We start from the raw sequence: 72,089 nt of genomic DNA, 5'->3' as shown, positions 1-72,089 counted from the left end.
ACGCAAAAAGCACGGGTAATTGACTCAGGCCTCACCCCTGGTCCAGCCAAACTACCCGTGTGCCCCCCCCAAAAAATAATTGGGGCCTGCCTCTCGTTCTTCCCGGGTAGGCTCCGATATCTATCGATCACCTGGCCCCAAGTCCAGTCTCTCCTCCCAATCAACTCCTGATGAGACCAGGTGTCCATCTCCTCCCGAGCATGCTGCTTGATCCAGTTGTGGTGGGTAGTTCTGTAACGATCGTCTGACAGAGGGGACCAAGATGCAGCGTGGTAAGTGCTCATATTAAATTTAATGACACTTTAACCTGTTGGGGCTAGGGGGCAGTATTGAGAATTTTGAAAAAAATATGTGCCCATTTTTAACTGACTCCTACACCAACTCAGAAGCTAGAATATGCATATTATTGTTCAGGTTCGGATAGAAAACTCAGAATTTTCGAAAACTGTTTGAATGGTGTCTAAGTATAACAGAACTCATATGGCAGTCAAAACCCTGAGACAAATTCTGACAGGAAGTGGATACCTGATGTGTTGAATTACCTTTAACCTGTTGGGGCTCGGGGGCAGTATTGAGACATTTTGAAAAAAATATGTGCCCATTTTTAACTGCCTCCTACACCAACTCAGAAGCTAGGATATGCATATTATTAACACATTCGGATAGAAAACACTGAATTTTCTAAAACAGTTTGAATGGTGTCTGTAAGTATAACAAAACTCATATTGCAGGCAAAAACCTGTGAAAAATAGATTAAAAAAAGTGCATTTTGTGACTGTACTATTTAGTGTCATTGTTTTATAGATACCATAGTGAGAAAGGATTCATTTCGCAACACCTACGGCTTCCACTAGATGTCAACGATCTTTATAAAGTTGTTTGAAGCGTCTATGATAAACAGAGAGCAAATTAGAATCCAAGGAATTTGACATGTCATCACTTCATTTTTTTGCGCCTGCGCATAAATCTGAGAAACGTGAGTTTGTCATCATTTTTTATCTAGACATAGGATAGGTTGTGTGAAAATATTACTGATGTTTAAGTGTTTTTAAAATCCCATATGGGAAATATTAACGGTGGAAAAATGATTGGAATCATTTCCTTGTTTGACCGCTAGGTTTTGTGGGTATTACGACTTTGTGGTACTCTATACACTCTTATTAACCTGTTATGGCTAGGGGGCAGTATTTTCACAGCTGGATAAAAAACGTACTCGATTTAATCTGATTATTACTCCTGCCCAGAAACTAGAATATGCATATAATTATTAGCTTTGGATAGAAAACACTCCAAAGTTTCTAAAACTGTTTGAATGGTGTCTGAGTATAACAGAACTCATTTGGCAGGCCAAAACCTGAGAAGATTCCATGCAGGAAGTGCCCTGTCTGACAATTTCTTGCCCTTCTTGATTATCTCTATCCATTACAGAGGATCACTGCTGTTACGTGACACTTCCTACGGCTCCCATGGGCTCTCAGAAGGCGGCAAAAAGCTGAATCGTGGCTTTGCAGGCTCTGGCTGAAAAAAAGTAGCGCATTTGGATAGTGGCTGGTTACAGTACTGTGAGACTCAGGCGCGTGCCCGCGTTGACCCCATGCTTTGTTTTCTTTCGTCTGTTTACCTAAATGCAGATTCCCGGTCGGAATATTATCGCTTTTTTACGAGAAAAATGGCATAAAAATTGATTTTAAACAGCGGTTGACATGCTTCGAAGTACGGTAATGGAATATTTAGAAATCTTTTGTCACGAAATGCGCCATGCTCGTGACCCTTATTTACACTTCGGATAGTGTCTTGAACGCACAAACAAAACGCCGCTGTTTGGATACAACTATGGATTATTTTGAACCAAACCAACATTTGTTATTGAAGTAACAGTCCTGGGAGTGCATTCTGACGAAGAACACCAAAGGTAATCAAACTATTCTAATAGTAAATCGGAGTTTGGTCAGGGCTAAACTTGGTGGGTGTCTAAATAGCTAGCCGTGATGGCTGAGCTATCTACTGAGAATATTGCAAAATGTGCTTTCACCTAAAAGCTATTTTAAAATCGGACACCGATTGCACAAAGGAGTTCTGTATCTATAATTCTTAAAATAATTGTTATGTTTTTTGTGAACGTTTATCGTGAGTAATTTAGTAAATTCACCGGAGGTTTGCGGGGGGTATGCTAGTTCTGAACGTCACATGCTAATGTAAAAAGCTGATTTTTGATATAAATATGAACTTGATTGAACAAAACATGCATGTATTGTATAACATAATGTCCTAGATGTGTCATCTGATGAAGATCATCAAAGGTTAGTGCTGCATTTAGCTGTGGTTTTGTTTTTTGTGACATTATATGCTAGCTTGAAAAATGGGTGTCTGATTATTTCTGGCTGGGTACTCTGCTGACAATCTAATGTTTTGCTTTCGCTGTAAAGCCTTTTTGAAATTGGACAGTGTGGTTAGATAAAGGAGAGTCTTGTCTTTAAAATGCTGTGAAATAGTCATATGTTTGAAAAATGGAAGTTTTTGTATTTTAGAGGAATTTGTAATTCGAGTCACGCCTATCATCGGATATTGGAGCAGGTGTTCCGATAGTGGAACGTCTAGATGTAAGAGGTTAATTCGTTTTGTTGTAGTACTACTTTCCACCAGCAGATGGAGGCATTGATTTGAACAGAGGGAATATGTGACATTATTTATTAGGTTGTAATCATGGCTGACCAATGGCCTGTTGATGAGAAGCATTATGAATGTTTTATTGCTGCGTGCAATTCAACATGTATTTAAGCATGGCTTCCTTGAAAATAGGTTTCCATGTCAATCACCAATAATCGAAAATATGCCTATGGTACAAATTTCAGACTGATTAACAGAATAAGGAAAATGCAACATGTGTTTGACAGCTTGACGTCTCAACGTGTTACTCAACGGTGTTGGTTTTGAAGAAGTCATCAAGAACAACCACAGAGTTTCCTGTGCATGTGTTGCAATGTTTGCCACCTGTACCTTCACAAAAACGGTCAAAACTGTTGTCACGCTTGCAGCACAGAGGCCAAAAGTATCAATATTAAGACATACCAACACCAAACTGCATATAGAGTTGCCTACTTTCATTTCAATACGTGTCATTGTTTTGCTGTGGGTAGTTTTAAAGTGTATATCATAAGGTGCTATTTTGATCAAGGGATTAAAACAATAGGATGCTACATTTATATTCCACACTCTACTCAATGTACTGTTTCTGATTCAGAAAAAGGAAAGCCCTCTTGCCAGAACAATCAGATGGTTGTAATTCAGTCAATGCAGGTAAAAGACCACACTGCAGGCTAACTCAGAATGTTTGCCATGTATTTTAAGGACAGGTGACATTGGTGTTGGTTTATGAGCTGTCATCACAGCTCAATTCCAATGTATTCTGGTCTGATAAACATAAACTTGACTGACAAATGTACAAAACAGACCCCTTTCAATATTGCATGCAAACACAAGCAGCTGCAACAGATTTCAACACATACTGCTCAAGAGAATATCCTCCACGTACACACCCCTTTATAACTTCCTATGCAGGTTCTGCAGATCACTGATTTGCTCATAGCTAAATGTTTAGGTGATCAGCCGTGACTGAAGCATTTAGTTATCTCCCTGTCAGGCCTAGAAGAGAGAGCTATTGCCATTAACTATGAAAATGTATCAATTTTGATCAACTCCTTATCAAAAGCCCTACATTGGTCTTGTTTCCTTGTTAAAACTCAGGATAAAACTGGGCCTTCCTTCAGACTCCATCAATGTGGTCTATGAATAGCCGTGTGTGTGTGTGTGTGTGTGTGTGTGTGTGTGTGTGTGGTGTGTGTGTGTGTGTGTGTGTGTGTGTGAGAGATTGCTGGGTGTCTGTGTGTGGGTTGTGACAAGTGAGTCAGACACATAAGGCCAGGGCAAAGGGAAGTTACCCGCTTCCTCTGCACCAAAACAGGACTTGTTTTCAAAGACACAACGCAGTTTTTTTAAGATATCAAGTAGTAGAACTGCAAAAGTGTTGCTCTCCACTTTCAGGAGGACCGAGTTTTGAAATCAGTGGAATGCCCGGTGGAATTAGAGAATGATAACTAAGGAGTTAGAAAAAACACTGCAGTTTGATTGCAAATATTTAGAGGGAGTCGAAAAGAGAACACACAAAAGGCTGTTCTATACAGTGCCTTGCAAAAGTATTCACCCTTGGTGTTTTTCCTATTTTGTTGCATTACAACCTGTAATCTAGCTAACAAAACAGATACCAAAATTAGAAACTTAGATCTGAAAATGTAGCTAACTACACTATCTTACACGTATACATGGATGGATGCTTCTCCCGCTCTGTCATTGATGCTATGATTGCCCTTAGTTTGAAGATGTAATCTGGAGACAGGTGTTTTACAGTGCTTTGAGAAAGTATTTCACCCTCCTTGGCATTTTTCCTATTTTGTTTCCTTACAACCTGGAATTAAAATAGATTTTGGGGGGGGGGTTGTAAAATTTGATTTACACAACATGCCTACCACTTTGAAGATTGAAAATATATTTTATTGTGAAACAAACAAGAAATAAGACAAAAAAACTAAAACTTGATTGTGCATAACTATTCACCCCCCCAAAGTCAATAGTTTTTAGAGCCACCTTTTGCAGCAATTACAGCTGAAAGTCTCTTGGGGTACATCTCTATAAACTTGGCACAGCTAGCCACTGGGATTTTTGACCATTCTTCAAGGCAAAACTGCTCCAGCTCCTACAAGTTAGATGGGTTCCTGCTGGTGTACAGCAATCTTTAAGTCATACCACAGATTATGTGACTTCTGAAGGTAATTCGTTGCACCAGATCTTATTTAGGGGCTTCATAGCAAAGGGGCTGAATACATATGCGCGCACCTCTTTTCCGTTTTGTATTTTTTGAAACAAGTAATTTTTTCATTTCACTTCAACAATTGACTATTTTGTGTATGTCCATTACATGAAATCCAAATAAAAAATCAATTTAACTTCTATAGGCTACGTGGGACGCTAGCGTCCCACTTGCGGGACACAGCCAGTGAAATATCAGGGTGGCAAATTCAAAAACAACAAAATGTCATAATTCAACTTTCTCAAACATACAACTATTTTATACCATTTTAAAGATACATTTCTCCTTGATGTAATTATATTGTCTGATTTCAAAAAGGCTTTACAGCGAAAGCAAAACATTAGATTATGTTAGGAGAGTACATAGACAAAAATAATCACACAGCCATTTTCCAAGCAAGGATATGTGTCAATAAAACCCAAAACACAGCTAAATGAAGCACTAACCTTTGACGATCTTCATCAGATGACACTCCTAGGACATTATGTTACACAATACATGTATGTTTTGTTCGATAAAGTTCATATTTATATCCAAAAACAGCATTTTACATTGGCGCGTGATGTTCAGAAAATGTATTCCCACCTTAACGTCCGGTGAATGTGCACATCAATTTACAAAAATACTCATCATAAACATTGACAAAATATATATTTACATTTACATTTAAGTCATTTAGCAGACGCTCTTATCCAGAGCGACTTACAAAATGGTGCATTCACCTTATGATATCCAGTGGAACAACCACTTTAAAATAGTGCATCTAAATCTTTTAAGGGGGGGGGGGGGGGGGGTTAGAAGGATTACTTTATCCTATCCTAGGTATTCCTTAAAGAGGTGGGGTTTCAGGTGTCTCCGGAAGGTGGTGATTGACTCCGCTGTCCTGGCGTCGTGAGGGAGCTTGTTCCACCATTGGGGTGCCAGAGCAGCGAACAGTTTTGACTGGGCTGAGCGGGAACTGTGCTTCCTCAGAGGTAGGGGGGCCAGCAGGCCAGTGGTGGATGAACGCAGTGCCCTTGTTTGGGTGTAGGGCCTGATCAGAGCCTGAAGGTATGGAGGTGCCGTTCCCTTCACAGCTCCGTAGGCAATCACCATGGTCTTGTAGCGGATGCGAGCTTCAACTGGAAGCCAGTGGAGAGAGCGGAGGAGCGGGGTGACGTGAGAGAACTTGGGAAGGTTGAACACCAGACGGGCTGCGGCGTTCTGGATGAGTTGTAGGGGTTTAATGGCACAGGCAGGGAGCCCAGCCAACAGCGAGTTGCAGTAATCCAGACGGGAGATGACAAGTGCCTGGATTAGGACCTGCGCCGCTTCCTGTGTGAGGCAGGGTCATACTCTGCGAATGTTGTAGAGCATGAACCTACAGGATCGGGTACAGTTACTTCACTTGTTGAGTACGGTTCACAAGGAAACTATAAATCCACTCAGTCAGGATAGAGTTGACACCCAAATTCACCAGTTTATCCACTAGTAGGTGGGGTTGGATGGTTTTAAACGCTCTATTGAAGTCAATGAATACAATTTTCACTAGAATTTGCCTTTTCTAAATGTTCATGGATATTGTTCAGCATGACCAGTAATGTATCACCAACACCCCTGAAGGCACGGTATGCAAATGTGTTTAACCTCTTGGGGCTAGGTGGGACGCTAGCGTGCCACCCGTGGTGCACTCCATCAACAGCAGGTGCATTTCAAGAGCGGCAAATTTGAATCCAAATAAATGTCAAAATTCAAATTTTTCAAATATACAACTATTTTACACCATTTGAAAGATAAACATCTCCTTAATCTAACCACGTTTTACGATTTCAAAAAGGTTTTACGGCGAAAGCATAAATTTAGAGTATGTTAGGACAGTACATTTACAAGAGTTGTGTGTAATGTTTTGTCAAGTCAAAGACAGGGTCACCAAAACCATAAAACCAGCTAAAATGATGCACTAACCTTTTACAATCTCCATCAGATGACACTCCTAGGACATTATGTTAGACAATGCATGCATTTTTAGTTCTATCAAGTTCATATTTATATCCAAAAACAGCGTTTTACTATGGCATTGATGTTGAGGAAATCGTTTCCCTCCAATAACCGGCAGTCAAGTCAGCGTAACAAATTAAATAATTAAAATTAGAAAACATTGGTAAAATATTATATTGTCATTTAAAGAATTATAGATTTACATCTCTTGAACGCAATCAACTTGCCAGATTTAAAAATAACCTTACTGGGAAATCACACTTTGCAATAATCTGAGCACTGCGCCCAGAAAAATACGCGTTGCGATACAGACTAGACGTCATGTTGGGGAGATCTAAAATCGAAAATACTATGTAAATAATCCATTACCTTTGATTCTCTTCATCAGATGTCACTTCCAGGTATCACAGGTCCATAACGAATGTAGTTTTGTTCAAAAAAGCTCATCATTTATGTCCAAAAATCTCCGTCTCGTTAGCACATGATGTAAGCCAGCCGGACTTCTCGTCATGAACGAGGGGAAAAAATATATTTCCGTTCGTTCAAACATGTCAAACGTTGTATAGCATAAATCATTAGGGCCTTTTTTAACCAGAACATGAATAATATTCAAGGTGGACGAATGCATAGTCTTTTATAACGTATTGGAACGAGGGTACCCAACATGAAGTAGCGCGCCAGGTGTCTAATGGGACATCACCGTTCCATGGCTCTTGTTCGGTCAGATCTCCCTCCAGAAGACTCAAAACACTTTGTAAAGGCTGGTGACATCTAGTGGAAGCAATAGGAAGTGCCAAAATATTCCTAAACCCCTGTGTTTTTCAATGGGATAGGTTTAAAGTCAATACAACACATCAGGTATCCACTTCCTGTCAGAAAATGTCTCAGGGTTTTGCCTGCCAAATGAGTTCTGTTATACACAGACACCATTCAAACAGTTTTGGAAACTTTAGAGTGTTTTCTATCCATATATAATAAGTATATGCATATTCTAGTTACTGGGTAGGATTAGTAACCAGATTAAATCGGGTACATTTTTTTTATCCAGACGTGCAAATGCTGCCCCCTAGACCCAACAGGTTAAAGTTGCCTCTGAATATTTTTCCTTTCCTCTTTACTGCCACCTGATTTAAACACTTTTTTAAATTCTCGAGTTACCCACGGTTAATTATTGGGGAAGATGTTAACTTTCTTTTTGGGAATCCTCACAGAAACCGATGTACTCAGAGAGGGTATCTGCTGCCTCTTCCAGGTAATTGGCTCTGTCCATCAGAGCCGCCCAGTTCATGGACTCAAAACAGTCCTGGACGGCTTCAGTCGCTTCAGGAGTCCAGCTTTTAATCTCCACCTTTTCAGCCTTCTCTCGCTGCAGACGTGCTTTGTAGACTGGGATGAGCTGAACCATGTTATGATCCCAACCCCCAAGATTGGGCAATTCCTTGGAAAAATACACACCTGGGATGCTACCATAACAGAGGTCCAGACAGGGTTCATTTCGGGTAGGACATGGTAATTGATATGATGCTAAGTTCAGATAGATTGTGCATGTTAAAGTCTCCCAGGATCAGCTTTACTGCTTCAGGTAATTGTCTCAGCCTGGGATACAAGGTCATGAATTAAGTCGGCAGCTATTTGGGTGTCAGCAGAGGGGGCTATGTAAACAATAAATAACCTGGCAGTAGGTTAAGAGCAATGTCTTTATTACAGACCTTGTGCTTAGTTGTAATATGGGCAGGATTACAATATTTCTCGATGATGAATGTACAAACTCCACCACCATTTGTCTTACCAGAGTTGATGTTTTGGTCCAATCTAACAATTGTGTAGCCATGCAGCTCCACAATGGATTCCAGATCCTGTTCCGTATGCCAGGTCTCAGAAAGACAGATCAAGTAGGATTGCCGGTACTCAGAGGTATTGAGTACAAGCTCATGCCTGTAGCTCATCGAATTTTAATATTGAAACAATTTTGCAAATGTCAGAGAGACAGACAGCAAGGTTTATACAAATCTCCGCTGTTGAAAACTAAATATTAGTCTAAATGAAATGTGAGATAATGTCTAGATTCTTTTTATAGTGGAGATGAAGTTTAAAAAAAAAAAATTGCCTGGCTGGGCAGATGGAACAGAGTAGATAGGCATTTTAACGTCATAGATTTAGCCAGCGTTAACTTGTGGAATAGACACCAGCTGGAATGCGGTTTTAACCAATCAGCATTCAGGATTATAACCCCCCGCTGTATAAATCACTTAAGATCATACATATCTAGTCATTCAGTCGGTCACAATTTACCCACAATGCGTCACGGATTTGATGCTCTCGAACAAAGCCAATGACTTCTATGAACTCTGAGCAGAATTTAAAAAAAGAACATCTGTTAGCATAAACAAGGCCATACAGGTGCCCATTTAGATGGTTGTTCTGTTTTGAAGCCCTACTTAGACCAGACACACACACTAGCTGTGGCTGAGAGGACCAGAGGGCCAGACAGGGTGCAGGTAGGATTTCCAACTCAATCGTCTGTATAAAAGGGCATCGTGGGTCATAGACCCCTTTCCTGCAGTCAAATGACCAAATTGCCCTCTAGTGGCCTCATGGGTGGAATGTCATTAATATTTTTCATAAAAAATAAACATTAGTTTTTTTTAAAACAGCAAAAAAATCCAGTGTTTCTATGTCAAACGTTGTTTTATATTTCAGTCTTTTGTGATGTATAAAATGTAATATTGGGACACAAACTCAAAATGTAATAAATGGCAGCTCTATATCTGACATGCTAGAGGAGTCTTCTTTTTGTTGATCCCATAAGCATGTGTGTGATATATAGATATATAACAATTATTTAAAGAATTATAGATAGACTACCCCTGGATGCAACCGCTGTGTCAGATTTTAAAATAGCTTTACGGAGAAAGCACATTTTTCAATATTCTGAGTACATAGCTCAGCCATCACTGCGAGCTATTCAGACACTCGCTAAGTTCGACGCAACCTAACCTCAGAATTAGTATTAGAAATATTCTCTTACCTTTGCTGATCTTCGTCAGAATGCACTCCCAGGACTGCTACTTCCACAAGAAATGTTGTTTTTGTTCGAAATAATCCATATTCATGTACAAATACCTCCGTTTTGTTTGTGCGTACAGATCACTTATCCAAAGGCATAACGCGCGAGCGCAGAACGAGAGATGAAGTCAAAATGTTCCATTACCGTTCTTAGAAGCATGTCAAACGCTGTTTAAAATCAATCTTTATGGTATTTTTTACGTAAAATTGCGATAATATTCCAACCGGACAATAGCATATTCATTCAAGAAGAAAAAGAAGGAAGGCCGTGCTCGCATGACCGTGCATATAAAATACATTTGTTGCCAAGCAGACCACTCAGAAACTGAACTCCTATTATCTGCCCAGTGACAGGAAAATGCTCACACCACTTTCTGAAGGCTTTAGACAGCGAATGGAAGCCTTAGGAAGTGCAACGTCACCCCACAGACACTGTAGCTTCGATAGAGAATCAAAAGAACTACAATTCAGACTTTCCACTTCCTGCTTGAATTTCTCAGCTTTTTGCTTGTCATATGAGTTCTGTTATACTCACAGTCACCATTCAAATAGTTTTAGAAACTTCAGAGTGTTTTCTATCCAATCTACTAATAATATGCATATTGTAGTTTCTGGGCCAGAGTAGTAACCTGTTTATATTGGGTACATTTTTCATCCGGCCGTGAAAATACTGCCCTCTAGCCCAGACAGGTTAACTTCTTATGGCTTGAATCCCATTAGCGGGATCGATGACGACAGACAGTGAAAGTGCACGACGGCAAATTCAAAACAACAAAAATCTCATAATTAAAATTTCTCAAACATACAAGTATTATACACCATTTTAAAGATAAGATTCTCCTTAATCTAACCAAAGTGTCCAATTTCAAAAAGGCTTTACGGCAAAAGCAAAACATTAGATTATGTTAGGACAGCACCTAAACAAGAAAAACCACACAGCCATTTTCCAAATAAGGAGAGGCATCACAAAAACCAGAAATAAAGCTAAAATTAATTACTAATGTAATGGCTGTTGAATGGAGTAGACCAAGGCGCAGCGTGGTTAGTGCTCATCATAATATTTTAATGGAACACTTTACACAAAACAAGAAACGAACGACAGCCTAAACAGTTCTGTCAGGTAACAACACTATACAGAAATTAACCACCCACAAAACCCAAAGGAAAACAGGCTACCTAAGTATGGCTCCCAATCAGCGACAACGATGTACATCTGTCCCTGATTGAGAGCCATACCAGGCCAAAACAAAGAAATACAAAAACATAGAATGCCCACCCTAGTCACACCCTGGCCTAACCAAAATAGAGAACAAAAACCTCTCTATGGCCAGGGCGTGACAACTAACCTTTGATGATCATCAGATGGCACTCCCAGGACTCAATGTTACAAAATACATGTATGTTTTGTTTGATAACCTCTCTAGGGTCGGCGGGATGAAATCGTCCAACCTACTCAACAGCCAGTTGAATCCCGTGGCGCGTTATTCAAATACCTTAGAAATGCTATTACTTCAATTTCTCAAACATATGACTATTTTACACCATTTTAAAGACAAGACTCTCGTTAATCTAACCACACTGTCCGATTTCAAAAAGGCTTTAAAACGAAAGCAAAACATTAGATTATGTCAGCAGAGTATCCAGCCAGAAATAATCAGACACCCATTTTTCAAGCTAGCATATAATGTCACATAAACCCAAACCACAGCTAAATGCAGCACTAACCTTTGATGAGCTTCATCAGATGACAACCCTAGGACATTATAAGCATGTTTTCACTGGATTCCACTGGCTGTTACGTTGGTGGGACGATTGTCCCACTGGCCCTCGAGAAGATAAGAAAAATGTTATTACCTTTGCTGTTCTTCGTCAGAATGCACTCCCAGGACTTCTACTTCAATAACAAATGTTGGTTTGGTTCAAAATAATCCATAGTTATGTTCAAATATCCTCTGTTTTGTTCGTGCGTTCAAGACACTATCCGAATGGTAAAGAAGGGAAATGCATGACGCATTTCGTGACAAAAAAATTACTAAATATTCCATTACCGTACTTCGAAGCATGTCAACCGCTGTTTAAAATCAATTTATGCCATTTCTCGTAAAAAAAAGCGATAATATTCCGACCGGGAATCTGTGTTTAGGTTCAAAGAGGAAAGAAAATAAAAACATGGGGTCGACTCGTGCACGCGCCTCAGCCCATTGTCCTCTGATAGAGCACTTGCCAAACGCGCTAATGTTTTTCAGCCAGAGGCTGGAATTACATCATTCAGCTTTTTCCCGGGTTCTGAGAGCCTATGGGAGCCGTAGGAAGTGTCACGTTACAGCAAAGATCCTCAGTCTTCAATAAACGGAGCCAAGAAGAACAAGAACTTGTCAGACAGGCCACTTCCTGTAAGGAATCTTCTCAGGTTTTTGCCTGCCATATGAGTTCTGTTATACTCACAGACACCATTCAAACAGTTTTAGAAACTTTAGGGTGTTTTCTATCCAAAGCCAGTAATTATATGCATATTCTAGTTACTGGGCAGGAGTAGTAACCAGATTAAATCGGGTACGTTTTTTATCCGGCCGTGCAAATACTGCCCCCTATCCCCAACAGGTTAAAGTTCATATTTATGTCCATAAACCCCATTTTACATTGCCGCGTGATGTTCAGAAAATGTATTCCCACCAAAACATCCGGTGAATGAGCACATCAATTTACAAAAATACTCAAACGTTGATAAAATTTACAACAGTTATTGAAAGAATTATAGATATACTACTCCTTAACCTCTATGGGCTAGGTGGGACGCTAGCGTGCCACCCGTGGTGCACTCCATCAACAGCAGGTGCATTTCAAGAGCGGCAAATTTGAATCCAAATAAATGTCAAAATTCAAATTTTTCAAAAATACAACTATTTTACACCATTTGAAAGATAAACATCTCCTTAATCTAACCACGTTTTACGATTTCAAAAAGGTTTTACGGCGAAAGCATAAATTTAGAGTATGTTAGGACAGTACATTTACAAGAGTTGTGTGTAATGTTTTGTCAAGTCAAAGACAGGGTCACCAAAACCATAAAACCAGCTAAAATGATGCACTAACCTTTTACAATCTCCATCAGATGACACTCCTAGGACATTATGTTAGACAATGCATGCATTTTTAGTTCTATCAAGTTCATATTTATATCCAAAAACAGCGTTTTACTATGGCGTGGATGTTGAGGAAATCGTTTCCCTCCAATAACCGGCAGTCAAGTCAGCGTCACAAATTAAATAATTAAAATTAGAAAACATTGGTAAAATATTATATTGTCATTTAAAGAATTATAGATTTACATCTCTTGAACGCAATCAACTTGCCAGATTTAAAAATAACCTTACTGGGAAATCACACTTTGCAATAATCTGAGCACTGCGCCCAGAAAAATACGCGTTGCGATACAGACTAGACGTCATGTTGGGGAGATCTAAAATCGAAAATACTATGTAAATAATCCATTACCTTTGATTCTCTTCATCAGATGTCACTTCCAGGTATCACAGGTCCATAACGAATGTAGTTTTGTTCAAAAAAGCTAATCATTTATGTCCAAAAATCTCCGTCTTGTTAGCACATGATCTAAGCCAGCCGGACTTCTCGTCATGAACGAGGGGAAAAAATATATTTCCGTTCGTTCAAACATGTCAAACGTTGTATAGCATAAATCATTAGGGCCTTTTTTAACCAGAACATGAATAATATTCAAGGTGGACGAATGCATAGCTCTTTTATAACGTATTGGAACGAGGGTACCCAACATGAACTCGCGCGCCAGGTGTCTAATGGGACATCATCGTTCCATGGCTCTTGTTCGGTCAGATCTCCCTCCAGAAGACTCAAAACACTTTGTAAAGGCTGGTGACATCTAGTGGAAGCAATAGGAAGTGCCAAAATATTCCTCAGCCCCTGTGTTTTTCAATGGGATAGGTTTAAAGTCAATACAACACATCAGGTATCCACTTCCTGTCAGAAAATGTCTCAGGGTTTTGCCTGCCAAATGAGTTCTGTTATACTCACAGACACCATTCAAACAGTTTTGGAAACTTTAGAGTGTTTTCTATCCATATATAATAAGTATATGCATATTCTAGTTACTGGGTAGGATTAGTAACCAGATTAAATCGGGTACATTTTTTTTATCCAGACGTGCAAATGCTGCCCCCTAGCCCTAACAGGTTAATGCAACCGCTGTGTCAGATTTTAAAATAGCTTTTCGGCGAAAGCACATTTTTCAATATTCTGAGTACAGAGCTCAGCCATCAAAGCAAGCTATACAGTTACCCGCTAAGTTCTGGAGTTAACTAAACTCAGAATTAGTATTATAAATCGTCCCTTACCTTTGCTGATCTTCGTCAGAATGCACTCCCAGGACTCCTACTTCCACAAGAAATGTTCTTTTTTTTCGAAATACTCCATATTTATGTCCAAATATCTCCGTTTTGTTCGTGCATTCAGATCACTACCCAAAGGCATAACGTGTGAGCGTAAAACAAGAGACAAAAAGTCAAATAGTTCCATTACCGTTCGTAGAAACATGTCAAACGATGTTTACAATCAATCCTTAGGGTCTTTTTAACAAAACGTCGATAATATTCCAACCGGACAATAGCGTATTCATTACAGAAGAAAAAGAAGGAAGGGCGCGCCAAACGTGCTTGCGCAGTAAACAACTCACTGGTCCCATGCAGTCCACTGATTGACTGAGCTCCTATTCTCTGCCCAGTAACAGTAGCCAGATGAAACAAGTTTCTAAAGGCTGTTGACAGCCAATGGAAGCCTTAGGAAGTGCAAAATGACCCCACAGACACTGTAGTTTGAACAGAGATTAGATAGAACAACTACAAATCACTTCCTGGTTGGATTTCTACTCAGGTTTTTGCCTGGCATATGAGTTCTGTTATACTCACAGACATCATTCAAACAGTTTTAGAAACTTCAGAGTGTTTTCTATCCAAATCTACTAATACTATGCATATCTTAGTTTCTGGGAGTGAGTAGCAGGAAGTTTACTCTGGGCATGTCAGTCATCCAAGCGACTCAATACTGCCACCATCCATAAGAAGCTAGCAAACATGCTGGCTTGCTAGCTAACATTACGTGTATGATCTAGAGCAATTTGCATGGCTAGTTATTGCCTAATGTTAGCTAGCTATCTAACATTGAACCTGATTGGTTAGCTACCTGCAGATTCATGCAGAGTAGTAACGTTATGAGTTGGGATTATGGTTCATTGTTTAGCTAGCTAGCTAAATTCATTTTTAAATGGGTGGGATAATTGGAGTTAAAATACACTAGTTATGCTATTTTGGACCCCCAAGCTGCCGGTCGGTCACATACAGTATGTGACATACACTACGTGGCCAAATAATTTTGCTCGTCGAACATCTTATTCCAAAATCACAGGCATTAATATGGAGTTAGTCCCCCGTTAGCTGCTATAACAGCCTTCACTCTTCTGGGGACTTGCTTCCATTCAGCCACAAGAGCATTAGTGTGGTCGGGCACTGATGTTGAGCAATTAGGCCTGGCTCGCAGTCGGCGTTCCAATTAATCCCAAAGGTGTTCAATGGGGTTGACGTCAGGACACTGTGCAGGCCAGTCAAGTTCTTCCACACCGATCTCGAACAAATAATTTCTGTATGTACCTTTATTCCTCCTCCAGTAAACTTTAGTCGGCACTATACACTCGGGCAGGTAGCGTTCTCCTGCATCTGCCAAACCCAGTTTCGTCCGCTGGACTGCCAGATAATGTAGCGGGATTCATCACTCCAGGGAACCCGTTTCCAAGGCTCCAAGAGTCCAATGGCGGCTTTACACCACTGCAGATGACACTTGGCATTGTGCATGGTGATCTTAGGCTTGTGTGCAGCTGCTCGGCCATGGAAACCCATTTCATGAAGCTCTCGATGAAAAGTTCTTGTATTGCTAATGTTTGTCTATGGAGAATGCATGGCTGTGTACTCGATTTTACACAGCAACGGGTGTGACTGAAATAGCCGAATCCACTAATTTGATGGAGTGCCCACATACTTTTCCATGTAGAGTATGTAACAGTCTTTGTTATTATCATGCATGTTGAGCATGTTCAGACCTGGGTTCTAACCGTATTTGTTTTCTTCCATACAAATACTTTGAATATTTGATTGAGGCTGCCTGGGGGTGCAGACTGCAGATAAAGTACTTGAAAGAAGAAGCAAATGCAGGTACAGGGGTCTATTTTTGACTGACGTTAAAGGGGAATTTCACCCTGGCTCTGCCACAGCATATAGTCATTACTATATTAATAGAATTATAAAATTGTTTTAACCTCAAGCTAGAACTCGCACATTTTAATTTCACTGGTAGAATCTTAGTTTCGACTCCCTGTGTATTCGTCTGCTCACAGTGAACAACAACGTCTGGCATTTATAGTGAACACTGATACCGCCCGCTAAGTAGAGGGGTGGTGCCCACAAATGTGAATAATGTTGTTTACTTTCAAATGACCAAGGCACATTTTTTTGGCTGAAACGCTTGTTTTTCACTAATGGTTGTCATCATGCCTGTGTGGTGTTCTGTGCCTGACTGTGCTAATTACAAACAAGTGCGAAAATGTGTTACTGCATGCACACTGTCAATCAGTTTAGCTTATGCCATGGTACTGGTAGTCACTGCTAGACTGGTAGATACCTACAGCAGAGTAAACATGTTTGTTTGTTCTCTTTAACTGACGTTAGCTAACATAAAGTAACTAATGTTACTCTTAATTGGTATCTCAATTTGGTAGCCATCTATTCCACCCTTGTCTAGATATACAGTGCACACCTGTTTAGATAAGATCCCACAGTTGACAGTGCATGTCAAAGCAAAAACCAAGCCATGAGGTTGAAGTAATTGTCCGTAAAGTTCAGAGACAGGATTGTGTCGAGGCACAGATCTGGGGAAGGGTACCAAAAAAAATGTCTGCAGCATTGAAGGTCCCCAAGAACACAGTGGCCTCCATCATTCTTAAATGGAAGACGTTTGGAACTACCAAGACTCTTCCTAGAGCTGTCCGCCCGGCCAAACTGAGCAATCTGGGGAGAAGGGCCTTGGTCAGGGAGGTGACCAAGAACCCGATGGTCACTCTGACAGAGCTCCAGAGTTCCTCTGGAGGATATGGGAGAACCTTCCATCTCTGCAGCACTCCAAATCAGGCCTTTATTGTAGAGTGGCCAGAAGGAAAAGACTCCTCAGTAAGAGACACGACAGCCCGCTTGGAGTTTGCCAAAAGGCTCCTAAAGGACTCTCAGACCATGAGAAACAAGATTCTCTGATCTGATGAAACCAAGATTGAACTCTTTGGCCTGAATGCCAAGCATCATGTCTGGAGGAAACCTTGCACCATCCCTACGGTGAAGCATGGTGGTGACAGCATCATGCTGTGGGGATGTTTTTCAGTGGCAGGGACTGGGAGAAAAGGCAGGATTGAGGGTAAGATGAACAGAGTAAAGTACAGAGAGATTTGATTAGATTTTTTGGTGAGATACTTGATGAAAACCTGTTCCAGAGCGCTCAAGACCTCAGACTGAGACGAAGGTTTATCTTTCATCAGGACAACAACCCTAAGCACACAGCCAAGACAATGTAGGGGTGGCTTCGGGACAAGTCTCTGAATGTCCTTGAGTGGCCCAGCCAGAGCGCGGACTTGAAGCCGATCGAACATCTGAAGAGACCTGAAAATACCTGTGCAGCGATGCTCCCCTGAGAGGATCTGCAGAGAAGAATGGGAGAAACTCCCCAAAGACAAGTGTGCCAATCTTGTAGTGTCATACCCAACAAGACTCGAAGCTGTAATCACTGCCAAAGGTGCTTCAACAAATTACTGAATAAAAGGTCTGAATATTTATGTAAATGTGATATTTCCGTTTTTAAATGTTTTATACATTTGCAAAAATGTCTATAAACCTGTTTTTGCTTCGTCATTATGGGGTATTGTGTGTAGATTGAGGGGAAAAAATATTTAATCCATTTTAGAATAAGGCTGTAACCCAACAAAATGCGGAAAAAGTCAAGGGGTCTGAATACTTTCCGAATGCGCTGTAGCTAACTCACACTGTGTGTAGGTAGCAATTATCAATGTGTATAAATCATCTGTGGTTGGTTAGTTGGTTCTCAGCCAGTCTCAGCTCGCTAGCAATCTTGCAGCCAATATAGCAAGCTGACAAAATTGAACTGTCCATGTTAGTTATGCTTAGACAGACAGTCTAAAGCCTCTTAAATGTAAAGTCCCCATATTTGCGGACCCTACCAGATTGTTTAAATTCAGTTCATTCTGGTAGCCCCTATCTGCAAAAGCAGGTTGTCTGCGGAAAGCGTCGCTATTGATTGGTGCCTTCAAATCTTTAGTGTGACTTCCTGCCATATGGACATACAAATGTACAGTTGATGTCGGAAGTTTAAATACATCTTAGCCAAATACATTTAAACTCAGTTTCACAATTCCTGACATTTAATCCTAGTAAATATTCCCTGTTTTAGGGTAGTTGGGAGCACCACTTTATTTTAAGAATGTGAAATGTCAGAATAATAGCAGAGAGAATGATTTATTTCAGCTTTTATTTCTTTCATCACATTCCCAGTGGGTCAGAAGTTTACATACACTCAATATATATTTGGTAGCATTGCCTTTAAATTGTTTAACTTGGGTCAAACGTTTTGTGTGGCCTTCCACAAGCTTCCCACAATAAGTTGGGTGAATTTTGGCCCATTCCTCCTGACAGAGCTGGTGTAACTGAGTCAGGTTTGTACGCCTCCTTGCTCACACACTTTTTCAGTTCTGCCCACAAATGTTCTATGTGACTGAGGTCAGGGCTTTGTGATGGCCACTCCAATACCTTGACTTTGTTGTCCTTAAGCCATTTTGCCACAACTTTAGAAGTATGCTTGGGGTCATTGTCCATTTGGAAGACCCATTTGCGACCAAGCTTTAACTTCCTGACTGATGTCTTGAGATGTTTCTTCAATATATACACACAATTTTCCTGCCTCGTGATGCCATCTATTTTGTGAATGCACCAGTCCCTCCTGCAGCAAACCTCCCCCGTGCTTCACGGTTGAGATGGTGTTCTTCGGCTTGCAAGCCTCCCCCTTTTTCCTCTAAACATAACGATGGTTATTATGGCCAAACAGTTCCATTTTTGTTTCATCTGACCAGAGGACATTTCTCCAATAAGTACAATATTTGTCCCCATGTGCAGTTGCAAACCATAGTCCGGCTTTTTTAAATGCCGATTTTGGAGCAGTGGCATCTTCCTTACTGAGCGGCCTTTCAGGTTATGTTGATATAGGACTTGTTTTATTGTGGATACACAGTGGGGGGAAAAAGTATTTGATCCCTGCTGATTTTGTACGTTTGCCCACTTACAAAGAAATGATCAGTCTATAATTTTAATAGGTTTATTTTAACAGTGAGAGACAGAACAACAACAAAACAATCCAGAAAAACGCATCTCAAATGTTATAAAAGGATTTGCATTTTAATGGAGGGAAATAAGTATTTTTTGTAAAACTCAGGTTATCTGGAGTCATTCCACAGTGCCCTGCTGGAAAATATCTCAAAGGGAGGACATTTTGGGTACACAAGCATGAGAGTGGACATACCTTGCGGTTATGGAGCACAACAAGATTGTGGGATAGAAACCCGCAAGGGACACTGAAATGTATAAAATCAAGACTAAAACAGTAATGACAACCACATTCTTCTCACTGCAGATTCTAAAAACACAATACAAAGACATGTCTACAAAATTCCCCTGCAAAGGGCTACTATTGACAAGAATGATCTGTCAAAGTAAATGGGCTGGGGGAGGTTTACAGACCGTACTTTGAGATGAGGGAGGGGGTTTGGTTGTGCAGGGTGGTGCTTAGACAGTAGATGTATTGGGGTGTATGACAGCGTGACATTTATTCTCAATCTCCCATACACAACAAGTCATACTGTGTAAGAACCATACACAATTCATACTGTGTAAGAACTGCCTTCCTCAGACTTTTCACCTCTTCTTTAGGCGCCTGAGCCCATTGACTTTGGTGGCTGATATTCCCTCGCAAAAGCAGCTCCCAATGTCCCCTCATTGTCCCTAAACAATATGCTAGCCGGTCCCATTCGGTTGATACCTTTGCCAACAATGGCGTTGCCCTATGTCCCTTCCACAAAAAGAGTAAAATGCTAGAACCACAAGTCACCATGTCTTTCCAGGACACTTGCAGTAACAGCAAATCTTTTGCAACGACCAAACAGTTGGTGGTTAAGAAGCGCTACACCAATTTCAGCAGAGTCTTATCCAGCTGGCCGTTCACCGCAGACAGCACAAGCCCGTCGCAAGTCTCAGCTTCCCCAGACCACCATGCCGAACACAATTGACAGAGTACCGAAGCCGGATAAAGGACCATGGCTCTGCTTACATAAGCAGCCAAAATCGGATATTTTTTCATTTATTAGTCTTTTGACCGATCAGATCAGTTCTGAAAAAGATCTAATGTGATTAAGACCAATTAGTGGGAAATAAATTCTGGAAACCATGTGTTTGATACCATTCCACCAATTTCGCTCCAGCCATTACCACAAGTCAGTCCTCCCCAGTTAAGGTGCCTCTAACCTCCTGTGGTAGTACAGGGGTCACCAACTGTCACGTCCTGACCATAGAGAGCTCTTATTTTCTATGGTAGAGTAGGTCAGGACGTGACTGGGGTTCTCTAGTTATTATTTTCTATGTGGGGTTCTAGTTTAGCTTTTCTATGTTTGGTATGATTCCCAATTAGAGGCAGCTGGCTATCGCCGTCTCTAATTGGGGATCATACTTAAGTAGTATTTTTTCCACCTGTGGGTTATGGGATATTGTTTATGTTTAGTTGCATGTTAGCACTGCATTGTCGTCACGGTTCGTTTATTCTTTATTTGTTTTGTCTTTGCCTAAGTTTCACTTTATTAATAAAAATTATGTGGAACTCTACTCACGCTGCGCCTTGGTTCATTTCTACAAACGAACGTGACAGAATATCCCAACAAAGGACCAAGCAGCGTGTTCACCAGGTGAACCAGCAACAACGACACCGGGGTTTGCGACCACGAGGGAAGCCCGAGAGGTAAGCCCGAGAGGTAGCCCCCCCCCCCCCCAAATTGGCACACGGGGTGGTTGGCGGAGCCAGGGTTTGAACTAGAGCCAACTCCCCGTACTCACCATGGGAAGCGTGTGACCGGTCAGGCACCTTGTTTTACGGTGATACGCACGGTGTCTCCAGTGTGCATCCACAGCCCGGTGCATCCTGTGCTAACTCCCCGCACTTGCTGTGTGAAAATGGGCATCTGTCCAGGACGGGTGGTGCCGGCTTTGTGCGCCTGGTCTCCAGTGCGCCTCCTCGGTCCATGATATCCTGCGCCGGTTCTACGCACTGTGTCCCTAGTCCGCCTTCACAGGACGCACTGGGCTGTGCCAACTCCCCGCACTTGCCGTGTGAAGGTGGTCATCTGTCCAGGACATGTTGTGCCAGCTCTACCCTCGAAGCCTCCAGTGATGATCCATGGCCCGAAGCCTCCAGTGATGAGCCACGGTCCGGAGTCTCCAGCGATGGTCTGCAGTCCAGAGCTTGCGGCAAGAGTTCCCAGTCCAGAGCTTCCGGCGACGTTTCACAGTCCTGAACCTCCAACGACAGTCCACAGTCCGGATGTGTGATAATGTGATTGACCCAAAGATCTTTGCTGACTTTTTGTCTATTTCTCTCATTGATCAGGATCAATGAGTGAGAAGACTTGAATTAGACACAATGGCAGAGCACATATTGTTGGATAACTTCATGGAGAAAAAAAAAGAATTTATTGTAATAATGGAGCATTTTCTTTATTCAAACTGACCCCCTGTAACTGGACACTGACATTTTATGAGACTCCTATTTCCCCGAATCGAGGACAAAGACGCCATCACTACGGTTGGTCGAAATAAAAAATTGCCATTCCAAAGAAACATACAGAAAGTTCAGGGAATACTTGTAAAGCTGTGGGAGGAGTATTGTCATGATCCAACTGCCATTCAGCTCCTTGTGAGTCATCTGCTTGAAATCCAGCCTAATGTCTAATACAGTTCAGGGGATACAGTTCTGCTACAAAGTCATGTGCAGGCAAAGGAATTATGTTTCTGTATAAAGAATCCACTCAAGGAAGAAGCCCAGGCAAAATACTGTATTGTACAGTTGAACGATAGAGTATGCCAGCATAACATCACCATTCGGGTAGACTAGTTGAACATTCATACATGTGCACAGGCACAGAGATTACATTTACAACAACCCCTCAACATTCGCACAGTGACCAGACCGTACAAATGAGCCTAGGTATGTAGGCAGATGGTATCTGGCTACAGCCATGTCTATCAGGCATGCTTAGGCAAATATTTTTATAGTAAAATATGCTTCACTTTTAGAGATTTACAACTGTAAATTGTTGTGTTACTGTTTCTCTTCAGTGTTTGTTAGTAAACTTAGCTAGTTAGCTTGCTGGATATGCAATACTTGGGGTTCTAGTTTAGCTTTTCTATGTTGGGGTGTTTGGTATGATTCCCAATTAGAGGCAGCTGGCTATCGTTGTCTCTAATTGGGGATCATACTTAAGTAGTATTTTTTCCACCTGTGGGTTATGGGATATTGTTTATGTTTAGTTGCCTGTTAGCACTGCATTGTCGTCACGGTTTGCTTATTCTTTATTTGTTTTGTCTTTGCCTAAGTTTCACTTATTCATTAAAATTATGTGGAACTCTACTCACGCAGCGCCAACTGCCATTCAGCTCCTTGTGAGTCATCCGCTTGAAATCCAGCCTAATGTCTAATACAGTTCAGGGGATACAGTTCTGCTACAAAGGCATGTGCAGGCAAAGGAATTATGTTTCTGTATCTAGAATCCACTCAAGGATGAAGCCCAGGCAAAATATTGTCTGTTTGGAATCCTATCTTGCATCATGCCTATAATTTTGAGAGATTGGTTATGATTATGACCATGGATGCATTTCAATGTTAACCCTCGTCAATTACATTACATAAGTTAGCAGGTACAAGGCATACTAGCTAGCCAACACCAGTCACATGCTAAGGTTTGCTGGTAAACCTAGCTTTAGGTGGCTGGTAGTAACATTGTAGCTTGCTGTTTAGTAACTAAAACAAGTAAACAAAGATGAGAAGAGCTCTGATTTTAAAACCCCTTTAGTCATAGATATGGCTACCGGTCGCTAGCTAAGTTACCAAGTTACCAGTAATGGATAACAATTCTGTGATACTCCAGATATTGTGATTTAACCAATCTGTAGCTAAGAGAACTGGTGATCAGCAGATGGGCGAGGTGGTCATGATGAAATTGCCATTCCAACAAAACATACAGAAAGTTCAGGGAATACTTGTAAAGCTGTGGGAGGAGTGTTGTCATGATCCAACTGCCATTCAGCTACTCATGAGACATCTGCTTGAAATCCAGCATAATGTCTAATCCCTCGAGAAGGATACAGTTCACGGGATACAGTTCTGCTACAATGACACATGCAGGCAAAGGAAGTGTGTTTCTGTATCTAGAATACACTGCAGGAAGAAGCTTGGGCACCACATGGTTTTATCTGTAATACAAAAACAATTAATGTACAGTTTGAACAGTTGATCCGTGCCAGCATAACATCAACATTAGGTTAGACTAGTTGAACATGCATACATGTGCACAGATTACATTTACAACAATATCTAGCGTAATTAAAAAAAGGGGGTCAGAGCATGAAGCGCCGCCCAACATAATGAGTAGTCTTTCAGAGACTGGAAAAAATGTGTCCGCTTGAATATTTAGAAATAAAATCTCTGATAGGAACATCGTTGAAAGACGTCCAATGGCTTTATCGAACAAGGACAACCATTTAGAACCTGTAACAATTGCTTGTTTTCCATTGAATATGTTCAAAAACCAAGGCCTACCTTAACACTACTAGAACGAAAGCTGGTTCAACAGCAATGCGTGTCTTTTTATCCTTGTGATTTTATGATGTAATTTCCTTTTACGTGAATGTATTGTTAAAACAGATTGGTTGAAATAAAATTAAACGAAATACAAGCAATCTTATTAGAATGTATCACCTTCCTGGTTTTACGGTTACAACGTCCGTGGTGCGCATGCAATGCAACATCTGGAGATGTGTGAATGTGCTCTATAAAATGGCTCTGATAATTTTTTATAAAACATAGGCCTATTTGGGAGCAGTATAACGGTGAGTTGACATTCTCCCTTTCTCTTGGATTGGATCTTGGTCCAGCTACTGAGTAAAGTTTGGAATGTGCGTAAAACCCTCCATTGTCTTCGTTTTAACATTATATGCCCACGGGGAGAAATGATGATACCTGAAAGTGTGATATAGCCTTAAAACAAGTTTCCTTTTTTAAACAATTTTATTACAATTATTCTTTCTTTTTTTAGGCCTTATCGATAATTAATGTCCTCTTGCTTATTGACAATGTTTGGCATGTCAATGTTCAGCCATAATGACATTTACAGTAGGCCTACCCCTTATATCAGTGTGAATGCTATTGAAGCCATGCAATTACTTAGAACAATGTGGACTGCAAATGGGTTCAAGTTAACGTTTTTTGCAAAGACAAGTCTACATGTTGTTATTTCGTTTCTGTAAGATATTTAACAAACTATAACAGACTAACATTGGAATGGGAGTTGATTCCAAGCGATACATAAAATACCATACATACACAACTTGAAGCAGCCACATATTTAGCAATGGAGCACGTTCTGATTGGCCAGCGAGGGGCTTTGACACACCCATAACTTGCTTATTCATCAAGACCAGGCCTTTTAGCGCCAACACCAGCAAGTGCAAGTATAATTGTGTTAATGAAAATAGCGAAAATATCTGACACACCCCTGAACCTATAGCGCTGCCGCCAGCGGTTAGATTTACCGTTACATTAGGGCTCTATTTTAACAGAACTAAGTTTGAGAGAAAACTAATACTACTTGAACTGAAATCTGAGGTAGATATCGTTTTCCGATAAGGTTGTTGAAACTACGTTGTTACATAATGATGACTGCTGATGTAACAGGAAAATAAGTCCGTTGGTCTTTCACATGCCCAATGGTTCTCACTAAGGGGACCCGAGTTATGCGTGCATAAACGGAACATAATTCCCTTTTTGTGAATTTTTCTATACCCATATTCTGACCATGAGGTAACGCATGTTTCAGCCAACTATTCGTTCTGGGTGGAGATCAGATATGTAGATGTGCAGAGATGTCTACGGATGCGTCATAGCCTGATTATTCAACCAACTTTACGCGCAATGAATAAGGTCGAGCAACCTGTGTTCCAAGTGGAACAACATCTACTTATTTCCGAAACAAATAAGACCATTCTCCATTAACTGTAGTTAATTAATTGGAGCTATAGATAAGAGCTATTTAAATGAGTAAGCAGTTTGGATAAGAGGATTGTAAATATACATTAATTGTTTTAGATCTATTTTACCTTATGATCGCTGTTTTGCCCAACCAGTCATGTCACCAAACTGAAGCATATCAACATTACCTACCTTTTCCACAGTAATGTTTATGAAATGTGCCATTGTGCAGAATTTGTATTGTACCCATGGCCGTTTAACTTGAAAGGATGAAGCAAGCCAAATAGGTACATGTGAGAATGTGATGACAAGCAAAGTTTTGCAAAATGACAGCCGCGCCAAATTGAACCTTTGGGTACTCCAATATTTTCATTTTATACCCCCGACTTGCTATGTTTCCCTTCTCTATCATGTTAAATATTAGCCACTATCAGTATCGACAGTAGGCCTAATAACCACACATTTAACTGCCCATGTACTGTTAGCTCCCTTGGTATAGACTACATTTCTTATTGAATTTCATTATATTGTTTCGTTACCGCAGTACTTGACTGTGTGATCAGAGTTCCATAGTCAGTGAGGGGTATTGTACACTATTCTCCCTATTACACACTGAATAAAATCAAAACGTAACATGCAACAACTTCAAAGATTTTACTGAGTTAAAGTTCATAAGGAAATCAGTCAATTGAAATAAATTCACTAATCTATGGATTTCACATGACTGGGCAGGCGGGTTTATGCCAGACAGAAATACTCCTCATTTGTCTGTGAAAACATTTAAGAAATAACCTTTTTGTGCATATGGAACATTTCTGGGATTTTGTATTTCAGCTCATGAAACATGGGACCAACACTTTACATGTTGCATTTATATTTTGTTCAGTTTAATTCTATTAATCATTTTTTTCTTGCATAAAGCCCATTTTCCACGAGTGCCTAGAAATCATGAAATTCCCTAAACCTACATATTGTGAGAAATTGGTGTTTTTAAATCTAGGCATGGGTTCTGAAACTGAGCTAAATATGAATATATTTTGCTGACTATATTTCATTGATCTCTATTCTGAACACGTTCTCCATAAGCTACATACAAGTTGTACCTTATGATCGCGGGAGACAAATATAAAACCAGTTATATGGCAGAAAACTGAAGCATATCAACATATCAACTTCCCACAGTGAAGTTTACGCAGCCTAGTGGTTAGAGCGTTGGTCCAGTAACCGGAAGGTTGTTGAATCGAATCCCCCAGCTGACAAAGTAAAATTCAGTCGTTCTGCCCCTCAAGGTAATTAATCCACTGTTCCCCGGTTGGCCCTCATTGTCAATAAGAATGTTTTAACTGATTTGCCTAGTAAAATTAAAAACTTCTGACCTAACTTGCAGGGATGAAATTGAGACCCAAGCTTTAGGCTTCAGTATGCGAAAATGACAAAGAATAGCGCCTGATTTACAGAGAATATTTCTAGAATGTTTATTATATTCCCTGACTTTTCACTGTATTTTTTACACTTTGTATCATGTTAAATATTAGCCACTACTGGTAGCCACAGTCAGTTATACCCACATATACTGAGTTACAGCCTTCCCTGTAGCTCAGTTGGTAGAGCATGGTGTTTGCAACACCAGGGTTGTGGGTTCGATTCCCACGGGGGGCCAGCACAGGAAAAAAATAAAAAAAAATGTATGAAATGTATGCATTCACTACTGTAAGTCGCTCTGGATAAGAGCGTCTGCTAAATGACTAAAATGAAAGTATACCAAACATTAGGAACACCTTCACTTCCCTGCGAACAGCCTCAATTCGTCGGGGCATACTGTATACTCTACAAGGTGTCGAAAGCGTTCCGCAGGGATGCTGGTCTATTTTGACTCCAATACTTCCCACAGTTGTCTAAAGTTGGCTGGATGTCCTTTGGGAGGTGGACCATTCTTGATACACATTGGAAATTGTTAAGCCTGAAAAACCCAGCAGTGTTGCAGTTCTTGACACAAACCGGTGCACCTGGCATCTATTACCATACCCCGTTCAAGAGCACTTAAATCGTTTGTCTTGCCCATTCACCCTCTGAATGGCACATACACAATCCATGTCTCGGTTGCCTCAAGGTTTAAAATAATTATTTAACCTGTCTCCTCCCCTTCATCTACACTGATTTGAAGTGGATTTAACAAGTGACATCAATAAGGGATCATATCTTTCACCGGGAATCACCTGGTCATTCTTTGTCATGTAAAGAGCAGGTGTTCTTAATGTTTTGTATACTCAGTGTATAACGGTCACTTTAGTGTTAGTTTAATGACATTTCGCTTCATTCTATTACATCATTAGTTTACCATTCCTCTGTGGTTGTTCCTGACGATCGCTAGCAATAGTGGATCATATTAGGCTAAGGTATTACAAGTCAAGAATCAGAACCGGGAACGAAAGTAATATACTGTTCCTGAACAGAAACTATATTTTAAAAGCATGGGAACCGGTTAATAACATTTTATGTTCCATGCCAATTTTCCCAGTCCCACAAAAAAAAAAAAAAAAGTGCCTGTGTGTAACAGTATAGCTTCCGTCCCTCTCCTCGCCCCAACCTGGGCTCGAACCAGCGACCCTGTGCGCACATTAACAGCTGACACCCCACGAAGCATCGTTACCCATCGCGCCACAAAAGCCACGGCCCTTGCAGTGCAAGGGGAACAACTACTTAAGGTCGCAGAGTGACGTCACCGATTGAAACGCTATTAGCGCACACCACCGCTAACTAACTAGCCATTTCACATCGGTTACATGTGCAAAGCCCTCACTCCAGTGTCTGCCTGCCAGCTGGAAATCTTTCAAGTGTGTGTGCATGTCTGCCCCTCACCTCCAAAGCATAGGTTACTGTAGCCTACTGTTGACGTTACAAGGATGATTAAAAACAAAAAAAAATTGGAGAAGAAAGGATTCACTTTTTCAAAGCTAGTTAAGGATCAAATCCAAATAAAATAAAATGTTATTAGTCACATGTAAGGAATACCTGTTGTATTCGGCACCTTACAGTGAAATGCTTACGAGCCCCTAACTAACAACGCAGTTTCAAAAAAAAATATGGATAACAATAAGAGATGAAAGTAACAAGTAATTAAAGAGCAGCAGTAAAATAACAATAGCGAGATTATATACAGGGGGGTACCAAATCAGAGTCTATGTGCAGGGGCACCGGTTAGTTGAGGTAGTATATACATGTAGGTAGAGTTATTAAAGCGACTGTGTATAGATGAAAACAGAGAGTAGAAGTGGTGTAAAGAGGGGAGGGGGGGTGGCAATGCAAATAGTCTGGGTAGCTATTTGATTAGATAATCAGGAGTGTTATGGCTTGGGGGTGGAAGCTGTTTAGAAGCCTCTTGAACCTAGACTTGGCTCTCTGGTACCGCTTACTGTGCGGTAGTAGAGAGAACAGTCCATGACTAGGGTGGCTGGAGTCTGACCATTTTTAGGGTCTTCCTCCGACACCGCCTGGCATAGAGGTCCTGGATGGCAGGAAGCTTGGCCCCAGTGATGTACTGGGCCGTTCGTACTACCTCTGTAGTGCCTTGCGGTCGGAGGCCGAGCAGTTGCCATACCAGGCCGTATGCTCTCAATGGTGCAGCTGTAGCACCTTTTGAGGATCTGATGATCCATGCCAAAACTTTTCAGTCTCCTGAGGGGGAATAGGTTTTGTCGTGTCCTCTTCACAACTGCCTTGGTGTGCTTGGACCATGTTAGTTTGTTGGTGATGTGGACACCAAGGAACTTGAAGCTCTCAAGCTGCTCAACTGCAGCCCCGTCGATGAGAATGGGGGCATGCTCGGTCCTCTTTTTCATTTTGTCGACAATCATCTTTGTCTTGATCACGTTGAGTCCAGTTCTGACCTCCTCCCTATAGGCTGTCTCGTCGTTGACGGTGATCAGGCATACCATTGTTGTGTCATCAGCAAATTTAATGATGGTGTTGGAGTCGTGCCTGACTGTGCAGTCATGAGTGAATGGGGAGTACAGGTGGGACTGAGCACGCACCCCTGAGGGGTCCCTGTGTTGAGGATCAGAGTGTTGGATGCGTTGTTACCTACCCTTACCACCTGGGGGCAGCCTGTCAGGAAGTCTAGGATCCAGTTGCAGAGAGAGGTGTTTAGTCCCAGTGTCCTTAGCTTATTGATGAGATATGAGGGCACTATGGTGTTGAACACTGAGCTGTAGTCAATGAATAGCATTCTCACATCAGTGTTCCTTTTGTCCAGGTGGGAAAGAGCAGTGTGGAGTGCAATATGGATTGCATCATCTGTGGATCTGTTGGGGTGGTATGCAAATTGGAGTGGGTCTAGGGTTTCTGGGATGATGGTGTTGATGTGAGCCATGACCAGCCTTTCAAAGCACTTCATTGCTACAGAGGTGAGTGCTACGGGTCGGTAGTCATTTAGGCAGGTTACCTTAGTGTTCCTGGGCACAGGCACTATGGTGGTCTGCTTAAAACATGTTGGTATTACAGCCTCGGACAGGGAGAGGTTGAAAATGTCAGTGAAGACAAATGCCAGTTGGTCAGCGCATGCTCGCAGTACACATCCTGGTAATCCGTCTGGCCCTTGTGAATGTTGACCTGTTTAAAGGTCTTACATTGACTGCGGAGAGCGTGATCACAGTCTTACGGAACAGCTGGGGCTGTCATGCATGTTTCAGTGTTATTTGCCTCAAAGCGAGCATAGAAGTAGTTTAGCTTCTCTGCTAGGCTCATGTTGCTAGGAAACTCTCAGCTGTGCTTCCCTTTGTACTGTAGTCTGTAATGGTTTACAAGCCCTGCCACATCCGACGAGCGTCAGAGCCGGCGTAGTACGATTCGATCTTAGTCCTGTATTGATGCTTTGCCTGTTTGATGGTTCGTCGGAGGGCATAGCGGGATTTCTTATAAGCTTCCGGGTTAGACTCCCGCTCCTTGAAAGTGGCAGCTCTAGCCTTTAGCTCAGTGCGAATGTTGCCTGTAATCCATGGCTTCTCGTTGGCGCATGTACGTACGGTCACTGTGGGGACGACGTCATGGATGCACTTATTGATGAAGCCAATGACTGATGTGGTGTACTCGTCAATGCCATCGGAAGAATCCCGGAACATGTTCCAATCTGTGATAGCAAAACAGTCCTGTAGTTTAGCATCTGCCTCATCTGACCACTTTTATAGACCGAGTCACTGGTGCTTCCTGCTTTAATTTTTGCTTGTAAGCAGGAATCAGGAGGATAGAGTTGTGGTCGGATTTACCAAATGGAGGGCGAGGGAGAGCTTTGTACGCGTCTCTGTGTGGAGTACAGGTGAACTAGAATTTTTTTCCCTCTGGTTGCACATTTAACATGTTGATAGAGATTTGGTAGAACTGATTTAAGTTTCCCTGCATTAAAGTCTGGGTGGTTGTGTCTTTGTTAACTTGTTATGGATAGGGGGCAGTATTTTCACAGCCGGATAAAAAAACGTACCCGATTTAACCTGTTAGGGCTAGGGGGCAGTATTGACACGGCTGGATAAAAAAAAGTACCCGATTTAATCTGGTTACTACTCCTGCCCAGTAACTACAATATGCATATAATTATTGGCTTTGGATAGAAAACACTCCAAAATTTCTAAAACTGTTTGAATGGTGTCTGTGAGTATAACAGAACTCAAATGGCAGGTCAAAACCTGAGAAGATTCTGTACAGGAAGTACCCTGTCTGACCATTTCTTGGCCTTCTTTGTAATCTCTATCCAAAACAAAGGATCTCTGCTGTTACGTGACACTTCCTACGGCTCCAATGGGCTCTCAGAAGGCGGCAGAAAGATGAATCGTGGCTTTGCAGGCTCTGGTTGAAAAAAAGTAGCGCGTTTGGGTAGTGGCTGGTTACAGTACTGTGAGACACAGCGATTGCATAAAGGAGTTCTGCATCTATAATTCTTAACAATTATTTTATGTTTTTTGTGAACGTTTATCGTGAGTAATTTAGTAAATTCACCGGATGTGTTCGGTGGGTATGCTAGTTCTGAACGTCACATGCTAATCTAAAAAGCTGGTTTTTGATATAAATATGAACTTGATTGAACAAAACATGCATGTATTGTATAACATAATGTCCTAGGAGTGTCATCTGATGAAGAGCAAAGGTTAATGCTGCATTTAGCTGTGGTTTTGGTTTTTGCGACATTATATGCTAGCTTGAAAAATGGGTGTGTGATTATTTCTGTCTGGGTACTCTCCTGACAATCTAATGTTTTGCTTTCGTTGAAATCGGACAATGTGGTTAGATAAAGGAGAGTCTTGTCTTTAAAATGGTGTAAAATAGTCATATGTTTGAAAAATTGAAGTTTTTGGATTTGGGGAATTTGTAATTCGCGCCACGCCCTATCATTGGATATTGGAGCGGTGTTCCGCTAGCGGAACATCTAGATGTAAGAGGCTGGAGATACACAACACTAGTGCTAACATTGACCACAATAACATACGCCAACCCTTCTTCAAAGGTTAACAGAGCTGTTTCAACTAACATGCCTGCCCGGAAATGGCTCTCGCCATTGTCTAGCTCGAGTAAAACTGCTGATGGTGTGCAGGCTGCTGGGTCCTCATGTCCCAGCCGCTATACTGAGATACCTCAGCATGTTTACAAGAGATCCTGATAATGGAAAACACCAGTGTCACACTTATGATAAACGTTCATAATTGAATCATCACAAATCATCCCCTGTGCAGTAGATATCGCTATATCATTGGTCTTACATAGTCGCTCTTGATATTTACCTTTTGTATTTGATGTGCTTTTATTGATAGGATAGATGAGGACAGGAAAGACAGGAGGAGAGTATGGCAAACAGGCAGTGGACTGGACACAACCCCACTGCACTAGCACTACACATTAGACCAAACAGGCCACTTTGTCTTGCTATTCTGTCTATCACATTAAGCTACTCGACTTGGTGAAGACAGATCTGATTCTCTGCTATTTGGACATCAATGATTTAGCACTGCCACCTTAGATGTGATTCAATGGTCATATAGTAGAAAGTACAGAGAATGGGCATCCCATTGATACACTGACATTCAGTGATATTTGAAGAGCAAAACAGTCCTATAATTTTTCCCTTCAAAAGAAATGTTCATATTTGAAGTGTGAAGGGGGCCTTACAAGTGGCTTCTCTGGTTGTCACTCGCAGACCAAATCATCAGGTGGTGAAGACTGAAGTAGGGCAAATGGAACTGTGTCATCTCTAGACTCTTTGGTGAGGCCAGATGGTATCCACTAAGGCAGAATATCCTCAAGATATTTTGGGTTCTGATGGTGTACAACAGTTGAACTAAGCTCATGCAGCATTTATAAGTTATATTCTTCAACAATAAATGGGTAAATATAATTAATTTAAATGTCAAAAAATGTATATACACCAATTGCAGATTGACATTTTAAATTAATTTGGCAAATCTTCTCATTCTGAATCAGCTAATATGGCAGCTTAAATAATTTTTACCACTATGCTGTCATTGTAGCACCAGTCGGAGTAGTAATACCAATGATGGTAACACCAATAACACATTTTTGGCAATACATTTTTTTCTAAAATGGAGGCCACAGATGCTCAAATGTAAGATCTTGAACCCTTTAAAAATAGTTTACTAGTGATATGATTAATCATTTTGCTCACAATTTAATTTCCCTTAATTTAAATTGATTAACACCAATGACACTTATTTAGAAACACCACCTAGTCAATGGCTCCAGAGTGGCGCAGCAGTCTAAGGCACTGCATCTCAGTGCAAGAGGTCACTACAGTCCCTGGTTCAAATCCAGGCTGCATCACATCCGGCTGTGATTGGGAGTCCCATAAGGCTGCATAAAATTGGCCCAGCGTTGTCTGGGTTTGGCTGGGGTAGGCCGTGATTGTAAATAAGAATTTGTTCTTAACTGACTTGCCTAGTTAAATAAAGGTAAAATAAAAAAAATGTAATTAATGGAATCCTCGTGAAAGTCTACACATATCCTCACATTTAGATACACACTAGCTGACCATTCCGCCACAAGAACATTAGTGAGGTTGGGTACCGATGTTGGGCGATTAGGCCTGGCTCGCAGTCGGTGTTCCAATTCATTTCGATGGGTCAAGGCTCTGTGCAAGCCAGTCAAGCTCTTCCACATTGATCTCAACAAGCCATTTATGGATGGACCATGCTTTGTGGACGGGGGCATTGTCATGCTAAGCACGAAAGGGCCTTCCCCAATCTGTTGAGAATGCATTTCCACTGCTCCAGAGTCCAATGTATGGCATTGCACATGGTGATCTTAGGCTTGCTCGCCCATGGAAACGCATTTGCTCCCGACAAACAGTTTTTATGCTGAGGCAGTTTGGAATTCGGTAGCGAGTGTTGCAACCAAGGACAAACACACTTCAGCACTTGGCAGTCCTATTCTTTGAGTTTGTGTGGCCTACCACGTCGCGGCTGAGCCATTGTTGCCCTTAGACGTTTCTACTTCACAAACAGCACTTGCAGTTCTAGCAGGTCAGAAATTTGACAAACTGTCATGTTGGAAAGGTTGCATCCTATGATGGTGCCAAGTTGAAAGTCACTTTACTCTTCAGTAAGGCCATTCTACTGCCAATGTTTGTCTATGGAGATTGCATGGCTGTGTGCTCGATTTTAAACACCTGTCAGCAACGGGTGTGGCTGAAATGGCCGAATCCAGTAATTTGAAGGAGTGTCCACACTATAGATAGAAACGTATATCTCTAAATCCCCAAAACATATGACTACAACTCTACTTAATTTGCTTGCTCTAATTGAGTTTGCATGCCCTAACTCAATTTGCTCAAAGTACTTAATTTTTTATAAAAATAAAGTGTTGCAGTATAGTGTTGCAGTGCATTATGTTTTATCATTGATAACAGTTCAATATAAACATGTATGATGTGTAACGATTTCTCATATTAGTGCTTTTCATGGTTGCGAAGGCGAGGAATGCAAATGCCACTGCAATTCAAGAATGACCAATGTGTATGTATGCATACCTTCTTGTTGTAACGGCTGTCTTCGTCATCAGATGAAACAGGGAAGTCATCGTCTGAGAAAGTGGACCAATACGCAGCGGAGTTAGTGTTCATCATGATTTTAATTTAATAAAGAACACTACACAAAACAAAATGAGAAAACGGACAGCCAAACAGTCCTGTCAGGTGCAAAACACTTAACAGAAACAATTACCCACAAAACCCAAAGGAAAAACATGCTCCTTATGTGTGACTCCCAATCTGCAACAACACTCTACAGCTGTGCCTGATTGGAAGCCACACGGCCAAAATCAATGAAACAAACCAACATAGAAAAATGCACATAGAACGCACACCCAATGTAACACCCTGGCCTAACCAAAATAAAGAACAAAAACCCCTCTCTATGGCCAGGGCGTTACACTTGTGTGTGTGACTTATACCACATTTTGTTGTGTTACAGCCTGAATTCACAATTGATGAAATACATTTTTTTCTGGGTAAGTCTCTAAGAGATTTCCACACCTGGAATGTGCAACATTTGTCAATTATTCTTTTTAAAATACTTCAAGCTTTGTCAAATTGGTTGTTGATCATTGCTAGAAAACCATTTTTAGGTATTGCCATAGATGTTCAAGCAGATTTCACTCAAAACTGAAACCCAGCCACTCAGGAACAACATGCTTCGGTAAGTAACTCCAGTGTAGATTTGGCCTTATGTTTTAGGTTATTGTCCTGCTGAAAGGTGAATTCATCTCCCAGTGTCTGGTGGAAAGCAGACTGAACCAGGTTTTCAAGCATACCCATAACATGATGCAGCCACAGCTATGCTTGACAATATGGAGAGTGGTACTCAGTAATGTGTTGTATTGGATTTGCCCCAAACATAACACCTTGTATTCAGGACAAAAATATAATGGCATTGCCACATTTTTTGCAGTAGTGCTTTAGTGTGTTGTTGCAAACAGGATGCATGTTTTGGAACATTTGTATTCTGTTCAGGCTTCCTTTCACTCTGTCAATTAGGTTAGTATTGTGGAGTAACTACAATGTTGTTGATCCACCCTCAGTTTTCTCCTATCGTAGTTAGAAGGATGCCTGTATCTTTCTAGTGACTAGGTGTATTGATACAACATCTAAAGTGTAATTAATAACTTCACCATGTTCAAAGGGATATTCAAAGTCTGCTTATTTTTTTTTTACCCATCTACCAACAGGTGCCCTTCTTTACGAGGCATTTGAAAACCTCCCTGGTCTTTATGGTTAAATCTGTGTTTGAAATTCACTACTCGACTGAGGGACCTTACAATTATCTGTATGAATCCATTTGAAATTCAGGCTGTAACACAACAAAATGTGGAAAAAGTAAAGGGGTGTGAGTAATTTCGTGAAAGAGAAAACATACCAAACCACAAAACCAGAGCTTTACTGCGAAGGCAAAAAAACAGAAAAAATAAGAAAATGTCAGTGATTGTCAAGATATGAAACAGATTGAGGGGGCCATGAACACACACGTGGCTGAAACCACATCCTGTCAAGGGCACACCTCGTTGCCAAGAGAACTTACAATGTACCAACATTACTATGGTGCCTTCAGAAAGTATTTACACCTCTCAACCTTTTCCACATTTTGTTGTGTTAAAGCCTGAATTTAAAATGGATTACATTTATATTTTTTATTACTGGACTACAAATACCCCATAATTTCAATATGGAATCATCTATGAATAAATTTTTTTTTATTATTAATTAAAAAGAAAAAGAAGAAATGTCTTCTGTCAATAAGTGTTCAACATCTTTGTTATGGCAAGCCTAAATAAGTTCAGGAGTAAAAATGTGCTTAACAAGTCACACAATAAGTTGCATGGACTCACTCTGTGTGGAATAATTGTGTTTAACATGATTTTTGAATGACTACCTCATCTCTGTACCCAATAAATACAATTATCTGTAAGGTCCCTCAGTCGAGCAGTGAATTTCAAACACAGATTACACCACAAAGACCAAGTGGTTTTTCCAATGCCTCACAAAGACGAGCACCAATTGGTAAATAGATTTTAAAAAAGCAGACATTGAATATCACTTTGAGCATTGTGAAGTTATTAATTACAATTTGGATTGTGTATCAAAACATCCAGTCGCTACAAAGATACAGGCGTCCTTCCTAACTCAGTTGTTGGAGAGGAAGGAAAGCGCTCAAGGATTTCACCATTAGGCCAATGGTGACTTTAAAACAGATACAGAGTTTAATGGCTGTGATACGAGAAAACTGAGGATGGATCAACAACATTGTAGTTACTCCACAATACTAACCTAATTGACAGAGTGAAAAGAAGGAAGCCTGTACAGAATACAAATATTCCAAAACATGCATCCTGTTTGCAACAACACACTAAAGCAATACTGCAAAAAATGTGGCATAGCAATTATCTTTTTGTCCTGAATACAAATTGTTATGTTTGGGGCAAATCCAGTGCAACACATTACTGAGTACCACTCCCCATAATTTCAAGCATAGTGGTGGCTGCATCATGTTATGGGTATGCTTGTAATCGTTAAGGACAAGAAAGTTTTTCAGGATAAAAAAGAAACGGAATGGAGCTAAGTGCAGGAAAAATCCTTCAGGGAAAAACCTGGTTCAGTCTGCTTTATACCAGACACAGCAGCACAATAACCTAAAACACAAGGCCAGATCTACACTGGAGTTGCTTGCCAAGAAGACAGTGAATGTTCCTGAGTGGCCAAGTTACAGTTTGACTTAATTCTGTTTAAAAATGTATGGCAAGACCTGAAAACAGTTGTTTAGCAATGATCAAAAAACAATTTGACAGAGCTTGTAGAATTTAAAAAAGAATTATGGGAAAATGTTGCACAATCCAGGTGTGGAAAGCTCTTAGGGTTACCCAGAAAGACTCACAGCTGTAATCGCTGTCAAAGGTTATTCTCACATGTAGTGAGTCAGAGGGATGAATACTTATCTAATCAAGATATATTAGTGTTTTTTTTCATGATTTTTTAAAACAAATATTTAAAAAATGATCCTACTTTGACATTAGAGTATTTTGTGTAGATCGCTGAGAAATAAATTACAATTAAATCCATTTTATTTCCACTTTGTAAAGCAACAGAATGTTGAAAAAGGCAAGGGGTGTGAATACTTTGACGGCAGTGTATGAACAAAAGAAACACCTAATGATTTTGAGGGCGAGCGTATAGCAACATTGAACACTTATTGATCAGTTATCTATCATATGTAGCTAAATTGACATTCACCATTAATTCATAATTATTAACATATGGGCAATCTGTTTGTTATTCTAAAAGAGATGGTTAACAAAAGTAGTAAATTACTAAACTAAATCTGAGATTAAGTTCCCTGTCTATATTCTGTACAATATTCAAAATAATGTTAAAAAATGACCGTGTAGATATGCAATAGCTTGAGCTTTGTGGGCATCAACAAGTGACAGTTTCACTAACCAAGAAAGGGAGAGAGAAACAGAGGCATGGGGGGTGGAGGGAGAGAAAGCAGGAGAGAGAGAGAGAGAGAGAGAGAGAGAGAGAGAGAGATCCACAAACACAAGAACATAACAGCAACACAAAATATTATAATGTCACTATGGTTACGAGAGCCTGCCCGCCCCTCAAACATAGTTCTCTATTTGTCACTGTGTCACTCTGCTCTAAAACCCTGGGGGAACGTGGTCTCTGCTGAACTCTGAGAGGACAATTGTCTCGCGCCAAGGAGGAACTATCCTGCTTTACTCTGACACTTTGGAAGTATGCAATAATACAGCTGGTTTTGGTAAGTGCACATTTGTGTTTTGGTTTCTTCAATTGTTGATTGTGTATTCATTATTTCAAGTAAAGCATTTATTTGACTTGACATTTAGGTAGAATTGGGAAAGTATTGGGAAGCGAAATTCTAAACCCCAAAATTGTTCCAAAACAAAGGTTGCAGTATTGAGGACTGTAAACTATGGCTAACAATATTTTGTTCTCACGTTCAATGTACAATTGATTAATCATGATTAGGTTCACGTCATCAAAACAACTTAGGAAGCTCATAACCAAGGGCACACGCTTGAGACCTTGCTGGTGTACCAGGCCAATTTAGAACTTAGTAATATATAAATAAAAATGTAAGCAGGTGGCTCACTGATACTGAAGCTATATAATTAAATGTTTCACACTGTAGCTCAAATATCTAGTAGTTAAGAGGTTGGGGTCCTTAATGCTTAAATGACTCATTCTACACAAAAAAAAGGGTTCCAGAAGGGTTCTCCAGCTGTCCCCATAGGAGAACCCTTTTTGGTTTCAGGTAGAACCCTTTTTGGTTCCAGGTATAACTATTTTGGGTTCCATGTAGAACCCTCTGTGGAAAGGGTTCTACATGGAACCCAAAATGGTTCCACCTGGAACAAAAAAGATTCTACCTGGAACCAAAAATGCTTCTTCAAAAGGTTCTCCTATGTGGACAGCTGAAAAACCTTTAAGATTCTAGATAGCACCTTTTATAACACCTTACTCTAATGCTGTTACCATGTTCTTACTCCAGACAAAAGGCTATAGCACTTCTGCAAATATTTAAATATATATATATATATATTTAAATATATATATATATATATATATATATATATATATATTACAGAGAAAAAAAAACTTGTGTGAAAGTTGTAATTACAGTTCACAATGAAATACAGGCCTGAGCCCTTGGATTTGGCCTTGTGTTAATGAGTCAGGAAACATAGTTTATTAAAAACTTCACTGTGGAAAAGGTGATGTGTTGATATGCTTCAGTTTTCTGCCATGAGACTGGTTTCACAATTGTCTCCAGTGTAACACTGGGGGGTCAGTAAAGGCTTGCTGCTCCAGACCATAAACAGATCTGGCCTAGGCCTGTCTTTACCGGGGTCAGGTATATGGCCGAGTAACGCCTGGTAGGTTCCTGTCCCGTTGGGTTGGATATCCCTCTCCGTGCTGGAGGGCTCTGCAGGTCAGCTCTTGCTGCTCCAGACCAAAAACAGATCTGGCCAAAGCCAGGATTAACAGCTACCACCCAACCTCCAACCGAATTATATTCAGGTGTGTAACTAGGCTCTTACCCTTCCTGGCCAGCAGATCTAGCCAACGAGCAGGAATATACCGACCATCACACACCCACCCTCTCACTCCATCACAACAGCGATCATACAGTAAAATAAATATAAAACATTTGTAATTTATATCTACAACCCCGTTATCCAAACGGCTCACTCATATACTGAGCTCTTATTAATAGAGCTTATCAATTTGTAAATTATAGTGCATGGAGAATGGTGTTATTTCTATCCGTTTTTCCACTTGGATCCGACAGGTTGCTCAACTATTCATAATTTAATCGCGTGTAAAGGTGGTGGAATTATGAGGGAATTAAGTCACGGTCAGAATCTGTAGACACACTTCCACCACACATTCATTTCTTTGATGTCCACCCAAAACGAATAGCATGTTATTCTCATGTTAAAGTTCAAGGTCAGAATATGTGTAGAGAGAAAGGTGCATAAAAAGGAAATTACGTTACATTTCGTATGCTTCACTCGGGTTGGAATTCCCCCCTATCTGCTTTAACCAAGACAGGAGGCTCACACAACAACTCTGAGGCCAACGGTTTTTACGGATGAATCAAGAGTTGAGGTTGAATATGTTTCTCAGCATTCTCATCCAAAAACCTGCAACAAGGTGAGTAAAACGATGCCTGGCTATTTCTCTCCAACTTGTTGCCTATATAGCCATAAAAACAGTCACAAAAATTTACCCACAAGGGCAGTTACAATGTTGTCTGATATGTGGCACCAGCAATCTAATATCTATGAAGAACACTAGCCAAAATGACACATGATGGCAGGCATATATGATTTAATAAAAAAATTATATTCTGTTTTCAAATAAGTCTACATCAGATCTATCATTATGGTCTGTCAGATCTATCTTGGCTAGAATTGTTATATTGTAGTCTACCATTCCTGTTTACAATTTCGTAGTAGTAAGCCTAAACAGTGTAATTCTCTTTAACCAAGAGCATATCAATGGAGGCTGGTGGGAGGAGCAATAGGACGCCGGCTCATTGTAATGGCCAGAATGGAATAAATGGAATGGTATCAAACGCGGTGGCCGACAGTTCGCTGGTTCGAGTCCCCGTTTTGACTTGGTGGGAGATCTGTCGACATGCCCTTGGGCGGGGTGCTTGACCCTGGTTGCTCCTGTGGACAGGAGATGGTTAGTTGTCTGAATGTAATGTAAATGTTGATCGGCTTCACTGCAGATAGATAGTATGTTTTAATATTCCATTTAAAAAATTATAATTACAAAAGAATAACACATGAAATATATGTACGAAAAAAGTATGCACTGTAAGTTGCTCTGGATAAAAGCGTCTACTAAATGACTAACATGTAAATGTAAAATATGGAAACCATGTTTGAGTGTTCCATTGATTCCATTCCAGCCATTACAATGAGCCCGTCTTCCTATATCTCCTCCCACCAGCCTCCACTGGAGTATATGGGCTGTTCCAAGGGAGGCACAGTGGTGGATGACTGCATTTGAAGGCTGGGCTGACAGAGTGGAGAGCGAACTTTAGGATGAGGAAGACAACATTCCTCAGTCTATGTGATATTCTTCATTCTGCTCTTGTCCAGCAACAGTGTCATTACAGGAAAGCACTGTCTGTGGAGCAGCCTGTTGCCATTTATCTGTGGGGGCTTGCCACTAATGTAGAGTACCGAACAATCTCGTTATTGTTCGGTGTAGGTTTGTCAACTGCATGTACAGTCACTAATCAAATTGCCAGTCTCATCCAGGAGAAAATGTTACACCTTCATATCAAGACACCAACCGAGGCTGAGTTCAGAGAAATAGTAACAGATTCCTGGACCATCAACCAGGATTACGTCAATGCTGTGGAGCAATCGATGACACATATACCCATCATAGCACCACCACAAGACAAGTGGGACTTTTATAACAGATAGAGGTTTTACTCTTGGTCCTACAAGGGGTTGTAGATCACAAATTAACTTTTTCGCACATCCACATTGGTTGGGTAGGCACAGTACATGATGCCCGTATGCTGGCCAACTCAGCACTGTTTACCAAGGGTCAGGAGGGCAGACTACTCCAAAGATGGACTGAGACCTTTCATGGTGCGAAAGTGCCACTTGTAGTATTAGGAGATGCCGCATACCCACTTCTTCCAAGCCCTACTCAGAGAGCAATCACACCTGTGTAGATCAACTTTAATGAGAGGATCAGTTGTTCTCACATGACTTTAGAGAGGGCTTTTGGTCGACTGAAGGGAAGATGGAGGTGTTTGCTTAAACGCAATGACTCTCACATTGACATAATGAACAGATTAATTACGGCATTCTGTGTGCTGCATAATTTTTGTGAAATTTATAATAAGTCTTTTGAGGAGGACGAAGTACAACAACAAAGAATTCCCAGCAATGCAACTGGAAGGGAGCACCTGGCACCATCTCTACGGTAAAGCATGGGGGTGGCAGCATCATGCTGTGGGGATCTTTTTCAATGGCAGGGACTGGGAGACTAGACAGGATCGAGGGAAAGATGAACAGAGCAAAGTACAGAGAGATCCTTGATGAAAACCTGCTCCAGAGCGCTCAGGACCTCTGACTGGGGTGAAGGTTCACCTTCCAACAGGACAACAACCTTAAGCACACGCTCAAGACAATGCAGGAGTGGCTTCGGGACAAGTCTCTCAATGTCCTTGAGTGGCCCAGCCAGAGCCTGAACTTGAACCCAATCGAACATCTCTGGAGAGACCTGAAAATATCTGTGCAGTGACACTCCTCATCCAACCTGACAGAGCTTGAGAATATCTGCAGAGAAGAATGGGGAACTCCGCAAATACAGGTGTGCCAAGCTTATAGCGTCATATCCAAGAAGACTCGAGACTGTAATCACTGCCAAAGGTGCTTCAACAAAGTACTGAGTAAAGGGTCTGAATACTTATGTAAATGTCATATTTCAGTTTTTTCTTTGTCATTATGGGGTATTGTGTGTAGATTGAAGAGGAAAATAAACAATGAAATCCATGTTAGAATAAGGCTGTAACGTGACAAAATGAGGAAAAGTCAAGGGGTCTGAATACTTTCAGAATGCACATAAAGTGTAATATTGGGATGCAATCTCAACTCTATATCTGTTTTAAGACTACCAAGAAACAATGTTTGTGACACAGATTTAGCCCCCTGCAGTAAAAGGTTAAATAGCCTTTTGTCCCCTTACGTTCAAAAATATTCCCATAAACGACTGTATTTTGTGGGTGTTTGTCAATTCCACCAATTTCCCAGATCTCCAATAAGGTATCAGTTTCACAGAAAGTTCATGTCACCCCTTTGCCCTTATTTGATCTCATTTTGTTGTAGCTAATTAAGCTAATTAAGTTAGTTAATCGTATGTCAAGCTAATGTTAGCTGGCTAACAAAAGTTTAATGACCAACGGAAAATAACAAACTTTGTATGTTGCAACTTTGTATGTTAACGTTTTTGCATGCGAACATCAGCAAAGGGTGTTGCCGCGTCACAATACCTGGTACCCTGGTCCTGGATCTTGGACCCACAGCCTGGGCAGGGTCCAGGATATGTGAAAGTGCCCGTAGAGTGTAGGGATACAGACTTCCCAGTGTATAATTGCCCTGTAGGGATGTAGACTTCTTAGTCTGCATTTCAACACAAATATTTTCCTGTGATGTGACCACCGCAGGTGTGTGCAGTGGAATGGGTCATTTAGCATGTACTTTATGTGCACAAAACATTATGAACACCTTCCTAATTTTGAGTTGCACCCTCTCCCCCTTTTACCCTCAGAACAGCTTCAATTTATTAGGGCATTGACTCTAAAAGGTGTTGAAAGCGTTCCACTGGGATGCTGGTCCATGTTGACTCCAATGCTTGTGCAGTTGTGTCAAGTTGGCTGGAAGTCGTTTGGGTGGTGGACCATTCTTGATACAAACTGGAAATTGTTGAGCGTGAAAGACCAAGCAGCGCTGCAGTTCGTTAAAAGAAACCGGTACACCTGGCACCTACTCCCATACCCCGTTCAAAGGCACTTAAATATTTTGTCTTCCCCACTCACCCTCTGAATGGCACACATACACAATCCATGTCTCAATTGTCTCAAAGCTTAAAAATTCTTCTTTAACCTGTGTGGATTTATCAATATGTGATTGTAGCTTTCACCTGGATTCACCTTGTCAGTCTATTTCATGGAAAGTACAGTTGTTCTTAATGATTTGTACACTCAGTGTACATCCACATCCATTCAGTATATAGTGATGTGTACTACTAACTGCAAACATGAACATTTTGGCATTGACAAAGCTGCATTTTTCTTATTTCTACAGATATAGCTAGATTCCCTGTCCACTGGCTCCAAGATGCAGGTGATGAGGACCTTCAACCAGCCTCCAACCTCCAGCCATCCAACCCCCACCCTTAACGACTCAGACACCTGCATTACCCTGTACAACCACCGGGGGTACGCCCGAGTCCTCATGCCCCTCTTCTACTGCATTGTCTTCTTCGTGGGGCTGCTGGGCAACGCCCTGGCCTTCCACATCATCCGCCCCAACGTGAAGAAGATTAACTCCACCACGCTCTACTCTGCCAACCTGGTCATCTCCGACATCCTGTTCACACTGTCACTACCGTTACGGATAATCTACTACGCCCTGGGCTTCCACTGGCCCCTGGGGGAGACCCTGTGTAAGATCGTGGGGCTGATCTTCTACATCAATACTTACGCCGGGGTCAACTTCATGACCTGCCTCAGTGTGGACCGGTTCATTGCTGTCGTCTTGCCGCTGCGATTCGCACGCTTCCGTAAGGTCTCCAATGTCCGGTACATTTGCGTCGGGGTGTGGTTGCTGGTCTTAATGCAAACTCTGCCCCTCCTCTCCATGCCCATGACTAACGAGGAACCTGATGGCTTCATCACCTGTATGGAGTATCCCAACTTCGAACCGGTGCCTAACATCTCCTATATCCTGATTGGCGCCGTATTCCTAGGCTACGGAGTCCCCGTGGTGACCATCCTGGTGTGCTACTCCATACTGTGCTGTAAACTCCGCCTCGCCGCCAAGGCCAATCAGCTGACGGACAAGTCGGGGCGCAGCCAAAAAGCCATCGGGGTGATCTGCTGCGTCTCCCTGGTGTTTGTGGTCTGTTTCAGCCCCTATCACATCGACCTCCTCCAATACATGATTCGAAAACTGATCTACACACCAGACTGTGCTGAACTCACAGCCTTCCAGATCTCCTTACACTTCACTGTGTGTCTGATGAACCTCAACTCCTGCCTGGATCCGTTTATCTACTTCTTTGCCTGTAAGGGTTACAAGACGAAGGTGCTGAAAATCCTGAAGAGGCAGGTGAGCGTGTCCTTCTCTAGCGCAGCACGGACATTGCCCGAGGGGTTGTCCAGAGACATCAGCGATGGTAATAAGATCCACCTCAACAGCACCAGACACAAAGAGTGAGAGAATGGTGAAAAGTGAGCCGACGACCAACCAACAGACTAGTGAGCCAAAGACCAACTAACAGATTGGAGAGCCAACAACCATCAATCAGACCGGTGAGCCAACGATCAACCAACAGACCGGTGAGCCAATGACCGGTCAACAGATTGGAGAGCCAACAACCATCAATCAGACCGGTGAGCCAACGATCAACCAACAGACCGGTGAGCCAATGACCGGTCAACAGATTGGAGAGCCAACAACCATCAATCAGACCGGTGAGCCAATGATCAACCAACAGACCGGTGAGCCAATGACCAGTCAACAGATTGAAGAGCCAACAACCATCAATCAGACCGGTGAGCCAACGATCAGCCAACAGACCGGTGAGCCAATGACCAGTCAACGACCAGTGAGAATGATGAGCTAATGACCAACAGTTCAGCAGCCAACAATCAGTTACAACAGTGAGCCAGAAACCAGCAAATTGCCAGAGGATCTCTGAGGAGAACTATAAATGTATAACTGATTACAAGTTTAAAGAGGCATCTCACACCCTCTGGAAATAGAGCCACTGATCTAGGACAGCCCAGGTAGCAGACTGTTTCTGCATCCAACAAAGTGCTTGCCTATATATTGATAAGTTGATCAAAAGCAGAAACACATAAACACATAAGAACATTATTAAACAGCATGGCCACTCGCATGAAAAGATGTCTTGAAATGGACAGCTGAATATTACTTAATGGTTTCAGAGACTCTGACCAAAGAATAGAAAGGTTTGGAACATTACAATGCTGAGGAATGAAGATTATAAACAATGTTGATTGTACTTTTTGTATATACACTTAATGAATTATTCTTCAAAATAACCTTGTGATTATTGACAAATGTAAAATATTTCAACACCATGTACTAAATGTAACCATGTCCCTCAATTAATTGAATCAGGATCAATGACATTTTTTACGAAGATGTTCAAATGTATGAATTAGTATGTTCACAATGAAGGTTTCCCTCTGTTTTTGATTAATGTGATTGTTGTAATGTGGCTATCAAACCATGTTATTTTAAATAATTAAGAAATATAAATAAATTATCCCATGGTGTTCAAGGTCATGTGTTATTTCTCAGAAAGATACAATGAATATCCGTCCACATTGGTAATGTTGACCTGACTTCACTTTAGGCCCACAACGCTTGCACAACACAACGCAGTAACTTTGCTGAGCCCCAAGAGGGCAGTGTTACATAGAATACAGTAGAAAATGAACTTGTAAAGTAGATTGCAAATGTAGATTGATTGTTATATAGCACGATTGTGTCCTTTATTTACTGGATGCTTGTTTGTAAAGTCATTTCTAAATTAGCCTGGGGACATGCCTAAGAAAGTTTAATTAGTTTGGAATGATCAACCCACATAGGCCTACATTTGTCTGTCCACCAAAACATTTACACCTGCTAGACTAACCTAAATTGTTGTTTTCTGAGGGTGCTGTATGGAGTGATATTAGTGCCACCACAAATTTAATCTGAATTATTTTGAATTTGTATTAAAAATCAGAATAATTGAATTCTCTAATATAATTCCATAGTGCTGGGCTCCATAGGAATACGCCTATAGCAGGTGATTGAACAGATAAGTAATGAGTCTGACTCCAACCTAAAGAAGTGCTGACAGAAACACAGACATGATGCCAACCACATGATGGCTGTCACAGGAAGACATCACACATACTGTTGTCACAGCAACATATTACTAAGAACACAACACACCATCTGGCATAGACAGATGTATATATCAACTAACTCATTGATATGGTTTACAGTATATGACTGTATTCACTATGTTTAGGCATTCTAATCCTCCCTTAATGCATAGAGGAGTATCACATTGTCCCTACTCTGGATTGAGATGACACCCTGACATGATTAATATCAGTACAACACACTAATCAGCTCACAAACTAACCGACTCATCATAACAAAACATGCAACACATTTCATCTTTGAGGAGATCATAGAAATGGGGTTCAGCAGCCACATGGTGCAGCAGCCACATGGTGCAGCAGTCACATGGTTCAGCAGCCACATGGTGCAGCAGCCACATGGTGCAGCAGCCACATGGTGCAGCAGCCACATGGTGCAGCAGCCACATGGTTCAGCAGCCACATGGTGCAGCATAGTTTTCTTGAGTGTAGGAAACGTCACATAGTGTGGGAAAGTGTTACAGATGCTTCTCTCCATTGTGTCTCAAATCCTCAGTGGCGGAGATGATCTATGATGATAATGGAAAAGATGAGTCTGCATGGAGAGAACAAGTTAGCCCTTATGACCCTCAAGACTTGTGATTTGCTGTGTCCACTTTGTAATCCACTAAAGCTTGATCATAAAAATCTTATTTTCACACACACACACACACACACACACACACACACACACACACACACACACACACACACACACACACACACACACACACACACACACACACACACACACACACACACACACACAACAACATCCCCTGCTATGTTTTCGTGTCCCAGTCCATCCTTGACCTTGAGGAATCTCACTCCAGGTGCGCAGACAGTTTGCATCCATTAAAAAGCTGTGGCTCTGTAAAAACCATCTCCCGGCATCAGCGTAAAGTGTATTAACACCCGTTCTTATTTCCTGTTTATATGGCGAGTACCTCAGCATCCTGTTTTTAATTACTTCTCTCCGGCAGCATATGCTTCTGGTGGCAATCTGCTGCGGATTACTCCCCCAAGAGCTAATGCGCTGTGACAGACCCCACTTTTCCAATCAATAACTCTCCCTAACTCTGCCATCTTCTCCGCCTGCCAAAAAGCACTACCCACTTCTAATCGCACATCATTTTCTTTAAGGGTGTCCAATTGCAGATTGAAGCTGTAGATCTTTCTTGAGTTCCCTGATAAAGAAAAGAGAGGCCGCACACACAGCAATAATGTGCGGGAATATAATCTCTGTATCTAAGTATACTTTTTGTCCAGCACCAGTAAACTAAAGTTTGGGCAGTGCGTATCACTTTCTTAGCTAACTACTATACTCTTTAAAAAAAAAGGTGCTATCTAGAACCTAAAACGGTTCTTCAGCTGTCCCCATAGGAGAACACTTTGAAGAAACCTTTTTGATTCCAGGTAGAACCCTTTTGAGTTCCATGTAAAACCCTTTCCACAAAATAGTTCTACCTGGAACCAAAAATGGTTCCACCTAGAACCAAAAAGGGTTCTTCAAAGGGTTCTCCTATGGGGACAGCTGAAAAAAAAACTTTTGGAACACTTTTTTCTAAGAGTGTATATCAACAGTGAAAACAATACAACACAGGAAGTGAAGGGGGTTTTACACTGTTGCACTGTAGTAGCCAATAAAATGGTACTTCTGAAATAGCACTGTTTTCACTTCCCCTTTGTATGTTGAGCTAAACACTGTGAGAGAGAGAGACAGAAAGAGAGAGAGAGATATGGCTGCATGCCTCATCGTTTCACAAGTGCCTTGAAGTGCTTGTGAGGCCTCTTTGGTAGAATGCTGAGAGAGAGAGAGGACATGATGCAAATAAATGAGGTAAGTAGCTGCCCTTTTACTGAGCTCGATCTAGCTAATCTCTTCTGAAGGAATGTACTACATTTAGTTTTGAGATTAAATGGTACTTTTTGGGTATGTTTTAAATAGATAAACAGAACGTATTGGTTGATCAAACACACATGCGATTATAGGGAGAAGCATCTGTTTCTCGATTTTGTCTGTTGTCTCAGATTAAACCACACTGAGTGAAATCTTGATACATAAAAGTATAATTACAGTTGAATAATATAACATGCTATAATATGATATGATTATTGTCATATTAATCAGACTTTTGGGCCTGCAGACCAGTTCTACTAAGCTATTTAGTCTCGACATCAGCTCAATTTACAGATCTATCTTTAAACTCAAAGGGAAGTTAAAGACATGCTCTGGAGTTTGGCAAATAATTAGGGTTCTATTCAAATCAGATTTGCTTTAGCCAACATCTGCATAGTAGTTGTTTTAGCAGAACTGTGTCAGAGCTGTCAAATCCACAAGTGGCTCCATGCATTATACCTAAAGCGGAGTCACATTAACAGAAATCCTATGCAGCCTATGTTTACAAGTTCGAATAATGGAATGTGAGATGTAATCTACACCTTGATTGGGATGATAGAAATCCACATTATTTTGTTGAATGATTTTTCAATTTGGGTCTAATTATTTCTATATAGCCTACACTTTCTTGCTCGGAACTTGAAAAAGCAAGTGGGGCGGGTGTGACTTTGTAACAACGCGCAAGAGCAGCTACACACCGATCTGACGGCTTCAATGCAGTTCCACCACCGACATGCCAAAACATCTGCTATGCGGGTGTCTACAATTGCCGGTTAACGCTTGATCTGGTTGAATCTAGGCCTTAGTATTTTCTAAAACCTCCCGCTTTGGGCTGTATGTTTCTATGTGTAGTTTATACATGCATAATCTATCTACTTTCAAAACTACTGGCTAAAAAGTATACGAAAGTCCTGGATAATCTCTTAAAGTGAGAGAGGGTTCCTAACCCATTTACAGTAAATGGTCACCAAGGGTTTTCCAGTCAAGATAATCAAACGACTCCCATCAAGTACTGTACTTTCACTTCTTTATCTCTTGTACTCTCTTCTCCTTTTCTGCTCTGATTCAATACCCTGATTTCCTTTCTCTCGTAAGCTTGTTAAAAGGGAACAGGGCTCAATGTCACATGGATGTCTGTCTCTATGCTCTGTATCTGTTACTGTAAGACATATACACATGATTACAGTAAGACAATTGTACACTAAAATTGTCACCTTCATCTACTGTTGATACTGCAGGTGCACAGCTGGGCCATTCTACAAATAGAGTGCCTTTTATGGTAGTGCAATTTTGTAAAAAATAACTATTTATTTCAACAAATTTTAACATTTTGCCATAAAGAGCACATGTTCAACTTCATAACAAAATGTTTTCCCATCTCAAGAGGTTCAATTAAGAAAAATGACTATAAAAGTGACAGGGTTGGCTGTAACAGGGTTGACGATTTCAACTGGTTTCAACCGGTTCAACCGGTGCCCCGGGGCACCAAATGCAGTACTCTGGCCCTGACTACAACCAGCTCACCTGCTTTAACACTATGGTTTGACCAGGCCTATTCAATGCTCTTTTGAAGAAGAAAATTAAGGAATGGTTTTACCATATTAAAACGACAAATATAAATGAATAACTAATCACATTAAATACATCCTTATAAGTTACTTTCCCAAAGAAACAAAATAATGATGAAAACTGGGTTAAAATCTTCCCAGAAGTTGGTAAAACATGATGTGGGACATTCCAAAATGGGTATTTTTTGAGAAAACAAATGTTTATTTTTATGAAAACACACTGTTATTGGATTTTTTTTACATGGGAATAGTTTTGTTAGAGTGAAGGTGTATGTTATCCAACTGTTTGAGTGTTTTATCAAAATTTACACACAATGTCTGAGGGACATGAAAAGGAACTCTATTCCTGGAATGACCCAGCTATTTTAAAGACACATTCAAATGACCTAACAGCACAGACTGTGAATAACAGACACACATTAATAATTCCACCTTTCAAGGTGCATCCTGTAAACAACCCTTGTATTTTGACTGCTCTGATCTCTTATTTTTGTTTCTTTACATACATGAACCAATTGGCTAAATATTTCATGTGTTAATTTCAATAAGTCAGCAGACATATCATACAATTATTGCCACATTTATTTGATCATGTGACTTATGTGGTCTAGTCGTTTGTGCCATAGAGCATGGCACATGCATACCAGAATTACCAAGGGTTTGAATCCGACCCACTGCCCTTCTGAATCCCAACCTTTCCTGTCTTCTATTTGGGTCCTAGTTGTTAAATAAAACTACAAAATCTGTATGTGTTAATGTTCATCCATTTACTTATCATGTGCTCTTTTTCAGCAGTACCATTTCACAAGATAGTTAGATCCATCATGGGAGTGGATCAGAACTTATCTACAGTAGTGGACCTGAACACATCTAATATAACCATGGAGTACAGCTCAGCCCGCTCAGTGGAACAGGTCCCTACAGAATACCGCATCGCAGGCCTGGTCTTCTACTGTGTCATCTTCACCATCGGCATAGTGGTCAACGTCACCGCATTATGGGTATTTGCCTTGACCACCAAGAGGAGGAACTCCGTCTCGGTCTACATGATCAACGTGGCCATAGTGGATCTCGTCTTTATCATCCTTCTCCCCTTCCGGATGGTTTACTACGGCCAGGACTACTGGCCGTTCGGAGACATCTTCTGTCGGGTCAGCGCGGCTCTGACTGTCTTCTACCCCTGCATGGCCCTATGGCTCTTCGCCCTGATCAGCACTGACCGCTACGTGGCCATCATCCAGCCCAAACACAGCAAGGAGCTCAAGAACATCCCCAAAGCCCTGGTAGCATGCATCGGGGTGTGGATCATGACCCTGGGTAGCACTGTCCCCTTGCTCTTCCCAGACCATGACCCGGATCGCTCCTCCAACTTCACCACCTGCATCAAGATGCGTGACATCATCCACCTGCGAACGGACAACCCCGTCCACTTCACACGCCTGGCCTTCTTCTTCCTGGTGCCTATCAGTATCATGATTGGTTGCTATGTGGTCATCGTGGATAATCTCGTCCACGGACGGACTTCCAAGCTCAAGCCCAAGGTCAAGCAGAAGTCCATCAGGATCATCATCACGCTCATCGTCCAGGTGCTGGTGTGTTTTGTGCCCTTCCACGTTTGTTTGGTGGTTCTGTTACTGGAAGGTGGGGATGGTTCGGCCTACAGCACGTGGGGGGCCTTTACGACATTCCTGATGAACCTGAGTACAGTTCTGGACATTATTCTTTACTACATTGTCTCCAAGCAGTTCCAAGATAGAGTAATCAGTGTGATTCTGTACAGGAACTACCTGCGTAGCGTACGGAGGAAGAGCAGACGCACACACACTGGGAGTGTGAGGTCGCTCAGTAACTTGACCAGCGCCATGATCTGAAGGTGGAAACCAAACTCAACTGTGCAAAAGAAGGTGACCCAGGGACTTTACATATGCATACCTGGCCGACAGTGACAGTCGGTGACATTTATTATGAGGGAGGACAATACATTTTTTTATGAGAATGGCTTTATTTCTATTACAGCATATTGGATGATTGTCATTCATATTCCATACACCCAGCTCAATCTAACATTGATCGGTTTAGGCTACTACATGATACTCACATTTTCCTATCATGAGGTTGGTACAGCCTAGCTTATGAATGAAAGTTTACAACCTAGGAACACAGGTCGAGAGAAAAATTTGAGTTATCAAGGTGGCAGACAGTGACACATTCAATACCATCTTGCACACTCTTGCCCACATCTAGCTGACCTATGGTGTAATCATTAGTCCAACAGTTGCAAACAAAAGTTTCTATTGGACATATGCAGGTATGTTTTTCCCCATTCTGTTCCGTTTGCTTCTGTTTAAGAAATGTTTTTCTACAGAATCGGCGGAAGGAATACACCCCTGATCGCACGCAAACACAGTTCACTTCACAGCAGCCACATACAAACAGCATGAGCACAACACAACACATCAGCTGTCTGTGACCAGGCGAAAAAACCTTCCCAAGCCAAAATGTCATATCATAACCGATAACCGCTATGCACAGCCTACATCGTTGTCACCATATTAGCTAACATTATAGTCAACATAGCTACTACATCTAACATGTTAGTAAACCCGCTACAATCATGCAGTACGGTGTACAGTCAGCAAACTTGCTTTTAAAGAAATGAATGTGTTCAAAATTGTTAAACTATTGTCTTTCTCTTTGAGTCAACTACTCACCACATAGTATGCACTGCAGTGCTAGCTGGATGTAGCTTATGCTTTTAGTACTAGATTCATTCACTGATCCTTTGATTGGGTGAACAACATGTCAGTTCATGCTGCAAGAGCTCTGATAGGTTGGAGGCAGTACTCCGGAAGTTGTCATAATTACTGTGTAAGTCTATGGAAGGGGGTGAGCCTCCTAGGTTTTGTATTGAAGTCAATGTACCCAGAGGAGGACGGAAACTAGCTGTCTTCTGGCTACACCATGGTGCTACCCCAGAGAGTGCTGTTGAGGCTACTGTAGACCTTTGCAAAACAGTGTGTTTTAATAAATTATTTGGTGACGTGAATATATTTTGTATAGTTTTATCTAAAAAGGAAAACTTTTTAATGTTTCACTTATTTTTATTTTCATGAAATTTGTTGAGGAGGATGGTCCTTCCCTTCCTCCTCTGAGGAGCCTCCACTTCTGGCAGAGTGTTCTAACATTGAGTAAAGTATACAGGTGTGTTCAGGTGTGTTCAGACTGGTGATTCAGTAACTTAATCCCAATTTACATTTGAAATTGTGGGTTGGAAGGGGGGTTAAGGGTCACGGCAAAAGACTGGGTACAGGCCAGATACATAAACTCACCTGCCAAGGACTACTCGCATCTGCTACAAGACCACGGTGCTTGCCTACGGAGCTGTGAGGGGAACGGCACCTCCGTACCTTCAGGCTCTGATCAGGCCCTACACCCAAACAAGGGCACTGCGTTCATCCACATCTGGCCTGCTGGCCCCCCTACCGCTGCGGAAGCACAGTTCCTGCTCAGCCCAGTCAAAACTGTTCGCTGCTCTGGCACCCCAATGGTGGAACAAGCTCCCTCACGACGCCAGGACAGCGGAGTCAATCACCACCTTCCGTAGTCACCTGAAACCCCACCTCTTTAAGGAATACCTGGGATAGGATATAGTAATCCTTCTAAACCCCCCCCCCAAAAAAAGATATAGCTGTACTATTGTAAAGTGGTTGTTCCACTGGATATCATAAGGTGAATGCACCAATTTGTAAGTCGCTCTGGATAAGAGCGTCTGCTAAATGACGTAAATGTAAAATGTAAATGTACTCTTCCCAAAATGGAAAGTGAGATCAGCAGCATCCAAATGACTTACACACACTTGGCATGGTGTGTCAAACCTAACTAAATTGACCCATATGATAACGATCTATGTGAATATATATCTATATCATATAATGATTCATATATGGGTACACCTAAAACATGTAAGTCATCTAAGAAGTAGTCCACATTCATGCAAAGGCATAATATAAGAACCGTAATTGTTTTACTTACATGTTGTCACATATACAGTGTATGTGAGAAACGCAAGAATCATGCATGTTTTGTGTGTTTCTTCTAAGAAGTAGGCCATAGATTTACTTATAACATTTCTATAAATCCTTGTGTGTGTGTTCGCTGTGGGCTTCGTGTTCAACTCATTAAAAAACGGATTTGAATTCACACTCACTGTATGGGAGCATTGTTTTTCCATAAACATCTCGGAATAGTCAAGACTAATTGAATTACCCTGAGACTACTATACAGCAAATGTACACATCAAGGTTACTAGAGTAAGCTAAAACTGAAACTAAAATAAAAACGAATCATAAAAAAAAAAATATTAAAGTGAAATAAAATAATTAACAAACCCGTTTGAAAAAGTCAAACTATACTGGGAATTACGATCAGTTTATTTACAGTATATATGTTTTTCTACATTTTGGGAAAAAATCTAATGGGGTTTTCAAACTTTTATTTCATATGTGGTTTTCAAGCTTCTGAATCTGGCGGGTCACATTGAAATTGACTTGTATTTAAAGGTAGACTCAGCGAGATGACATTGCCATGAGTAGCACCACAGATATTGGCCGGATTTCCCTGCTCAGACGTTGCATAAGTCATCCAATGGTTGCCTGCCACATCTTCGACTGTGCAGTCGGGCACCAGATTGCAATAACATGTCGCTAGTGTTACTCTACTCAGATGTTGCTTATGCTTTCCAGATCTTACAACACCTGGATAGGTGTTTTAATTATCAGCTGACCACATCATATGGTATAGCAGTCTGGTACCTTACTGCACAGTTGATGACATGGCACACAACCATTGGTTGACGCATGCAACATCTGAGCAGAGGAACACCACCATGATGTGGTTAGCTGATACGTAAAATGACTATCCAGTTTTTGTAAGATCTGGCACAGGTCAGGAACATCTGAGCAGAGGAACGTGCCCATTAAGATGAGCTTGATGCAATACTTTGTCCTCAAACAGTCACACAGTATCTGTGAATGTACACGGGTGCACTTCACGCTGCTACAATGTGATAGCTATGGGACCAAAACAGTTGAGAAGTTTAGCCTCGCGCTTCAACGCTCCTGGTTGTTGCAGAAATTGACCCACTACTAGTGTGTACTTCCTGCATCTACGTCATCTCACTGAGTCTACCTTTCAACCTAACCATCACCTTATGCATTAGTGCTCCACAGTGGCAAGAAGTTACATCCCAAAAAACACGAACATTCTCCTAGCCTACCAGGCAAAGGCAACTTTCTGTCCCCATTACTAAAACAAAAACTGAAATTAAATAAGAACTAGTAAATCATATCTGAAAACTAACAAACTAAACTGAATTTCAAATAAAAATCTTCAATCTTAAAAAATAAAATAACACAAAACTATAACAACCTTGGTACACATCACATGAGACAGGGAGGTGTCTCATTTGTATTCTGTCAATCTGGTTATCTTAACCATCTCCATTTAAAATCTAACATTTGCGGAACTACTGAATTTGATCACTGTAAAAGGACAGTAAGAGTATGTGTGTATTATACACTATATATACAAACGTATGTGGACACCCCTTCAAATGAATGGATTGGGCTATTTCAGCCACACCCGTTGCTGACAGGTCTATAAAATCAAGCACACAGCCATACAATCTCCATAGACAAACATTGGCAGTAGAATGGCCTTACTGAAGAGCTCAGTTACTTTCAACGTGGCACCGTCATAGGATGCCACCTTTCCAACAAGTCAGTTCGTAAAATTTCTGCCTTGCTAGTGCTGCCCCGGGTCAACTGTATGTGCTGTTATTGTGAAGTGGAAATGTTTAGGAGCAACAACGCCTGAGCTGCAAAGTGGTAGGCCACACAAGCTCACAGAACAGGTCCACCGAGTGCTGAAGCGCGTTACACGTAAAAATCATCTTTCCTAGGTTGCAACACTCACTAACAAGTTCCAAACTGCCTCTGCAAGCAACTTCAGCACAATAACTGTTCTTCGGGAGCTTCATGAAGTGGGCTTGTGTCCTCACACAAGCCTAAAATCACCATCCGCAATGCCAAGTGGTGTTAATCGCGCTGCCATTGGACTCTGGAGCAGTGGAAATGCGTTCTATCACGCTTTACCATCTGGCAGTCCGATGGACGAATCTGGGTTTGGCGGATGCCAGGTGAACGCTACCTGACCAAATGCATAGTGCCAACTGTAAAGTTTGGTGGAGGAGGAATAATGGTCTGGCGCTGTTTTTCATGGTTTGGGCTAGGCCCCTTAGTTCCAGTGATGGGACATTTTAAAGCTACAGCATACAATGACATTCTAGGCGATTCTGTGCTTCCAACTTTGTGGCAACAGTTTGGGGAAGGCCCTTTCCTGTTTCAGCACCCACGTGCAGAAAGCGAGTTCCATACAGAAATTGTTTGTCGAGATTGGTGTGAAACAATTGTACTGGCCTGCACAGAGCCCTGACGTCAACCCCGTCAAACACCTTTGGGATGAATTGGAACGCAGACTGAAAGCCAGGCCTAATCGCCCAACATCAGTGCCCGACCTCACTCATGCTCTTGTGGCTGAATGGAAGCGAAGTTCCAACATCTAGTGGAAAGCCTTCCCAGAAAAGTGGGGGCTGTTATATCATATTAATGCCCAGGATTTTAGAATGAGATGTTCTACAAGCAGGTGTCTACATACCATTGGTCGCTTAGTATAGCTTCTTTAGGCTTAACAGGAAAGTCAGCATAAATCGTCTGTCATCTCTGAGCGGTATTACATCTCGAACAGGAAACAGTGGTGGAAGTCAGTAAAAGGTTAGAGGCTATGTGTTCTTAGGCCTTCGGTTGTGGTTTTGTATCATAGCTACAGTACATTGTTTATAGTATCTTCTGTTATGACAAAACATTATCTTAATGTCCTCAAAGTAACCAATTAAAAACACTAAACAAAATGCTCCATGTAATGTGATAATAATCAAGGGGAGGTGCTATAATACAGGAAATTACAAGTATTCGCTTCTTCTGAGCTGCTGTTTCATAGAACGACCAGACAGTGGCAGTGTAAATGTACCACAGAAAATGACAATAGAGCCACATGTCCAGCACAAGGAAAATGTAAGGAATTTCAATAGAAATACTTTGTTTAGATGACAATCCTGTTCAAAGACTGAAATTATCAAACTTGAGCAATCTTTTTTAATCTACAATGCTTAATATTTCATACCAAAAAGGCCATTATTTCAACACACGTGTTGTCCAAACATTGATCTGGCTACAGTTCAATTCATTTGTGTGGAGTAGTCCAAGCATGTCAGGAAGTTTTAAGCAACATTTTGGTTGAAAATATGATGTCATGGACAGGTTTTATACTGATTGCAAAATCTAGTTTCAAGCGGACACATTCCACACGACAAGACACATGTTTTTCTTCAATGACCAGACAAATGTTTTAAATTAACTTGAGATACGGAATAGTGGAAGTTAACCAATATATTACTTTTCCAGGCATCTTAATGTAGCAAGGAAAATACATTGGTTGTACAGTAAGTTGGTTATCTAATGTAGCTTCATCTAGAAAAACTAATTTAAACCAGAAAATTACATCATTATGACATCCAATGCCAAATTTGGCTCACTGGGAAATAGAACCAAAGATAGACCACTACAGAATACAGGGTAGCCTACAGTGATGAAAATAATGAAACAGAAGAATAGTGTAGTGGGACATTGTACAAAACATTCAGAAATGTCACGAACAAAGATGCATGCTGTATATGATGCAGAATAAATCAATTTTGTTTCTATTTCACATTTCTATTAGACTGTATACTGCACCACATTAAGGGCAGATGGAATGACTTTTCCATGTGGGTTTATTATATTATGCCCAAATCCTAAACCCATGGCAATTTTGCAGTAAACATTAAAATGTCCATATTGATGAATGTCATTTAAAGGGATAGTTTACCCAAATTAGAAATGTACTTGCTTTTTAATTGATAATATGCTAGTCATGTATTTACCCTGAGAGTCAGTGGCCAATGGCTTACAGGTAGCATTAACATGGTTGTAATCAAGACAATGGCCGTGGCAGGGCCTATGGTCGAAACGACCTAAGTCGGTAACTTGAGGGTTAACAGCTCATGTCATGAATGTAATGTTAGTCACTGTATGACTGAATATCATTCATCCTGGTGATTATCCTGGGCGCTGTAGTAGCCTATATGAGTACACACAGGTCTCTTTCAGCCTCTAAATGACAAGGCACCACAGATTATCACACCACAGAATATGAATGGCAGACCTGAATATCCACAGACCTCATTGTACTTAGCAAGGGGCTGTTTTAATCCCCAGTCACGGATACTGTGAAGCATCATCTCATTAGAACTGGAGTTTGTTCTGTCATTCAACATGATAGCTACGTGACAATCAATGCTAATAGCCTCTTGCTTCATACTCTTTGTGTAGGAAGTCACTCTGCTACTTATGGTAATGTCACATCGCTGAATCTGTCTTAAAAGGTGCAATACTTAGAAATCGCACCGCCATTTCCCAGTTGCTAAAATTGTAATAGTCCGCCTAGTTTCAGGCAATGTATAGAATAGAGAATCATTGCACCATCTAAACCACTGTGAAATATATTTTCAATACCCAAAAATATTGTATTTTCAGCTGTTAGAAGCTGGTCTTCAAAACCGAAAGCAAAAGACGCAAAAACAAAATGTAAGAACGGGAAGCATAGAAAACTTGCTATCAATGAGAATGACAGATCTATAACTCAGATTTCTATTTGAATTTGGTTGATTTTGGGTATTGTAGTTCACCACACTATGATATGTTTATAGGCCACACTAATACAGCATTTGGTGGTGTTTTAGGTCAACTATATGCAGTTGGGCATCAGATTGCTTGATCATATGATGTGGTTGGCTGGTATGTTAAACATCTATCCAGGCATTGTGAGATCTGGAAAGCATCCTTTAGGATGACTCACTGAAGAGGTAAAAAAACGTATAATTTTACTTTTAGAAAACAGGCACTGTTTGGGCTAAACAGTTATATTAGTTACATACTGTATCCTCGTGTGTGATGTCTCCAAACTTTCCTTATAACAATGTCCAGGAGAAGGTGGAGATTAGTTAAGTAGATATTATGTAAACAGTGCAAAATAAGTGTTACATGTGATATCCGCAAGCTGCAGTGTTCCAAATTAGTTTTTGAATGACAGTCGCATCCTGTCAAATTAAAATGTTACAGATTTTTAGTGCAATGCCCGGGTTGTGCTGCAATTGTAAAATGTAGGACGTTATCTGTGGTTGATTGAACTTGCCTGGCGCAATGACATGTCGTCATTGTAAATAAGAATGTGTTCTTAATTGACTTACCTGAATAAATAAAGTGGGGGGAAAATGGAACCAATGGAATCCCAGTGAGCAAAACTGGTTGAAAATATATAATTTAAACTGCAAAACAGGCTGAAATTACGACTTTTCAAACAGTTTTGCTAACTGGGATAGTCCTGAAGTGCAAACCCCACCCATCTGGGATTCCAGACAGATTCAATCAAACACTCAAAGTATTTCAAGAAAATAAATACTATTTGAACCCAGGACAGAGATCAGTATCTTCTTAGAGATCAGATACGGCAGAAGTGCTTTATAAATTATTTGGTTGGACTACTACTGATAAAGTACTAAAGGTACTAAAGCTTGACTAGAGGTCAAAGGTGAAGTACCAGAGGGTCGTCTGTCTGTCCTACATGTTCCACATCAAAGAGAAACTCCCCACAGCCTCGCCTCTCCAAACAGCAAAATTACATTTAAAACAATTACGCTTCCTGTCGAGACTCCTGTGATGAATTATCCGGAAGCTTCCCTCTTAGTAATTCCGAATCTTCACAACAAGTGCTTTTGTTGTCGAGAAATTAATGAAAACAAAATTGTCTTTCACTTCGAGCTGATCTAAGAGTGTGACAGCCAGATGCTCGGCTCGAGGAGTAGAAAAACAGTCAGCATTAAACGAAGCTCTGTGAAAATACTATTTTTTTCCCGCCGCTCGTGTGGAAAACAAATCAGGCGCTGGGCGCAGTGGCCATCTGTTTTGTTATTTGATATGTGTGAATACATGTTGTAATGACTTTGTTTGTGAATCGCGCGGCACGGCGGAACACACAAGAGCTCTCGAAGTGCTGGAGTGTTCAAAGCTAATCATATAATTGGACACAATGTTCGATGACAAATGGAGACGTGCAGAGTCAGCCAGCTGGGGATGTGAATATGTAATCATTGTAAAATCATATAATTTTGCATATTTGAAGACAGCTTAATAGAGTTTGTGTGTCAGCACACTATCAAGTGATGATCAGAGACACCGTCACTGTATTTGTTTTCAAAATATTGCTTTGTTGGACTATCCGTCATGGCGGATTCTGTGTGTGACTCAACATTTTAAATCATTACTGATTTTAGTAGCATTTTACTTTACTTTACTACTGTAGATTTCTTGATATTAGTTAGTCATGTGTAAATGCTACTGGATATCAGTGAGTCTTAGACATACTGTACATGTGGGAATGACCAACATGAAGGTTATCTGAAATAAGAGAACAGTTGGGTGTTGGCCATTGTTGCAGAAACGATGTAACCTTCACTTTTAGAAAGTCGACGGCGGATAGGGTGAGTTTGTCCTTACAGTATAAAAGTGCTATGAACATCTGGAAAACGTAACATTAATCAATTATAATTAATAAATCAATTGTTACACAAAGGTAAATTAGGCACTAACATTGAATACAGTAAACACATGAATTCAGTTAAAGTACACTTTGTAGTTATCCAAAATAAGGCAATTTCTCAACAAGATTTGAATTAATGCTTGACAACACACAGAGCATATTCCTAGCGACGGTTCCACACACATTTACCGTACAGTCAGTGTTGTCATATTGTTCCCATGAAAACCTATGGCAAAAATGATAAACCTACAGTAACAAAACACTGCTCTACTCCTACAGTACCAGACCCAGTCTCTACTGGGTCTGTATCTGTGGCATTAGCATCAAGCAGCTGCCTGTGTTTACTGTACATCAATTAGCACTTTAATACACAGAGCCTCTCCCCTGGTAAAGTTTACAATAGGATGTTAAAAGATACCATATGAAATGAGAGGCACATGTGTGGATTAAATGGTGTACTGTACACACATACTGTAACAATGGTAACCCCCTGTGAGCACTAGCGGTTCTGGGGGGGGGGGGGGCAGTGCCCCTGTGACAACAATTTTGGACCCCCTTGTGGCCCCCCTAAATGTGGAGTATGAAATAAGTTTTACATAACACATTTTTGCTATAGTTCTTTTTTTACATCCGTTATTATACAGTGGCAACGCGGAACACTAATTTAACCCACACATTTTCTAGAGGGACGGCTTTAGGCGGAACACAACAGTATCGTGCCACATGCAAAACGATATGACAACAATAACGTCTAATAACGCCCCCCCCTCCCCCCCAGTTGAAATGGTCTAGAACCGCCACTGCATAGTACATCAACTAGATCTTGCTTTGTTTTCTGATGTAAATCTGCTGCAGTGGGGGAGTGCTCCACCCCCCTCAGATTGTGCCAAGTATCTAGTTACATGACACACCTCTGACCTCTCATGGGTCCTTTGACCTGTCAATCACCACCTCTGCCCTGCCTCAATCACAAGGTTAGGCGGGACCATTATATAATGTAAGAGGTGAGCCGGACCATGCTGGGTTTAGATTCAGTATAACCTTAAACTTGAGTCCTAGATTCAGTATAACCTTGAACTTGAGTCCGTATCCTGGTTGTCTATTATTCAGAAGGTATTGTTGTTTATCTGTGATAGCTAGAATTTCAGACCTGGAATTCAATCAGAGAGCAACGTTAAGGTAGTGTCTTTACTCACAAACTGCTCTCTGCATGCAGATACGCACACGTACTGTATGTGCGTGCACCCATACACACACAAGTACACATACGCACATTCTACAAACTGGAAACATCTATCTGTAAAGGGAATCTATTTGGTGACAGAGACATGTTTTTACACGGGGGGGGGGGAATAACTACAGTGAGCTACAGTACTACCACTAATACAGAAGGAATTCTAATTTGTGTTTGCTGTTCATTCAGAATGTCAGAGCTCTACAAGCTCTGTGGTGTATGTTACATTACAATGGTATTTACTTTCAGCCTCTTACACACCAATATGATATCTGTTCCTTTTGCAAATTAAACCAACACCTCAATCTCCATTAAAAAATATATTCTGTCGTAAAGAGTTCTCTGCGCTATCAAACTGACTACAATTGACCTAGTCGTTAGCAGAGAGAGAGAGAGAGAGAGAGAGAGAGAGAGAGAGAGAGAGAGAGAGAGAGAGAATGGCATTGATTACAGCTGTGTGTCTATTTTAGGAGATTGTGATGAGCAAGCTGATTCACACACATAGTGAATCGTTGCACCATTAGTGTGTATGTATAATGTAAGGGACCTTCTTTTTTTGCCTCTACTCAGCTAGGAGCCTGGAAAACTTTGGAGCCTCGCTCTTGTCAGGCCCTCCAATGATTATTACAATATTTATTTTAAGTTGCTATAAAGTGGCTTGTTCCTGACAGTGTACAGAAGGGATCAGGTGTTCCGCCCGCCGCATATGGGAATGTTTTTAATTGTATCCTGTGAATTGGGATAGAGGGGATGGAGGCGGGGGGGTAGGGTGGCTCCAAAGGGACTGTGTCAGGGGAGTTAATATTTAATCGTGTCTCACATCGCTTTTCTCATTATCCGTGGTATCGCGCTGACGAACGTGGAGGGCTACATTATGAGACGGCTAAAGAGACACGGGTAGAGGCATTGTAATTCCTAAACTCGGTCTCGAATGGGATGCTGTACTGAGAGGAAGACATGCAAAAACTAAAGCAGGAAGTACCAGTGACTCGCTCAATACGGAAGTGGCCAGATGACGCGGATGATACACTACAGGACTGTTTTGCTAGCACAGACTGGAATACGTTCCGGGATTCATCCAATGGCATTGAGGAGTATACCACCTCAGTCATCGGCTTCATCAATAAGTGCATCGACGACGTCGTCCCAACAGTGACCATGCTTACATATCCAACCAGAAGCCATGGATTACAGGCAACATCCGCACCGAGCTAAAGGTTAGAGCTGCCGCTTACAAGGAGCGGGACACTATTCCAGACGCTTATAAGAAATCCTGCAATGCCAGACGAACCATCAAACAGACAAAGCGTCAATACAAGACTTAGATTGAATCCTACTTCACCAGCTCTGACGCTTGTCGGATGTGGCAGGGCTTGCAAACTACTACAGACTACGAAGGGAAACTCAGCCACGAGCTGCCCAGTGACACGAGCCTACCAGACGAACTAAATGCCTTTTATGCTCGCTTCGAGGCAAGCCACACCAAGGCATGTATGAGAGCACCAGCTGTTCTGGACGACTGTGTGGTCACGCTCTCCGTAGACGATGTGAGCAAGACCTTAAACAGGTCACCATTAACAAGGCCGTGGGGCCAGACGGATTACCAGGACGTGTACACAGAGCATGCGCGAACCAACAGGCAAGTGTCTTCACTGACATTTTCAACCTTTCCCTGTCCAAGTCTGTAATACCTACATGTTTCAAGCACACCACCATAATCCATGTTCCCAAGAAAGCAAAAGTAACCTGCCTAAATGACTACCGCCCCGGAGCACTCACGTCGTTAGCCATGAAGTGCTTTGAAAAGCTGGTCATGACTCACATCAACACCATCATCCCGGAAACCCTAGACCCACTCAAATTCATATACCACCCCAACAGATCTACAGATGACAAAATCTCAAACGCACTCTACACTGCTCTTTCCCACCTGGACAAAAGGAACACCGATGTGAGAATGCTGTTCATTGACTACAACTCAGCGTTCAACACCATAGTGCCCACAAAGCTCATCACTAAGCTAAGTACCCTGGGACTAAACACCTCTTTCTGCAACTGGATCCTGGACTTCCTGACTGGCTGGCCCCAGGTGGTAAGGGTAGGCAACAGCACATCTGCAACTCTGATCCTCAACACTGGGGCCCCTCAGGGGTGTGTGCTTAGTCCCCTCCTGTACTCCCTGTTCACCCATGACTGTGTGACCAAGCAAGACTCCAACACCATCATTAAGTTTGCTAAAGATGCAAAAGTGGTGGGCCTGATCAGCAAACGGTACCGGTACTTCCTGTATATAGCCAACATATTTATTTGAATTTGTATTTTATTTTTTATTTAACCTTTATTTAACTAGCCAAGTCAGTTAAGAACAATTTCTTATTTACAATAATGGCCTACCTAAAGGCAAAAGGCCTCCTGCGGGAATGGGGGCTGGGATAAAAAAATATAATAAATTAAATAAAAATATAAGACACAACACACTTCACGACAAGAGAGACAACACAACACTACATAAAGAGAGACTTAAGACGACAACATAGCATGGCAGCAACACATGACAACACAGCATGGTAGCAACACAACATGAAAACAACATGGTAGCAACACAACATGGCAGCAGCACAACATAGTAGCAGCACAAAACAGGGTACAAACATTGTTGGACACAGACAAAAGCACAAAGGGCAAGAAGGTAGCGACAACAATACATCAAACAAAGCAGTCACAACTGTCAGTAAGAGTGTCCATGATTGAGTCTTTGAATGAAGAGATTTAAATAAAACTGTCCAGTTTGAGTGTTTGTTGAAGCTCGTTCCAGTCGCAAGCTGCAGCGAACTGAAAAGACGAGCGACCCATGGATGTGTGTGCTTTGGGGACCTTTAATAGAATGTGACTGGCAGAACGGGTGTTGTATGTGGAGGATGAGGGGAGCTCTACTTCTAGCTCCTAAGCAACTTTGCAGTATTTAGTTTTTTTGTGTGTTATTTCTTACATTATTAGCCCAGAATATTTTTGTGTTATTACATACAGCCGGAAATAACTTTTGGATATCAGAGCAGCGGTAACTCACCAGCATTATGAGCAGGAATATGACTTTCCCATACCCCTTGGGGCAATTTAACTTATTCCAGAGGCTGCTCCAAAACACCGCCGGCAGAGAAGGGGTATTCAGAGTGGACTTCAAGTCTGACTCAGGAGGCGTGCACACCATCCACCGCTTCCAATATTGTATGTTCAGTCTCTGGATAATAAAGTAGATGAGCTCAGGGCGAGGATGTCCTTCCAGAGAGATGTCAGGGATTGTAACATACTCTGTTTCACGGAAACATGGCTCTCTCAGGAAATACTCTCCCTGTCCATTCAGCCATCTGGGTACTCAGTACATCGCACAGAGAGGAATAAAGTACTATCCAGGAAAAAGACAGCCAGGGGTGTATGTTCCATCATTAATCACTCATGGTGTGATTGTGATAACATACAGAAACTCAAGTCCTTTTGTTAACCCAACCTAGAATACCTCACAATCAAATGCCAACCGTATTACTTCCCAAGAGAATTCTCTTTGGTTATAGTCACAGCCATGTATATTTCCCCTCAAACCGATACCACGACGGCTCTCAAAGAACAAATTTGAGAAAAATGCTACCCAAGTTCTACCAACACATTGACTGTAGTACTCGTGCTGGTAAAACATTGGACCACTTCTACTCAACTTTTCGCAATGCCTACAAGGCCCTCCCCCGCCCTCCCTTCGGCAAATCTGATCACAACTCTATTTTGCTCCTCCTGTCCTATAGACAGAAACTCAAAAAAGAAGTACCTGTGTTAAGGTCTATTCAACGCTGGTCCGAGTTCATCAGGAAGTGTATAGGAAATGTTGTACCCACTGTGACTATTAAAACCTACCAAAACCAGAAACCATGGATAGATGGCAGCATTCATGCAAAACTGAAAGCTCAAACCACCGCATTTAACCTCTATGGGCTAGTCAACAGCCAGTGGAATCCCGTGGCGCGATATTCAAATACCTTAGAAATGCTATTACTTCAATTTCTCAAACATATGACTATTTTACACCATTTTAAAGACAAGACTCTCGTTAATCTAACCACACTGTCCGATTTCAAAAAGGCTTTACAACGAAAGCAAAACATTAGATTATGTCAGCAGAGTACCCAGCTAGAAATAATCAGACACCCATTTTTCAAGCTAGCATATAATGTCACAAAAAACAAAACAACAGCTAAATGCAGCACTAACCTTTGATGATCTTCATCAGATGACACTCCTAGGACATTATGTTATACAATACCGTCTCATTGTTCTCAGATCGACCACTTACCAAATGCGCTACTGTTTTTCAGCCAGTAACTGCAGAGTCATCATTCATTCTGGCGCCTTCTGAGAGCCTATGGGAGCCTTAGAAAGTGTCACGTTACAGCAGAGATCCTCTGTTTTGGAAAGAGATGACAAAGAAGGCCAAGAAATGGTCAGAGAGGGCGCTTCCTGTTTGGAATCTTCTCAGGTTTTGGCCTGCCATATGAGTTCTGTTATACTCACAGACACCATTCAAACTGTTTTAGAAACTTTAGGGTGTTTTCTATCCAAATCAAATTATTATCAAATTATATGCATATTCTACTTACTGGGCAGGAGTAGTAACCAGATTAAATCGGGTATGTTTTTTATCCGGCCGTGCAAATACTGCCCCCTATCCCCAACAGGTTAACCATGGCAAGGTGACTGGGAATATGGCTGAATACAAACAGTGAAGTTATTCCCTCATTAAGGCAATCAAACAGGCAAAACGTCAGTACAGAGACACAGTGGAGTTGCAATTCAATGGCTCTGACATGAGACGTATGTGGCAGGGTCTACAGACAATCATGAACTACAAAGGGAAAACAAGCCACGTCGTGGACACCGAGGTCTTGCTTCCCGGACAAGCAAAACATCTTCTTTGCCCGCTTTGAGAATAAAACAGTGCCACTGACGCAGCCCGCTACCAAGGACTGCGAGCTCTTCTTCTCCGTGGCTGACGTAAGTAAGACATTTAAGCGTGTTGACCCTAGCAAGGCTGCCGGCCCAGACAGCATCCCTAGCCGTGTCCTCAAAGCATGCGCAGACCAGCTGGCTGGAGTGTTTACGAACATATTAAATCTCTCCCTATCCCAGTCTGCTGTCCCCACTTGCTTCAAGATGTCCACCATTGCTTCTGTACCCAAGAGGCTAGTTATTGCGATTGCTTTGAGAGGCTAGTTAAGGATCACATCACCTCTACCTCTACCTTACCTGACACCCTAGACCCACTTCAATTTGCTTACCGCCCCAATAGATCCACAGATGATGCAATCGCCAGCGTCCTGCACACTGCCCTATCCCATCTGGACACGAGGAATACCTATGTAAGAATGCTGTTAATTGACTATAGCTCTGCATTCAATACCATAGCACCCTCCATGCTCATCATTAAGCTCAGGGCCCTGGGTCTGAACCCCGACCTTTGCAACTGTGTCCTGGACTTCCTGACGGGCCTCCCCCAGGTGGTGAAGGTAGGAAACAACACCACTTTGCTGATCCTCAACACAGGAGCCCCACAAGGGTGCATGCTCAGCCCCTTCCTGTACTCCCTGTTCACCCATGATTGTGTGGCCAAGCACACCTCCAACTCAATCATCAAGTTTGCAGACACAACAGTAATAGGCCTGATTACCAACAATGACGAGACAGCCTACAGGGAGAAGGTGATGGCCCTGGGACAGTGGGGAAAGGAAAATAACCTCTCACTCAACGTCAACAAAACAAAGGAGCTGATCATGATCTTCAGGAAACAGCAGAGGGAGCACGCCCCTATCCACATCGACAGGACCGCAGTGGAGAAGGTGGAAAGCTTCAAGTTCCTCAGTGTACACAACACTAACGATCTGAAATGGTCCACCCACACAGACAGTGTGGTGAAGAAAGCACAACCGCGCCTCTCAACCTCAGGAGGCTGAAGAAATTTGGTTTGGCCCATAAAACCCTCACAAACTTTTACAGACACACAATTGAGAGCATCCTGTCGGGCTGTACCACCACCTGGTACGGCAACTACACTTCCCGCAAAAGCAGGGCTCTCCAGAGGGTGGTGCGGTCTGCTTGTTCGGCCTGTTCATCCCACTATCATCCATATGGCGAGGTCAGTATAGATGCATCAAATCTGGGAACGAGAAGAAAAAAAAGAGATTCTATCTTAAGGCATTCAGAATGTTAAATAGCCATCACTAGCCGGCTTCCACCCGGTTACGCAACCCTTCACCTTAGAGGCTGCTGCCCTATTCTATTGTATTTTAGTCAATGCCACTCTGACATTGCTCAATGTAATATTTATATATTTATTCTACTTTTCGATTTGTGTGTATTGTTGTGAATTGTTTTTAGATACTACTGCACTGTTAGATACTACTGCACTGTTGTAGCTAGGAACAGAAGCATTTTGCTACACCAACAATAACATCTGCTAAATATGTGTCATGACATTATATTGATTAATGTGATGAATGCTGCTCATCGAATGATTAACGGTTTATAATTACGTGATCAAATGAATCAGGTAATTATTAACTCATTAACCTGTTAGGGCTAGGGGGCAGCATTGACACGGCTGGATAAAAAACATACCCGATTTAATCTGGTTACCACTCCTACTCAGTAACTAGAATATGCATATACTTATTACATATGGATAGAAAACACCCTAAATTTTCTAAAACTGTTTGAATGGTGTCTGTGAGTATAACAGAACTCAAATGGCAGGTCAAAACCTGAGAGATTCCTTTACAGGAAGTGGCCTGTCTGACCATTTCTGGAACTTCTTTGCCATCTCTATCATTTACTAAGGATCTCTGCTCTAACGTGACACTTCCCACGTCTTCCATAGGCTCTCATAGCCCGGGAAAAAACAGAATGTCGTCATTCCAGCCCCAGGCTGAAACACATTATCGCCTTTCTCAAGTGGCCCATCAAGAGACACTAGCTTATGCGCGTGACCCCGACCGCCCCCGCCTTTGGGATTTTTTCCTCTGTTTGCCGAAAAGGAGATTCCCTGTCGGAATATTATCGCTTTTCTACGAGAAAAATGACGTAAAAATTGATTTTAAACAGCGGTTGACATGCTTCGACGTACGGCAATGGAATACTTTGAATTTTATTGTCAGGAATTGCGCCAAGCGCGCGACACTTCTTTACTATTTCGGATAGTGTCTGGAACGCACGAACAAAACGCCGCTATTCGGATATAACGATGGATTATTTTGGACCAAACCAACATTTGTTATTGAAGTAGCTGTCCTGGGTGTGCATTCTGACGAAGACAACAAAAGGTAATGACATTTTTATAATAGTAAATATGATTATGGTGAGTGCTAAACTTGCCGGGTGTCTAAATAGCGAGCCGTGATGCCTGGGCTATGTACTTAGAATATTGCAAAATGTGCTTTCACCAAAAAGCTATTTTAAAATCGGACATATCGAGTGCATAGAGGAGGTCTGTATCTATAATTCTTAAAATAATTGTTATGCTTTTTGTGAACGTTTATCGTGAGTAATTTAGTAAAATGTTAGCGAATTCCCCGGAAGTTTGCGGGGGGTATGCTAGTTCTGAACGTCACATGCTAATGTAAAAAGCTGGTTTTTGATATAAATATGAACTTGATTGAACAAAACATGCATGTATTGTATAACATAATGTCCTAGGGTTGTCATCTGATGAAGATCATCAAAGGTGAGTGCTGCATTTAGCTGTCTTCTGGGTTTTGGTGACATTATATGCTGGCTTGAAAAATGGGTGTCTGATTATTTCTGGCTTGGTACTCTGCTGACATAATCTAATGTTTTGCTTTCGTTGTAAAGCCTTTTTGAAATCGGACAGTGTGGTTAGATTAACGAGAGTCTTATCTTTAAATGGCTGTAAAATAGTCATATGTTTGAGAAATTGAAGTAATAGGATTTTTAAGATTTTGAAAATCGCGCCACAGGCTGCAAGTGGCTGTTACGTAGGTGGGACGAATTCGTCCCGCCGGTCCCATAGAGGTTAACCTGGGGGCACCATGGGAAAGTTTCGGCTTTATTGAGTTTTTATTTCCCAAATTAACTCAAAGAATATCAGAATATCGATTTTACAACAGTCGCTAATTAATCAATTTCCTCTACAGTCTCATTCTGAACGTCACATAATCCGGGAATCTGCACAAACCCGAGTCTCACCAAATAAGTCCGTACCACACCAATTGAGTTGATTATTTATTTTCTAACAAGCTAAAATGATAATATAAGATACACAAACACATAGTCTAGGCTATTGATTAGAACTTAGTACAATGAAACAGGTCCCTAGTGGGCCAACACAATATGACACAAAATGGGGATTTCAAAAGAGAGAGAGGGAGAGAGAGAGTGCACGAGAGAAAAACACACTTGGGTGCATTTGTCAGCTATGCTTATTTTAACCCTGACCTTCCCCCGAACTGCCGCTCTTATGGATCAGAATATAATGATGTAATTACGTGTTGAAGGTCACCGATGGGAGTCTCTGCGTGGACTGGATTCCAACTTCTCTGATGACGGTCCGTCTTCGGTTACCGGGCGAAACTCTCTGTTTCTCCTCATGATGTCAGTGTCCTTTCTCTTAGCAGTCTGTTTCCTCTCCCTTGCTATGAAAAGGGGTTTTCGGAAGAGGGCTAATCAGCCGTGTGGATGGTTCCAGCGTGGGATGGAAAATAGTGTAGACACACGATTCCTTGGAGAGTGGTGACCAGGTGGTCCTGTTCGAATTCATCCCCTTTAGATACAGCTACTCATCCCTAGCATAGGTTGTTAACTCTTACATCTAGACGTTCCGCTAGCGGAACACCTGCTCCAATATCCAATGATAGGCGTGACGCGAATTACAAATTCCTCAAAAATACAAAAACTTCAATTTTTCAAACATATGACTATTTCACAGCATTTTAAAGACAAGACTCTCCTTTATCTAACCACACTGTCCGATTTCAAAAAGGCTTTACAGCGAAAGCAAAACATTAGATTATGTCAGCAGAGTACCAAGCCAGAAATAATCAGACACCCATTTTTCAAGCTAGCATATAATGTCACAAAAACCCAGAAGACAGCTAAATGCAGCACTAACCTTTGATGATCTTCATCAGATGACACACCTAGGACATTATGTTATACAATACATGCATGTTTTGTTCAATCAAGTTCATATTTATATCAAAAAACAGCTTTTACCATTAGCATGTGACGTTCAGAACTAGCATACTTTTAAATTCCGGGGAATTTGCTAACAATTTACTAAATTACTCACGATAAACGTTCACAAAAAGCATAACAATTATTTTAAGAATTATAGATACAGAACTCCTCTATGCACTCGATATGTCCGATTTTAAAATAGCTTTTTGGTGAAAGCACATTTTGCAATATTCTAAGTACATAGCCCAGCCATCACGGGCTAGCTATTTAGACACCCGGCAAGTTTAGCCTTCACCAAAATCAGATTTACTATTATAAAAGTTTGATTACCTTCTGTTGTCTTCGTCAGAATGCACTCCCAGGACTGCTACTTCAATAACAAATGTTGGTTTGGTCCAAAATAATCCATCGTTATATCCGAATAGCGGCGTTTTGTTCGTGCGTCCCAGACACTATCCGAAATGGTAAATCAGGGTGCGCGCATGGCGCAATTCGTGACAAAAAAATTCTAAATATTCCATTACCGTACTTCGAAGCATGTCAACCGCTGTTTAAAATCAATTTTTATGCAATTTATCTCGTAAAAAAGCGATAATATTCCGACCGGGAATCTCCTTTTCGGCAAACAGAGGAAAAATCACAAAGACGGGGGCGGCCAGGTCACGCGCCTAAGCCCACAGTCCCTTGATCGGCCACTTGAGAAAGGCGATAATGTGTTTCAGCCTGGGGCTGGGATGACGACATTCTGTTTTTGCCCGGGCTCTGAGCACCCATGGAAGACGTAGGAAGTGTCACGTTAGAGCAG

The 72,089-nt window shown here is 41.4% G+C and overlaps 2 protein-coding genes across 3 annotated transcripts; both read left to right on the top strand.

Annotated features, from left to right (window-relative positions):
* Positions 1–38,018: 38,018 nt before the first annotated feature.
* gpr183a (G protein-coupled receptor 183a) lies at positions 38,019–45,959 on the top strand. Its single transcript, NM_001140225.1, is given in 2 exon segments — positions 38,019–38,133; positions 43,739–45,959. A coding segment is annotated over 1 exon segment (1,101 nt). The 5' UTR covers positions 38,019–38,133; positions 43,739–43,771; the 3' UTR covers positions 44,873–45,959.
* A 2,309-nt stretch (positions 45,960–48,268) lies between these two features.
* gpr18 (G protein-coupled receptor 18) lies at positions 48,269–54,267 on the top strand. 2 transcript variants are annotated; one of them, XM_014163774.3, is made up of 2 exons: positions 48,269–48,439; positions 50,863–54,267. In XM_014163774.3, the coding sequence occupies exon 2, from the start codon at positions 50,892–50,894 to the stop codon at positions 51,936–51,938; it is 1,047 nt and encodes a 348-aa protein (XP_014019249.1). In that variant the 5' UTR covers positions 48,269–48,439; positions 50,863–50,891; the 3' UTR covers positions 51,939–54,267. The 2 variants fall into 2 exon arrangements, with proteins under 2 accessions (XP_014019249.1, NP_001133894.1); NM_001140422.1 differs by having other exon boundaries at positions 48,409–48,439; positions 50,860–53,113.
* The last annotated feature ends 17,822 nt before the right edge of the window (positions 54,268–72,089 follow it).

The sequence above is a fragment of the Salmo salar genome, chromosome 21 (assembly GCF_965601325.2).
Source record: "Salmo salar chromosome 21, fSalSal1, whole genome shotgun sequence".
Lineage (NCBI taxonomy): Eukaryota > Metazoa > Chordata > Actinopteri > Salmoniformes > Salmonidae > Salmo > Salmo salar.
Note: the sequence above shows the minus strand (reverse complement) of the source record. Positions and strands in the feature narration are given on the sequence as shown.

Bases quoted from the DNA above. Each gene is read 5' to 3' on its own strand.
- gpr18 (XM_014163774.3), top strand. From the start codon at position 50,892: ATGGGAGTGGATCAGAACTTATCTACAGTAGTGGACCTGAACACATCT.